Here is a 72,089-nt window from a genome sequence, read left to right on the forward strand (position 1 = left end):
CTGAATTCAGATCCATGTCAGTAACAGAAGGAGGAACGCCTTTAAACAATTTCCGCAAATAACCCACACCAGGCTACTGAAATGAAATGGGCTACAGGACACAGCCCGATCTCCTTGGCAGGGTGGTGGCAGCGGAGGTAGGGAAGGAAGTCCCTTTGCCCTTGTATCCAGATCTTGTCCCGGGGAATCAAAATGGACAGACGAGACTTGGGTAGATCACCTCAGTGCTTGACAGAAGACCCAAATTACTCATTAGCCAGCCTGGGTGCTGGCTTCCATGTCCCTGTCCTTGGCCAGAAAGAGAGATGAAAGTCGAGCCGCGGGCTCAGGGTGAGGCCAGTCTGATAGTTCAGCAGCTATCTCAGCCTATGGCACTATCAAAGCTTGGTACAGCCAAGAGGGAGGCTGGGCTTTCAAACACGCCTGTGCCCTTCACATCTCCCTTTGCTCACCCCACCTAAACAAACAGAAGCAAAGATGAAAAGAAGTCACCCATGGGGATTTTAGTGGGTGCCTCTCAAAGCAAAGGGCCCTTGAGTCAGTATGGGCGAGGGCAGCCCAAGATCTGAGGGCTGAACAGGAATGAGTTCTTCTGAAGGTTAACTCCATGGAAGGGGGCTGTTCTTCTGCTCCACAGCTGAGAAAAGGGCACCTCGGGTGCAGGTGCAAGGTACAGTCAAGGCCATGCTGAGACCTGACCTACTCAGCCTTTGCATTCGCAGGGTAGGTGGCTATGTGTCCTTGCTTCTCCAACCTCTACCTGCATCCCTCGCTGCCAGAGCTGAAGACTTTTTAGAAGATAGCAAGCCCTTCCCTCGACACTGTCTGAGAGAATACAGTTAGTAACCACACATCCACACAACCCCATTCTCTCCATCCAAACCTGGCCCTGGAGCCAACCAAGTCTTGCCCACTAGGGGAGTTACAGGCTTATAGTCTGGGTAGAAGATACTGTAGAGAGGAAAGTGAGGGGCAGGTATTTAGAGGTTCCTGGGGTCCCTGCTCCTGACTCTCAATAGGGAATTGTTAACAGTGATAAAACACCCAGCAAAGCATAGAGGTCATCCAAAGGTCACCAGAGACAGCAGTAGGATGCTCTCACACTCTCTATTTTCTCAGCAGCAAGGAGACAGCGAGACTACGATGTACCAATGGTTGGGTGGATGGTTGAGTAAGTGACTCCTGCCAGTGTTGAGCCCAGAATCTTCGGAAGTCCCTGAATGTTGGGAAAACGGCAAACACCAATAACGATTGAAACAGAGGACCGCTGCCTACCAAGCCCCTTACCCCAAAGGTTCTGCTGTTCACCGCAGGCAAAGGGAATCACTGTCACCGTCCTACAAAGGTGCTCAGGGACTGGCAGGAGCCCGACTTACCTCTGGTAGGCACGTCGCAGGAGGGGAGCTGTGTCAAAAGCAAGAGTGGCCCACTGACATTCCTTAACACACAGATAGGTAAGCACATTGTATTCGGGACCATGGACTAAGCATAGGGTGATGGAGCTTTGCAGTGCAAAGGGACTTGCAATCAGGTCCAAGTACCAGGTGGGCAAGTGGGAATTTATAACCCAGGAACAGGGTTACTCAGAGGAAGCAATGGGAGTCAGGGGGATTCTCACTAAGCCAACCTACAGAATACAGAATTCTTGTTGGGAAAAGGTGAGGGACCAGACACCACCTGGGGGCTGGTAAAGGAGGAGGAACCTGGTTAGATGTCCCAGGAGTGTGAGTGGAGGGGGCAGTGGGGAATCCTTACTCAGCAGGCATTAGAGTTTGACCAAAGCAAGGACCCTTTGTTAAAAGACAGGTTTGGCACTATCAGCCATGATGTAATTGCCCATCCCTGACCAACCACACCCAACTGTCCTGGGCAGTTTTTTGTTTTGTTTGTTTTTCTTTCTTTGAGACGAAGACCCCTATAACTCAGGCTGATCTTCAACTCACTATGATACCGAGGGCGACTTTGAACTGTCAATCCCCCTGCCTCCAACTCCTCAGTGCCAGCATTGGAGGGGTGAGCCATCACAAAGACAGACTCCAGAGCATCATGAATGTTAAGCAAACCCTCTAGCTACTGAGCTATAGGCCCGGCCCAGACCCAGAGCTTGGCGGATAACCAGATGGACTGTTTTCAAACCTGTTTATTAAGTGCCCACTTCCCATCATGCTCCAGGTCTTCAAGTCCACCTTCAAAGCATGCCTTGTGCCACTGGCTACCTTGCCGTCCTCAGGCTTGTCTGCTTTGTCACTTGAATGGTCTCAGAGCCTGCTTCTTTTGTGTCAACTTAGCCTCTTACCCCAGGTCCTCTTACTGTCATTCCTGAACATTCTCTCTTGCTATATAATTGTCTTAGAAAACCTCTTCAGTGAAAGACACTGGATGTCTCCAGAATCGTCCACATTCTGGTACCCAACCTATTGTCTACCCTCCCCTCCCATCCAGATTTCCTCGGCTCTTCAGCCTATGTACAGAGACTCTGGTCTTCACCCAGTGGGTTTGAGCCTTGAGGGGGGTTTGAGCTGCGAGGCAAGTGTGAAGCTGCAAACTCTTGCAAACTCTGAGGCAATGCCCTTGATGAGGGTTTTACAGAGACCCTGTAGGGAAAACTGCTTCTCTGACCAGGGAGAAGATCAGATAGCCCAAGGGACCCAAAACATTAAAAAGTTAATCCATTTGGGCAGGTCACTCACCGCCAGAAGCCTGCTTTACCTAAACCTATGCTAAAGAGATAGGAGGAATAATTATCTCCTTAGTGAGGTGGCATGCCTTTCCTTCCCAGAACGAAAGAGTCTCTAGGATAGACTCTTATAAACACACAGCTTCTTAAGTCTGCCTGCTTTTCTGAATGACTCAAAAAATTATATATATATAATGCTTCCTTATCTTCTGTTTCTTTTCTGAGCTTGTGTTCCCTAACACTTCGGGTTTTAGTCCTCGATGTCCTCCTTGCCACGTGGCTGCCTGCCCTCCATGTGAATGACATCTTATGGCTGCTACCCACGCATAACTCAAACAGCACCACTTTTCTATTTCTGTTCTCCATTTGCCTCCTCCAGGGAGCTGCCGAGATTTACAGCTTGCTCACTTTGGTGGGCTGTTTTTGAGTCTGTTAGACTCTTTCTGTCATTGTTGTGTGTTTGCTTGTTGTCTTTTGAGACAGCCCCTCGCGGTGTAGCCGTAGCTGGCCTAGACATTGCTATGTAGACTAGGATAACCTAGAACTCAGAGATCCACCTGCCTCTGCTTCCTGGATGCTAGCGTCAATGCTGTGTTGCCATACTACATCTAGCCATTACATTCTTTTATTAACAAGACCAAGGACTCCAAGAGGGGACCCTGATTACTTAACAATATGAGCAATTCTGCCAGGACTCTCCAGATTTTCAGTAACACTTGGATCCTTTAACCTGAACCACCTAATCTGTAAAATAGAAAGACAGAAGTAGGGCTGGAGAGATGGCTCAGTGGTTAAGAGCACTGACTGCTCTTCCGGAGTCCTGAGTTCAAATCCCAGCAACCACATGGTGGCTCACAACCATCTGTAATGGGATCTGATGCCCTCTTCTGGTGTGTCTGAAGACAGCTACAGTGTGCTCTTATAGTAAATAATTATTTAAAAAAAAAAAAGACAGAAGTGATAAATACCTGCCCCCCAGCGATGGGAAAACCCCTAAACAAGTAAGCAAGGAACAGGCAGGAGCTATTTCATATTTATTCTAGACCAGAACATAACTTTTTTTGTGTATATATTAGATCAATTTCTAATCATTTTTGCGTAAGTCCCAGTGCTCCCCATGGTGCCAACCAAGAAGATCCGAAAGCAAGCCCTTGCGTGCTGACCACTCTAGGAGAGTCAAGATCTTCCTTTGTCTCCTTCGCAATAGTTCTGCCAGCCCAATCTACTCCCACCTGGGGGCAGAGCCTAGAAGTTTCCGACTGCCTCTGTTTCCCCATGCCAGCCAGAATGCACCCAGATCCTCTCCTCGCCATTTGGACAGCATCCTCTTTGAAGCCATTGCGTGAAAGAACTCTGCTGTAGGTGGAATAGAATGTTGCGAGTTTCTCAATGGACTAGAATTGTAAATCACTCTGAAGTTGGGATGAAATCGTAGGAGCTGTGCCATGCAAACCACAATTCCCTAAACCTCTGTAAAAATTGCCCTGAACCCCCTGGAGATCTGGCATGGCGTTCTTTTTTTTTTTTTTTTTTTTTTTTTTTTTTTTTTTTTTTTTTTTGGTTGTTGTTGCTTGGCACTTACTTGGCTGCTCTGATTCTGGCTGAACTTCAGCAGCCCAGAGGCATATAAACACTTACAGCCTCAAAGCCTAGGCCCTGGACGAGAATGCCTCCCGGACCCCTGGATACTTTCCCCTCAGCCTCTAAAGCAAAGGGAAACCCCTCTGGCTCCGGGGCGCGGGAGGGGGTGTGGTCATTAGGGAAATACGGGGCACTTGCTCTCTGGTGTCCCATCCTCCCTGAACCCTTGAAGCAGATCCGAGGATCCATACTTGAGTTTGTCCATCAGCTGGGACCTTGATCGCCACTCTCTGCAGTTGTGCTAGGGAATACGGAGGCCAAGGCCCTTGAGCCTGGGAGGCTACAGATGGAGCTCGCTGGAAGCTTTGAAGTTCTGAGCAGGACGGGGGAGGCGTGGGAAGTGAGACGTCTGTTTCCCTGAGTTCCCAGGAGGCGAGATGTCTCTCTGTTATCTTATAGGCCTCAGCATAGCCTAAAGGTGCTGGCTAAAGCCAGTCTTGGCCCTGAGTAAATCAGGCCAGAACCAAAGAACACACTTGAATGGAAGTGGAAAATTAGCCACTATGCAGGAGAAAGCCTCCTCTCCAAAATATATATGCATCAAAGTGTACCCCTGTCTAGCTGGGACAGGAGCCATGAAAATGCAAATGTGGGTTTTGAGAATGCTAATGTTGGAAGTGGAGAACAAAGCGGAGACAGACTTCTTGGGGCCAGGCAGAGGGCCCCAGGGCAGGATGTGGGAGCCAGTGGGGGCAGGGATGAAAGGGGGAAGGAAGCGGTGTGAGGGGCCTGGAGATGAGAGAACAGCGGGAGCCTGGCAAGGCTGAAAGACTAGAAAGAAGGGAGTGTAGAGGGGACGGGCCCAGAGGACCTGACCGCTGACCTGAGGCCCTGGGCCCAAGAAACAGGAGGGGGACTTCGGGGAACCGTCTTTGAGTGGCAGCCCAGCGGGGTGAGGTGTGCCTAGAGGTCAAGTCTCGGAGCAAGAGACAGCAGGTCCGGGGTTTCTTTAAAAGCCAGGAAACAGGAGGCAGGCTCTGCTTGGGCGAAAGACGTATAAAAGAAGGTGCTACCTTCGGGTGCTGCGTCAAAGCCAGGCTGGACTGGTACCGTCACACCTAGAATTGCATCACTATGCTTGCTAATGGGGAACTGCCTTCACTCTCTTTCCTGAGATGCAGAGCTCAGCAGCCACTAGGAGGCTGGGCTTTGTGGATGCTCCTTTGGTACCCCCGAAGGTGGTGCACAAGCTGCACCCACCTGATGAGGCTCCCTCCCAGTTCAGTCTAGAAAACCAGTGCCCGCCTCTTCAGCCAAGCTGCCTCCTTCTCCCAGAGATGCAGTGAGCCCCCCCAGTACTGAGACGTCCCCACCCTAACCTCTACAGCCTCATGGTTAGAAAGCAGATCCCTCCCGGGGTAGGTTATGGTTCCTCAGAGAGATAAAAGTGTGGGCAAAGGGGCCAGGCCAAATCATAGGCCAAAATGGGGAAAACTCCCTCCATTTTGGGAGTGGCTACTTCCTTTGGAAGAATGGATTCAGGTGATGTGCTTGACTTGGGGTCTTGCTTATTCTTTCTCAGCTGTACCCAGTGCAGACAGTTCAAGTTCAATAAATCACTGCTTGAGCCACTGAGTCTTCTCATCTAGACTCTAAGTTCCCCGAAGGCTAAGAGTAGTGGAGCCCCAATCTCTATGCACCCTCTAGGGCTTGGCCCAGCACCTGTTGAATGAATGCTCGGGTGAATGAGTCCATTCATTGGAGAGTCTGGGGCCAGGCACAGGGCAAAGCAGTGAGACTACACCAGGGAATACGATACGATCCCTGATCCCTGCCCTTGCGCAACTCCTTGGCCTCGTGAATGAATAGAAGAAAGCGAGAATGAATGGAAACTGTGGGAAGGGCCAAGCCCTTCTGCTAATTGCTTTATGACCTGGTACATAGCTCAGAGATACAACCCTGGGGTGCCCTGCCCTCTCCTTCTGGCCACGCTCGGCTGCACACAGTATTGATGACTGGCAGACAGCAGTCTGGATCTCAGAGCTTCCAACAGGTACTTTTGTTCATAGAAAGGGGGTACACACTTTTACACACTTCTGACAGAGTCTAGAGGAATGCTGGCACAGTCAGTTCCTGGGGGAAAATGCATCCTATAGATTCTCTGGGGCCCAGTGACTATTAGAGACCACAGAGGCAGAAGGCCAAGGCCCTGTGCACGTGGTGCGTGCCTTTGTGTGTGCATGTGTGCATAAGCTACTTCGTCCCAAGTGGCTTAGGGAACTCAACTATGATTTCTGCTGAGGCTCAGAGCAAGGAACTGGGGTCACCAGAGGTCAGTAGAAGGGGTTCAAGGAAAGTGTTCAATCTTAAAAGATGGGCATCTTTGCAAAATACAGAACACATACCTTTCCTGTATGCAAGGCTCCTGAGCTCTGAGGTCAAGGTCAGAGAACAAACTTAATTCTCTCTGCAGCCTTGTGACAGCTCAGGTGCCCCTCCCCTCTGTCTCTCTGTCTCTCTCTTTGTGTGTGTGTGTGTGTGTGTGTGTGTGTGTGTGTGTGTGTGTGTGTTTCCCCAGAAATTGAAAGTGAAACAGACTTGGGGCATGTCTAGGGCTCATCCGAACAATAAGCAGGAGGGAGCAAGACTAGCCTATAGCCTGTGAGCAGAGCCTGGCCAGGCTTCGGTGAAAAGGGGTCACATTCAAAGAACCTGGAAGACAGAAAATGCCCCCCTCGTCACACCCTCTCTACCTGCTTTGCTCAGAGTCCAGACTGCAGGTGGCAAACTCCTAGTGTAAACACAGTGAGCTCCCGAGAGGCCAGGAGTTTATCTCTTCCTGAGCACTTAGTTCAAGACAAAGGCCAAGACACCCTCATCAGGTAAGCAGGTAACAACATGAGATGACCGGTAGATTTTCCAGAAGGGGAAGGTTGTAAGAAAATTTGCTGCATTGCTCAGCCTTCCAGCCCCATGGACCCATGGGTACTCTGTCATCCAGAGCGGAGGGAAGGGAGCATACCAAGTACCTACCCGTCTCCTTCAGTGTTGGAAGAACAGCAGTTCTCGCCTGTGGGTCAAGATCCTGCTAGGGGTTGCATATCAGATATCCTGCATATGAGATATTTACAATGCAACTTATAATGGCAGCAAAATTGTAGTTATGAAGTAGCCACAAAATCATTTTATGGGTTGGGGGGGTCACCATAACATGAATAATTGTATTAAAGGGACTGAGAGCCAGTGTAGTAGAAAGAGCTGGGCTTTCGGATCCGGCATACACATTTTCTGGAGAGAAATGGAGATAGGGGATGAGGAAAATGGCTTCGAAGTCTCCTCCTAGGAATTCCCTGCCATCCTCACCATGATTCCTGACCCTGTCAGGTGGTCCCTCCTACCCTATCTGCTCGCCTCGGCTCTGACTCTCACCCACTTCACTCATGCCTAAGGGAGTGATTTTAAAATACAACCATACCATATATATTTATGTGGTCTGTGTGCACGTGCCTGTGTGTGTGCTTGAGCCCACGTGTGTGTGTGTGTGTGTGTGTGTGTGTGTGTGTGTGTGTGTGGTGCTGGGGCTAGAACCAGGGCACTAGGCATTTTAAGGAAGCATTGTTCTCAAGAACCACCAATAGTCAGCGTTTCTTCAGGATCATAATGGAGAACACACCTTATATACTTCTGCAAGACCCTGGGCCTCTTTGGCCTTTCTTCTCCATTTCTTTTCTACAGACTGGCTGGCCTTTTCCAGCTCCTTCAGGAGATCCTTCCTGCCCCTGGATTTTGTTGTTGCTTTAGTTTGTTTGTTTGTTTTTTATACACTGCTGTGGTCACTCCTTAGGACTAGGTTCAGTTTGTGATTATAGACATACAGTTGGTTGGAGTTTAGTTGGACTGGTAGATGGTTTATTCCAGTCTTTCCCACACTGTACTGTAAGCATTTTTTTTTCCAAGAAAGGGTTTTGCTTTGTAGCCCCAGCTCGGTTTGAATTGAGTGCTCCTGCCTCAGCCTCCCACATGCTGAGACAACAGGTTTATACCAAGCCTAGCTTGGACTATAAGCTTCTGAGGCCAAAGACCACAGCTCCTTTTCCTCCTTACTGTAAGCTCATGTGCATAGCACGTGCCTTAGAACATCCACTGACCAAGAGAAGGAGCAAAACAGGACAGCCAGTTCTTCGTTGCTGGAAAGCATTCGGGCAAGACCAGGAGTCAAGTGCTCCTCCTTCAGCAGAGGAGCACCGCTCCTCCCTTCTAATCAGGCTCTGCTCAGCCAGCCGGTGGTGGAGTGGAGTGGTTTGAGCACGCTATGTCTATGGGTACTGAGGGTGAGGGTCAGCTAACTTCTAGATCCTGGCCAAGAAGAGAATAGTACCCAGAGAAAGGCTCATGCCATGTATAAAACTCACTGGCCGAGCACCTTCTTTAGAAATAACTATGGCTCTCTCCCTCATCTCATTGCTAATCTAAAGGAACGTAGATGACATATACTTTAAAAAAGTCTCATGTAGCCCAGGCTGGCCCCAAACTAGCTATGATTTACAATGTAGCCCAGGCTGGCCCCAAACTAGCTATGATTTACAATGTAGCCCAGGCTGGCCCCAAACTAGCTATGATTTACAATGTAGCCCAGGCTGGCCCCAAACTAGCTATGATTTACAATGTAGCCCAGGCTGGCCCCAAACTAGCTATGATTTACACACACACACACACACACACACACACACAGCTTCATCTTTTAGCTTAAGGAAAAGAGGAGGCTAAGATTACTTCGGATTGGGCATTGTAAAGAACAAAATCTCCAGGATGCTGACTTCTTTAAAGGGAAGATCTGAATGGCGCGTGGTCTCTAGGCTCACAAGAAGGGTCTTCCTCTCTGCAGAAGTTCATTCACCACTGGGATGCTCAGCTCAGGCTAGATGCTCCACCATATTTGACCGAATTCGTGAATGGACCTTTTATTGTTCTGGAAAGAACAAAGCTACCTTACCCACACGAGACAGACATGCATCTGAGCACTTATGTGTGATCCCCTTGACATCCGTTACTGAATAATCTAATTTTCTAACAGAAACAACAGAGCGGAGCCAGGTTCTAGCACCCTGTACCTTTACAACCATGCTGTACTTTCTCTCTCTCTCTCTCTCTCTCTCTCTCTCTCTCTCTCTCTCTCTCTCTCTTCCTGAAAATTACTTCAAAATATTTATCACTTGCTAGGAAGTGAGGGGGTGACACAGAACAAACCAGTAGTGGGCCCTGTCCTGTCTAACAAAATAAACTACAATTGTGGTTTGGGATATATGTGTGCCCTAGAACCTCGGGGCACCACAGAAATGACAGCAATGGGACCTACAGAGACCTGGAAAATGGACAAGGGAGGAGAAGTGGTGCCCCAGAGGCCAGCGGAGGGGACATGAAACTGTCCTGCACAGCTGGACAGAAGGAAGGCAGGAAGGGAAGAGAGGACCCTCTGTTTAGAGTCAGTGGCCAGATGCCATATGCTAAGAAAGCACTTGGGCAGTCCCGTGGGAAATCAGGACTGAGGAACTAGAATCCAACCTCAGCGTTCCTCCCATATTCCAGATAAGAACCAGTCTTTGAGCCAGGGACTGGGAAGAGGGTCGGTCTACATATCTCATTTTAGAGACGGACAAATAGGACTGGGAGCTCTAGGTCTGCAGTGGCGCACTTGCTTGGCACGCAGGAGGCCCTGGGTTTGATCCCCGGCGCTGCCTATAAGCAAGTGTACTCCCAGCAACCGGAAAGTGGAGGCAGGAACATCAGGAGTTTTAGGTCATCCTAGGCAGATTTAAGGCCAGCCTGGGATACATGAGACATTGTCTCAAAAGCAACGACAAACCCCAAACAAACAACAAACCAAGAACATATTTAGGTTGACGGAAGACAAGAGAAACAGTTGTGGTGGGTATAATGGGCTCATGCCTCTCATCCTCCAGCACTTCCACTCCAAAGCTGGGGCAGAAAACCCCCCCAAGTTCTTGGCCTCCCTGAGCTATAGGGTGAATTCTTGGCCAGCCAAGGCTACAAAGAGAACAACCTTGTCTCAATTCAAGATGGCATGTTGATTCGCGGATCTGGCAGTGGCCGGGCCAGAACCCTTTCACATCTTAGAAATGATGCCCTGGCCGGCTTGCCCTCTCCTGGGGTCGTGCTATGTAACGGAACGAATAATGGATGCAGGACTTGCAAGCTTGCTGACAGCAGAGGGGTCGCCCAGGGCTGGGCCCCCTGGAAGCGTGGGGCGGCAGCCCAGGAATGCACCCCAGCCTGAAGCCTGCACTCTCCCAGGCCCTACAGCAGGCTCCCCGGGTAGGTGGCTCCGCCTTGGATCTCTCGCTTCCCCTCGCAGGCCTTACCTGCCTAAACAAACAGCCTCGGCCTCCCACCCGCTGCACGCCCGCCCCCGGGACAGGAAACAAGCGGTGACAGCTCCCGGCCCGCGCCTGCCGTGGACCCGCAGCCCGGTTAGCAACCGGGCGCCGCGGCGCTACGATTGGCTGAGCGCGGCCCAAGAGGCGCCGCGCCGCTCCAATGGGCGGCCGCCGGAGGCCGCGGGGAGCGAGGTTTTACATGCCTGTGGTATTTGCTCAGAGGGGCATGACCACTTTGGGCAAGTCTTTAAATGTGAGTCAGCTTTCGGCTGATCCCTGGGAAAAATTCCTTCGGTGTTGTCAGGCAGGGTTCGCTAGCTGTAGCTTTTTTTTTTTTTTTTTTTCCGCCCTTAACAATTCAAAAGGGATAATCCTACTGAATAGGGAAAGGCATTCGGACCCTGTCCGGGGCTCTCCAACCAGAGGCCCCTTTAACTCTGGGGTGGGGCCCCTCCTCGGAGCTGGTTTCTGCAGGGTCAAGACCCTAGCCCTCTTGTCCCTCGTTCCCCCATCGGTGCCCCATCGTGTCTTCAGCAACACACACAAGGGGCAGGGGGCACCCAGGCCTCAAGGGGACACAGGGCCAGCAGGAAGGCTCGATTCCCAGGAGCTGCCTCTTGCCCCTCTCAAGGCGATTCCAGGCTTGGAACCAGCATCGGGATGGTCACTTACCACCCTTCTGAGCTAAGATTCCTCTTTGGCAAAGCAAAAGACTTATGCTAGTTTTGGTCTTTGCAGCTTGCTCGGGCAAGCCCTTTCTGCATTCTTGGCCTCAGTTTCCACGGAAGAGGGTCAAGTTGATGTGGAAGCGTCCCTAATCATCCCTCCAGTTCAACGTGTGCTCCTTGAGAACCCCAGGAGCTTGGGGGCTGCACAGCCGGGGTTTCTCACTGCACAAACTGTGGAAATGCCGCGTGTCATCTCAGAAACACCCAGCAGCCGGGTGTGTAGAGGGTGGGAGCCACAATAAAAAAAAAAAAAAAAAAGGCTAAAGGCTGAAGGAAATAAACAGGCACTTGAGGATTTACGTGTAATTTGGTTTTAAATGAACATCTTGTGCAGAAGAAGAGGCAATTTGGCACCTGCTGCTGCTGAGTTAATAGCTTAGGCACTTGGTAACGGCCACAATACTGCGAAGAGACCATTAGTGCATGTGGCATGTGGCATGTGGCAGAGCGTTATGGTCAGGGCGGACGGCTTGGGGAGCCTCTCTCTCTGAAGACAAGGCAGGCAGCATTGCTTCCCCTGGTTTGGGGGGCTTTGCAATCTGAACGCAGTGCCGCTCTCAGAGCCTTGAATCCTACAGGAACATAGGAGCACCGGGTGTGTCTGTGTGACCGCCATGGTTTGCCATAAAAAAAAAAAAAAAAAAAAAAAAAAAAAAAAAACTCCGTACTCTGCTGCTAATCAGGTGTGTGACCTATGGGTGGGTCACTGGCCTGCCTTGGTCTCCTTTTCCCTGGCTGTTAAGATGTGTTCATCAAATTGCCTTCCTAACATCCCTTTCTCTCCCCAAGCCCTGACCTCCACGATTAAATGAGATAATATGTACACCATTACTTTAGAGCTTCAGAACATTGGGATCTTTGGGCTGTTGTTTTCTGTTAAAGTTTTTGCTTGTTACAACATTTACTTGTTTGTTTGTTTGTTTGTTTGTTTGAGATGCTGCATATGGCAACCAGAAAACCACTTTCGGGAGGCTTTTCTCTCTTTTTCGGAGTTCTGGAACTTGAACTCGGGTCATCAGACTTGGCAGCCAGTACCTTTATCCTCCGAGTCATCTTCGCTATTATTTTTAAGTAGACGAAGGTAACAAATTGTTCATCAAGTTTCCTGGGTAGAAACTGGGTGTCTGCTGCCTGCCAGCAGAGACTGCCACAGGGCTGCTTCGTGACAAGATTTTGCTGTTGGCCTGGAATCGGTATTGTTTCCTTCATTCCCTCACGTCAGTGTCTACCCGGCCTTGGCAGCCTCAGATGGCCACCATCCTCACCCTATCTTCATCTCTCCGCCTCAGCTAGCCCCCTCCAACCTCCTGTGAGTCAAACGGGTTGTGCTGCACCTTGGACAAGCTTTCAGACCTTAGTAATGACTATGTAAAAGAAAATAAAGCTAACCTGGACTGGGCCACTTCCTCCCTCCATCAGAGGTCCCCGTTCTGTGAGGCGTTAGGAGCTTTACTGAAACAGGAGGAAAGGAACAAGTTGAAGGAAAGAAAGGGCCGTCATCACAAAGGAACAGGTTATTTGTTCTTTAATTCCTTCGGCTGGGGAGATGGTTCAGTTGGTAAAGCGTAAGTATCAGGGCCTGTGTTCAGATCCAGAACCCTGGTCAAAAGCTAGTATTTGTAATTGCAGCTCCAGGGAAGCTGAGACAGGAGAATGTCCAGAGCTAACTGGCCAGCCCGACTAACCAAATCAATAAACTGCAGTTCAGTTCCTCACCTCAAAAAATAAGACAGAGGAGAACCAAGGGAGATACCCAACATCAGTCGACCTTTGACCTCCCTGTTCATCTGCATATTTTCATGCTCTCTCTCTCTCTCCCTCCCTCCTTCCTTCCCTCCCTCCTCCCCAGCTCTCTCTCTCTCTCTCTCTCTCTCTCTCTCTCTCTCTCTCTCTCTCTCACACACACACACACACACACACACACACACACACACGAGCAGGGTCAGGCAGTCATTCTATGCTACATTAAAAAAGAAAGCTATTTCCCGAAGGCCTCAGAAGTTTGTTTCTGCTGGGACACACATCAGCTCCCGGAGAGGCGGCATCTGGGAGGCTCTACCAGGAAAGAAAGAGGTTTTCTGTTGTATGTGCAGGCTAGGAAGACTGACAGACATTGTCAGATGCCAGATGTGTCAATAGCTCAGGGGATTGGCCAAACTAAAGCCGAAGGGGATGATTTGTTGTGATAAAGATGCTGGACCCCGTGTACAGGGAATGGAGAACAGCTTGAACTGCTGGGGAAACCAGCGGGGAAGAAGGCTGCCTTTCAAACTTCGTGTTGCAGAGTGAGCGTCATCGACACTGAAAACTGGAACGGAAGACTACAGAAGGGAACAGAAGACCTCAGAGCACATGCATGCGTAGGCTTCGAAAAATACATGTGCTTATATGATTGTGCGTGTTCCAGATCATGTTATACAGTGGACTTGCTGGAGTCTTGCCTAACAATTGTCAGAAGTCCTCTGCCTTCGCATATCTTTCAGGCCCAATCAGGGAGGATGGGTAGAGAGGAAGCTATAGGAGAGCCATGCCAATGTGACTTGGTCCCTTCCAATGTCTGCTGCAGCCCCACATGGCCCTAGAGCGAACCATGACACTATGACTTAAATATGAGCCGTTTCCTACTATTCTGGCAGAACATCATGGAGTGACAGTGGTCCAGTTTTTGGGTAATGCACTCACTGGCTTCTAAGCATCATCATGGTGGTTATAGGAGTAGCCATCCCCGCAGGTGAACACTGACAGCCTTACATTCAAAGCCCAGAAAAAGACCATTGTATAACCTCCTACGGTGGCTGTTGCCAGTGCAGTAACAGACTGACCTACAGGGGAGCTTTGGGAAATAGTGTGGATACTCCTTGCTCCAACGCAAACGCATCTCTTCTGCAGGCTTCTGCTACCATCTGCCCGGCCACATCCCGGGTGATTTAAAACTGTCCTGAAGAGTTTCCATTTGCCTTTCCTGGTAGTTTTAGATGCAGCTGAGGTCTGTTTACTGAACTGTCCCATGCCAGGCATGAGAAGAAGTTGGATTGGGGTTAGGTTAAGTCCTGTGGTGGGGCATGAGTCCCACCAGGGTGCAGGGGCAGAATTCTTACAGTGAAGGAGTGTGTGCAGGTTGAAGGAAGGACATGGACCAGGTAGAGAAGAGCGAATACTTAGACTCCAAAGAAAGGCTGCGTGGGACCACATGGTTCAGTCTGCTTCCTTTGTAAGGTAACTGACATTGTACGCTTTGATTCACGTTGAGCCCCCCCCACATTCTCCTTGCCTATCTGTGCCCACACCCAGCCCCATGAGTATAGATCAGATAGCCCCCAGTTCAGTTTACATAACCAGGGGCACAGCCTCTGAGTCACACCCCCAGAGCAAACATACCCATGTCTGCTCTTTGGACTCCACGGAAGTGTACATCCTTCCTATAGGAGCTGGGATTTCTCCAGATCATTTGATCTTGGCTGGTTCCTTGCCTATGATATAAAGAACAACTTACCATGGTCTGAATAGCAGTGCCGCAAAGCCCTGACCTAGGCATTGGGCAGAGTCAACAAACTGATAACATTATCATTGTTTGTGGCTAAAACCTTGAGTCGGGATATGCCACATTTGATTTCTGAGACAGCCCACTTTCTCCAGCTCCCCTCAGGAGCTGCTTTCCGTGAGAGCTTGGCACACCATCTTCTCCTCCTCCCATTCCAGCTCATGAACATCCTGGTCCACCTGCTACAGGAATCCTTGCTGGAACTTCCCTTACAAGCCTCCTTCACCATTTCCATCTGGACTGGAGCTGTGAGCTAACTCATCTCCCCATGCATTTGGGAGACTGTACTTCTTTGATCACTCACACAGTTATCAAGTGTGATCACTGCTTTCCCCAAGGAAACTCATTTCTACTTGTTGGGGTGAGGTTGACGATTTTAAACCTGCCTTCTACGTGTTAGTCCTGCCGATGTTTCAAAGCACACCTGGCAACATCCTGAATCCTCTCGTCCTCAGACTGAGCATGCCCAGTGTGGTATTTGGGTTGGTATTAACTAGCCATACTGGTGTCACTTGCAGGTCACATCTGAGTGAAGGACAGAACTGTGAGCATTAGCTATTTGCCAACTCAACCCCCTCCGACATTATTGAGTCTCATATTCAACCTGTGAGATGAAAACTCTTCCATTTTACAAAAGAGATAAAAGGTGAAATGTGTGAGGTGTAGCGGGTAGGCCAAGGTCATGTAGTTAGAAATGAACAGAAGCGGTACATTAACCTTTCACCACACAGGCATGTTCTGTTCTCCTGGAATGTCACTATTGACTGCAGTGAACCTAAGGTACAGTCATGTCATCTCTAACTAAACATGATTTTATCTCTACAGTCTCATGTCTTGTTTGCTAGACACATCCCCCCTCTCCCATCCCCATCTCCCTCTCTCCCTCTCCCTCCTTTCCCCTCTCCTTCTCCGCTTCCTTATTCCGGCTATAGATTGTAACAACACTGGGCGGCGTTTCCATGTTAGAAAGGGAAACAGAGCAAAGAGGATGATGGCGCCTGTGTGTATTCACTCAGGGACACAGCACTGCAAGTCCAGGTGACATTTCAGAATCCCACACACAGGTAAAGACTGCTGATTTTACAGGTTTATGTATAGGGTGGAAAATATGGAAACATTTGCCTCTTTTCCATAATATTTTTGGAATACAGGAGCCCTCTGGTGGCCAAACAGTAGCCGGAAGGTATCCTTGGGAACTTAAGTTCTCCAGAGAGATGCTGTACCTAGTGATGACCTGAGTCTTCATCTATCTCTCCCCTTTCCCACTCACCTTCCTTCCTCCTATGTGACATGCTTTTTGAACACTTATTTTGTCTCTGCTGGATTTCCCCTCTGTGCCTTCCTCTCCATCTCCAGCTGCCCTCCCATCCCCTCCCCTCCAATTCCCCTGGGATCTCTCCTCACCATCTTTGGCCTCAGGAAACCCTCCCTGAAATGGAGCCAGGTCCTCGGTGGCAGATGCTGAACGGCAGCTGCAGCGGCTGCTTCAGTCGTGTGGAATTCACATCCCTTTTGGGTGTTTAGAAGCTGCGGATGGGTTAAGCAAAGATGCCTGTTGATAAGCAAGCATGGGCAGCATTTTGCTAGACTATGGTCTACCAGAATCCAGCTTGTGGAAAATCACGTTCCTGATGTTGGCCTCATGCCCAGATGGGGCTCCTCTAGGTTTCTGGGGTATCCTTACATTGTACAGATGTCTGCTTACGTCTTTATAATCTGCACAGAATGTTTTGTCTTCTGTAAAGTCATGCCACGCAACAATCAGCAGCAAATAAAGATGTACACACTAGCCATTCCAAATCTTCGTCATTGAGAATGGACTCATTGGTCCAGAGGCAGAAGGCCACTGTGGTCCAGAGGCTGCTGGTATATCAGTAGACTGCAGTGAATTAGACAAGGGAGGCAAGCCAAGATGGGTCAGGGACAAGTGGCAGACATTTTGGCTAAGATTTTAGATAGGAATACCTTGACTTTAAGTATAATAAGCTAACAGGGCAATATCACACTTTGACTGCACTTTGGACCATTAAGAAAAAGGCCTTCTATAAAATGAATGGGCGACTTTATTACATTATAGTGTTTAACAATTAGTGGCCTAATCACGGAGTGATCCGGCGAGATAGGTGGATGCCTTAACCTCACCTGGAGGCAATCAGAACAGCTTTCCCAGGATCCTGAGTGCACTGTAAAAAGTGGTGTAGCGATGCTCCTGGGAGAGAAATGCCAGATTTCACTGGGTGTTCCTCTATTAATGTGGTCCGATTAATGGGGCACAGTGCACCGGAGGACTTTGATAGTAGTAGCAAAATACAGTCGGTTTTCTATTCTATTCTTACCCCAGAAAGGTAGCCTTTGATGGAGCTGGATGAATTTTTTCTGTTTGAGAGAAAGTCTCACTGTGTGATTTTGTAGATTCCACTGGCCTCAAATTCACAGAGCTACACCTGTCTCTGTCTTCAGTGTACTGGGATTTAAAGCATATGCCACCGAGCCTAGCCCAGATTTCACTCTTGGTAAGAGGAAAGTGTAGCTGAGTGTGTTTGGAGTCCTACAGGTGGTGTGTGTGTGTGTGTGTGTGTGTGTGTGTGTGTGTGTGTGTGTGTGTATGAGGGGGGAGAGAGAAGAAGGGAGGGAGGGAGGAGGAAGAGGAGAGGAGAGGGTCTTTGTAAATGCATACACATGAAAGTCAGAGAACCACTTCAGGAGTGAGAGACACCATGAAGAAGTTGAGGGCCTTCTCTGTGATTCGTTCTCTACCTCCCATCACAAGGAATTATGGGAAACTCATTTTGACCCTGGACCTGGAGGAGGAGAAAACAGGCAGCTGCACACTTTATCTTTTTCTCCAAACCAGAACTGTCTAGAACTGTCAAGACCTGTTGAAAAGTGTTTCTTACTTTGTGAGGATTGGGAAACTCTTTTCACAAAGTTTTTTTATGAAGATGACTATGACAAATGGGGAGAAAAGGCTGGATACTGGGGCACTAAGCTGAGGTTTCTGTGAAAGGTTGTTACAAGAATTAGTGGAAAGAAAAGCAGCTGGTCATAAGTGGGTCATGACTTCCTGTCTGTTCTCCCAACCAGTGAGGTCCTACAGTGTTTCCAGTGTATATGCCTTAGTATGCCCCACCATCTCTCCTAAACAAATGGGAACACCACTTTGCTAGTGACTGCCAGTGTAGGCTTTTGAGGCAGGAGACTGGTTGAGTCTTTAACTGAGATCACTGCTGGAGAGGCTGCCTGGGCTTGATTGACAGCGGGTTATCAATGGAAAGTGTCTCACGTTGTTTCTGATAACCAAGGCTCAGCATGAAGGAGTTATCTTTGCCAGACCTGCAAGGTGGGAAGTCTTGGCAACAGCTCTGGGCGAAACCAAGAACAAGATGACACCAAGTACTAGTTTCTCATGAGGGGGTGCATATCAAACCTGTGTGGCCTTTGGGTTGTGTTTGGCATAAAAGGGAAAGAAGACCTATGCCCTACGCAGAGGAACATGGACAGGATGAAGAAGGAGGTGGTCCTAGTAAGTGATGTTCGAGGGACTCCATCAATGCTGGAGAGACACAGAGTTGTAGAATAAAAGAAATGCAAAAATACCTGAAAGTTCTTTCAAGCTAGTCCTTCTCCTCCTCCTCCTCCTTCTCCTCTTCCTTCTCCTCCTCTTTCTCATTCCTTTCTCTCCCTTCTTACGCCTTTTCTCCTCCTCTACTTCTTTCTGTTTTCCTTCAGGTGTGTTCAACAGACCAGGGCTGGCCTAGCATTGGGTAGGAAGGTGGGTCTCTATCAGTGCAGCAATGTTTTTAGGGCCAAAAGGTGAAATCTGGAGTCAAATAGGCTCAATGCTAGAATCTAAAATTTTAACTGTGCCTTGAAGCTCAGGAGAATGCCCACCTTCTGGGACTCTGAAAAGGATGAGAGGACTGCATATGAAACCCTTAGCTCACGATGAGTACTTGGTAATGACTCTTCTCTTTGCCAAAGTGGCTGTGGGGAACTTGGTGAATGGGATTAGACTGTTATGACAGCGGGTGAACAACTATTAAGCAAGTGATTGCTATATGCTGGGTGTCCTCCTGTTATAGGCATTTGATTACCCAGGTCATGTTGTTCCATTGAATGATGGCAAAAATGTGAACTGTTGCGCACAGAAATAAAGCAGAGGCAATAGCCAACATGTCAGGAACAGGGCATAAAGTAAAGGACCATGAAAAGGAAAGATGATTTGGACACTTCCTCTTTGATCCAATAACTAGTGAGGTAAAGAATGAGAACTCTAGGTAGTCATTCATTCATTCATTCATTTATTCATCATGGGGCAACACATAGGTAGCCTATGACATCCAGTTACTTTCTTAGCAACTATAAAGCTCACTCTAGACAAAAGTCCTTTCTTCTGCGTAGGCAGCATTCTGGTGGAGGCAATAAACAGACAAGGAAATAGACAGCACACTGTCAGGTGGAGATAAGACATTAAAAAAAAAAAAAAAAAAAAAAAAAACGACAATAAGGCAGGGCAAGGGTATAGCAGGATTGGTGGTGGTTGTTTCAGATAAGGAGACTGTCTCCCGTGAAGAACACACTTTAGTAGAGACCTGAATGGGGAGGGGGTGGCCATGTGAAATGGGGCAGAGAGAAGTACATGTTTGAAGTCCTTAAGGTGGGACAGGAGAGGTCATACCGGGTCCACAATGTGGTAGCCACTATATCTAGAGAGCCATGCTCTGTTTCTCCCCAGATGCAGAGAGAGATGGTCAATGAGATGAGCCTCTTAGATAGAGAATTGCCAGCAGCCCCAAGGCCACCACTCCAGATATGGCCAACTGTAAGGAAGCAGACTGGGGTACCAGAGACACGGCAACTTCCCTAAGACAATCGGTGACTTTTCTGAAAGTGTGAGAAATGAGACCCATTCAGAGCCATGTGGCTTTGGACAGTCTGTGGCTCTTACTGCCAGATGCCCACATTGGAACCCATTATCAGCCTCGGGGGAGTGGGAGAATGCTCTCTCTCTCCCCACTCCTCTTCACTAACCTATCTCGGATCACCAGATACTATTTGTTTATTAGTTGTCCTTAAGAACATTGGTATTTCTTAGCAGTATTGTCTGTGAAGACAGGGATTACATCCAATTCAGAGAATTCCCACGGGAAATAACTGTGTAACACAGTTGGGATGTAAGAAATCCAAACAAGTGTTTATTACCAACAAGTACAAGTTTACCATCTGCCCAATAAAAAGGCCAACCATTTTATTTATTTGACATTTTAGCTTGTTCAAACTTACAATTACCTAAGGTTACAGGTCTGTGAAAACAACAAGGAAGCCTTTTGTTATTTCTCTTGCCCTTTACACTGCCATTAACATTCTTTTCTCTAACACTGATTGACTCTTACTGACCTGTGGAACAATAGGAAACGCCTTGGTAGGGGGAGCTCTTTCTAAGATGTACAAACATTGTCACCTTGAAATCTTACCCCGAGAAACCCAGGCTCCTCATCTGAAAGTTCCAGAAGCCATTCCTGTATTCAGAAAACTCTGCCACAAAGTGTTAGGACGACTAAATGATAGTTTGTAAACTGTGGAAGACCCAGGTTCCACCCACAAAATTGCAGATAAGTAATAAATAAACAAACAATCATTGCAGCCATTATACAAGAGATCATTACACCATCTGCCTCCTTACCAACATGAACTGCTTCTTGCTCAAGTTTTCCAGCTGTTAATCTTTCAGTTTTGTTTGCTTATCTGTTTTGAGACAGAGTTTCACTACAATGCCCCAAACTCTCAAGTCTCCTGCCTCAGTAGCAGCCTGTTTCACTGTTGAAATAATTTCAGCTCAATGTACATAGGGGAGGTGGGGGTGAGAAATAGGGACCCAAGAGGCATTGGTCTGATGGATGGAAGTGTGCATAGATAATGAATGCTAGCATTCTACTGACCAAAAGTGCTACAAGACGTGTAGAAGAGGGTACTCAGAAGTGACGGAGAAGATTAGACCTCTTACTCTGACTATCCCGACTAATGGATATTTGACCATTCAAAGCATGTGATCTCATGTTCCCAATGGAAGTCTGGTCAAAGCTGTCAGAATGACCAGGGGTACGTTTTTACTCAGTAGGGAAGTGTACCCCATCCTGAAGGCAAAAGGCCTCCAAACCAACAGCCTGAGGACCAAGAGGAAGACGGGAAAAGGTTGGGTAGGAGCTTAGTAAAAGAATTGGACTTGGCTTGGCAGAGGCTCTTCTTGCACCAGACCCCTTGGGGTTTTCCACCAGGTTCTAACTGTGACACTGTGCTTAGCATAAGCCCTGGCAAGAGCCTTGGACTCAGCAGGGCTGAAAGGAGCCTGGACCCTGTCATTGAGATCATCCAGCCAGGCTCACTCTGTCCTTTGTCAGGGCCCAGGAGGCTCCGTATCGTTGCCCCAGCGCATTCTGCTTCCCTCCGGCCTCATTACGCAGTACATTAGCTGTGGGAACGAAACCCATTACAAAACAGAGGGGGTGGAGTTGGCACACGGGGAAAGAGGCCTTCTCAGATCAAGCTAACAACTTGTGCCTATTAACTAAAGAAGATCATTAGAAAACTCCCATCTCCTCTCCCCCTGCCTCGCCCCTTCCCCCACTACTTGCCTTGTCACATAGACAGAGAGTTAGGGCTCACGTGAATTGCTTGTTTCTTGCACGTCCCACAACCAGCAAGGGGCCTGGCTCAGGGCTTGTAGAAGAGTAAGCTTGGGATGGAGGGACTTGCTTGGATGTTGGGCTGTGCCTTACTTTTAAATTTGCCTTATCTGTTTTGCAGTGTTGAGGATAGAACCCAGGATCTCACACAGCTAGGCAAGTAATCTGCCCTGAACTATACCAGCAGCTCTTGGGTCTTATCATATATGAACAAGACATCTCTCTTAAAGATAATTCTTTGAGGATTAATGAAGACAGCGACCAAAATGAAGTCAGTCCCCCTTAGAACTGTTGTCTAGATGCCATATCAAAGTAGAGGATGAAGGTTGCTGTCTGAGGTCCCACAGCATAAATTGTTTTCTCTATAGATAGGGGCCAAGGCCCAGTGAAATCAATGCATCCCAGTTGTTAGGAGAAAGAAGTATGTCCTCTTATGATCCCAGGCCTAGGAACTTTCTCTTCCAGCAAGCTTTCTCTACTTTATTTTCTCTTTCTCTCTCTCTCTCTCTCTCTCTCTCTCTCTCTCTCTCTCTCTCTCTCTCTCTCTCTCTCTCTGTGTGTGTGTGTGTGTGTGTGTGTGTGATACCTTCGAATGTCAGAAGAGGGCATCAAATTTCCAGGAGCTGGAGCTGCTAGTAGCTCTGAACACCCAAACTCAGTCCTCTGAATGAACAGCAGGTGATTATTCTCTACCCCCACCCCCGCTCTGTTTTTGTTTCTTAGGTTTTTGTTTGTTTGTTTGTTTGTTTGTTTGTTTATGAATGTGCTCATAGCCTGACTACCTCCTAAGCTATGTTCCCCAGCCATGGTTGGAAAATGTCTTTAAAGAAATCCAGTCAACCTCTTTTGATTTTAGGTCACAGCTGAATTGAGCCTTGAGTAGTGGCCTTGTCTCTTACCTTTCTCTTCTCCCCATTACAGAATACGAAGAAACACAATAAGCCTCCCACAAGGCTGGGTGTGGCGGTACACACCTGGAATCCCAGCATCCAGGAGTGGGTGGGGAGAATCAGGAGTTCAAGGTCCTCCTCAGAGTGAGGATGAAGCCAACCTGGGCTACATGGGGCCCTGTTTCAAAGAACCAAAGCTAAACAAATGCATGGGCAGAGAAATGAACAAAAGAAAAGAAATCTTACATGACAAATGTGTCCTGGAGAAGGATTGGTTGGGCCTTTTGGGAGCCACTACTTAAATATAAAGGGATCTACTACATCATGAATCACCCCATACCTGCCTGCTCACACCCACTCTTTTCCCCCAGAAGACACTTCTCACCCAGACAGTGTCTGGATCAGTGTGCCGTTGTGTCTACATGTGCTTCCCCTCTGCACATTTTGGAAAAGTCTCAAACTCTTCTATTGACGAGAGGAACTGTATAGAAGTTGTACCAAGCGTACCTCTGTCCCCAGCCTTATCAGGGGACGAGAGACAACCTACTGGGGGAATTTCAGAAGCTCAAGTATCCTTGTTGCATACTGTGGTGAGAACAGAGCTCCCCCCCCGCCCCCAACACACACACACACACACACACACACACACACACACACACATCAGTGTGGTTTGCTGCAGCTCTCTAACAAGGCCTGATTAGCATTCTCTTTTCAAGGACTCCTTCAACATTCCAGCTGTCCAGATTGTGGGAATTGAAATGGAATCGGATACATTGGTGACTCAGGAAGGCAGCTGATGGGGAGAGAGGCAAGGCTAACCAAGGGTTAAGGTTTTCCTAAAGCCTGGAGAGACTGCTCCAATCAAAGGGACTGGAGAAGACTACCTGAGGAGACCCTTGGAAGGTAGAGACACAGGAAGGAGCCTGATCTTAATGCACAGAGAGGAGAGAACAGGGCCTCAAACTACCGATATTGAGAAAGACAAGAAACAAACTAGAACACACCTAGAAAGATGCAATAACCGTCTCTTCCGACAGCAAGAGACAAAAGAGGAAAGACTGGAGTTTTAGAAGATGAAAAGGTAAAGAGACCAATTTCCCTTCCCTGATCTTCACTTTATTAATAATTCTTTTAACCTCCCTTGGTCCTGATAGAAGAAAATACGGTGACTTAGATTTCACTCAGGGGAAAGTTGATGACTTGTCCACCGGAGGCTGAGGAGGCTCTGGCCATTCTTGCTTTGTCGCTAACTCCAGATGCATCTCCAAGTTCCCCCTTTCATCTTAAGCCCCATGTCCTTTCCGTTCACCTGCTTTCCCGGACCCTGTGTCATCCGCATAGAGCAGGCATGGTCGATGAAGCTGTACTGACAAAGACTTGCTGCTCTGTAGAGTAATGCACAGCAGGCAGTGCAAAGTCCACACATGGGTGTCCCTCTATAATCCCAGGACTTGGGGTGTTGTTGCCTCCCAAGAACTGGGACTAAAAGTGTGCCCAGCACCACTGTCCAGTGGATCTTCCTACGTAACCCAGGCCCACCTGGAATCCTGGGCTCATCTTTAACCTGCAATAAAACCCCCTGCCTCAGCATCTTGAGCTAAACCTGGCTCTTGAGTCCTTAAAGAAGACTGCATGCCAAACACTGCTGTGAGTGATCCTTTTCCTAAACCTGCACCTCGCCTATCTGGCTTACTGGCTTGCACTTTGAAGGAGTATGTCCTTGGTCACAGGGAGTTACTGATTCATCTCCTTTTGGTCTTATCAGGGATAGAAAGAGCATCTATTGGCGGAGATGTGTCCATACTGTGTTGGAGCTGTCATGCCAACAAAGAACACCACTCAGTGTGAGGGGAGGAGTGACACACAGGGACTATGTCCCTTCTACCAACACAAGTCAAAGAAAATGAGGTGAATCTGGGGGCCTAACGAAGTCCCAAGTCTTATCCATTTTAGGTTGAAGGACATTCAGCACAATGTATCCTTGTAGCTAAGAGTTGAAGATCAAGAGTCCAATAGACTTGTGTCTGAACTTGAACCATTGAGGAACTAAGGAAGCTATCAGAGCACAAGCTGGTGCCCTCTTTAAGTATCCTTGATTTTGGAAATGGAGCTGAATGACCGGCCACAGAGAACTGCTGAGAGATGTCTACCAGGCAGTAAGTCCAAAGTCCCTCTAGCAAGATTGTGCAGTGGACCAGCAGATCCGAGTGGGTTCCACATTTCCAGATGTGCACCAGAACAAATCACATTGCCACCCAGTGGGGCTTCACTTTATTCTGCAGTCAGTGGGGTCAAATGTCCACCTCATCACACGGACAAGAGACGCATTCAGCACAGCGGCCGGTGTCTCGCCAGCCCTCACAATATTCGCCACAGCTGTGATTAAATGTTTCTGTTCCTATCACTGTGAGAAGGCCTCACAGAGGAAATATGTGAAGGGGGGCAGGTTTGAGGGTTGGGAATATAGGGCAGTAACAGAGACCCTGCCTGGCATGTATGAGGCTCTAGGCTCCAATCCAGAGAGCTGACAAGGAAAGAAAAGATTTTGAAGGGTGGAGGATAGAGTTTGGGAGTAGAAACGGAAGTTTAAGAAAGAAAAAAAAAACATAGATATTCTGCCAAGGAATCCAACATCTCGGTAATTTTAATGTGTTCTATGTAGTTTATTTTCCCCCAGGCAATCAGGATACATAAGAGAACAAGCAAGATTTTTCTAGGGACGGGCCATGTAAACAAGGAAGTGAGATTCCTGGATTCTTGACACTTCCTGTGCTCCTTCCTTGACAACTGCTTCAGGCACTGATGTTACCTCCATCAGAGCTCCTTCCGTCTCTTTCCGGCTGTGATGGGAGAGGAAGCCTTGCACAGGGCTTGTGGCTGGGTGAGAGTCCACACTTAAAAGGCATCACCGTTCCCCCTCTGGTTCCCGCTCCTCCCTGGGATGATGGCTGCAAGCTCACAAGGTCTTGAGTGAGCCACCTAGGTCTTCCTACACACACCACCTCTGCTCTGTGGATTGCACCAGCTCCCTCTGCACCCTTACCCTTACCTGGCTTTTGCTTCTTGCACGGAAAGAGGTCAGACTAAAATGCAGCATGCCTGGTCTCAGGTGTCTGTGCACAACTTGGCTCTCTGAGCTACTCAGAACCTTTTAACTATGGAACTTGAGCCACTTGATGACAGCAACCATAACAACAACTAATCAACCGAAGTATGTGGGATATGCACGTACCATACAGAGAACTTCAAATGCATCATCTGGTTTAATCCCCACAGTAGCACCATGACCTCAGCCAGATGAGTCCCATCTTCTATTATACACACAGAATCCCAAGATTAATGAGATTAAATAACCTGCTTCAAATCACACAGTTGGTATGTGAAGGCAGAGCCTACATCCTGCCCACCAGGCCTCAGCATTAAGGTCATTCTCTCCATACTATCTTCTCTCCACAGGCCACAATCACAGGCACCATTTCATGCTATTGAGTGATCACACCGGAGGGAAATAGCAAAGGCACTACATTTGTCACATCAGCTTGCAGGGGGTCCCTACAAGATGTTTGCCATCTTTCCTAGTCTTGGAAACCCTCCTTAGACTCTGCCGAGATTCCCTTCCCGATCCTGTCTCTCTGGGCCTCTGTTCTGGAAAGGCAGCCCACAGTGAACATTGTGTTGTCAAACTAAAGGCCCAGCGCATGCTCAGTACGGAACTAATATAATATCCAGTGGCCACATGCCTCTACTGAACACTTGAAATATGGCCATTTTGAATTGAAATGCAGTTTGGATATTTAAAAAAATAACTAAACACTGGACTTCAAAGAAAGCAATTACGTGGGTAAAGAGCAATGCCAAATGCCACGTTGGCTACTACTAGATTGATTACATGTTGAAATGACCTTTTTGAGAAATACTGGGACAAGCAAAACATCATCAAAGTCGGTTTCACTTCTTCGCTGTTCTTCGTTTTTGTGTGTTAAGAGTATTTACCATTACAGGTGTCTCTAGCTATTTCTATCCGATGGGCTTGGGATGAGCTTACCTGAATCTTAATCCTAGCTCTGACACATACTACCTGAATGACCTAGAGCATGTCTGCTCATCCAGATGTTCCCGGTTTTTACTTATGTATTATGAGGACAGTGGTGATGAGAGCTATTTTAAGAGATGGTTAACACTATCGTCTTGGTTCCTTGGTTCGTTGCATATTCTTCATCAAGACCACTTTCTTCCTCCTACTCTCCCCTCCTCCCTCCTACTCTACCTTCCCCCATCCTCCCATTTCCTCCCCCTTCTACCCTCCCCTCTTCTAACCTCAACTGAAGTGGCAAGGAAAAGAATCGGGGAGTTCGCATCTCAGTTATAAGGATGGAGAATAGAGAAAGAACCAGGAGTAAGGCGACATGCTACAATGCCAACATCTCCCTCCAGCAAGGTTCTACTCCCCACAATCTCCCCAAACGTGCCGCTGACTGGGGACCAGTGTTCAAAACACCCCCTTCCTCTCCCTTTCCTTCTTGTTCCTACTCTTTCTTCCCTTTCCTTCCCTCTTTTGGATGCTAAGGTTCTCACATGCCAGCTCAGTAAGCACTCTCCCACTGAGTTGTGTTCCCAGCCCCTAGACTTACCTGTTACCCAGGCTGAGCTGTCTCTCTTTGGGCTCTGTCCTCTATGTTAGCATGGCTCAGGGGCCATGTCCTTCACACCAGCGTTAAAGTCCTTAGCCCATATATTATCCACCTAAGTGGAGTTCAGTGCTCCCCAAGATTGGGATCTCTACTTCACCCTTGTGTTTTCCTCCCAATGAAGTCTTCCTTGATCTAATACACTGACATCTGATGCTCCAAGGGGCGATGTGTAAGTAAAATGCTTGTTAGTTTGCTGACACATTAATGTGCCCATGTATCTCCACGTTTGGGAGGCTCTCACTCTTTTAGACTCATCGACAGGGACAGCCCATGATCAGATGCCCTCTTCTGGCCTCCCTGGGTACCAGGCATGCACACAGTACACACAGTTGCATGCAGGTAAACACATACATTAAATAATTTTGTTTTAATAAGAAGGGTTGTGTTTGGACCAGTCGTCATTCTTTAACTACCATCTTTCCTGGTTATTTTTCCATCACAGAACAACCCATGTCTGTAATTTATTACTGCACAGCCCTGCCACTTCAAATGCTTTCAGAATAAGGGATGATTTTTTTTTTCTCCTTCCCAGCACAAGAATGTTAAAATCATCTATAATTTCACGGCCTTATGGAAGTGCCCTGGAGGGAAGGGAAGAGAATTGTTTTAGTTAATGAGACCTCTCTTGGCTAGAGCTGAGGTTGGGATTTGCTGGGGGAGGCTGCTGCACACTGCTTCGGCTGCTAAAAGGGGTGGTTGTGTCTGTCTGGGAGTGTGGCTGGTCCACAGCCCGGGGAAGCCCAGATTCCACCTGCCAATCATCTCCTTGGGAACCCACCCATTGTTGAAGTATCTTCTGGGAGAATAAACTCCAGCCACACACCCTGTAGAGTTTTCTTTCATTTTGGGTGCTGGCAATTGTACCTGGAGCTCTGCACATTAAGTACACACTAAATCATTGAGCTGCATTTCCCATACCTAGGATTCTGGCTTCAATTTTCTTTAGCAACCTGAAGTTGGTTTTGTTTGTCCAGAGAAATACTGCAGATTTTAGGGACACGTGCATTTAAAATAGTTTAAGAAACATTAAGGATAAGACTAGTAAAGAAGTGAAATAACCTTTAAGTTTTAATTATTTCTTTTTAAATGTGTGACCATGTGTGGGTAGGTGCATTTGGATGTAGGCACTTGTGGAGGCCAGAAGAGGGCATTAGATTGTCTGAGGTTGCAGTAACAGGCAGGTGTGGGAACCACAGTTGTCATTACTGGGAACTGGACTTAGCTCCTCTTCAAGAGCAGTGCATGCTCTTAATCTCCGAGCCATTTCTCCAGCCTCATCATATTAGCCTTAATGATTTATTTTATTTTATTTATTGTATGAGTGCTCTGAATACCTGAAGAGGGCATCCGATTTCCTTTTAGGTGACTGTGAACCACCATGGGGTTGCTGGGAATTGAACTCAGGACCTCTGGAAGAGCAGCTAGTGCTCTTAACTGTTGAGCCATCTCATCAGCCCCAGTCTTTTTAATGATTTTTTAAAACTTGTTTAAGACATTCCAGGATTCCCTAGAACTCACTGCGTACTCTCACAAGCAGACCTTGAGCTTATGATCTTTCTGCCTCGGGCTCCCAAGTGCTGGGATTGTAAGTGGGGACCGCTGCATCAGGATGGCAATGTGGTTTCTGGTAGATCTCTGCGGAGACACCAGGCATCAGAGAGAAGCTGCATCATTAATGGTCCTTCATTTTGAACTCAACATACCTTCCCTCTACAGACCATCCATAAAGTTCTCTGTGACATTTTAGAGAAGACTGCCTAGTGGGTTTTATACCCACGGTATGAATCCATACTGAGACACTGCCACTCTGGCCATCTGAGAGACAGAACACAAAGGATTCTGGGCAAGTGACTGGTAGCATAGGAAACCATGAAGACCAGCTCTAAGTGCAGGATCCAGCTGAGCTCCAAAGTACGTCCTCCGAAGCTCCAAAGGTGCTGCCCCATCCAGACCCCCTTGGATGTTACTCGGTTCGTGTGCAGGTGGCACACTTTCTAGAGTGTACACTTTCCAGGACCGCTGCTCATCTGTGGCCTTAGAAGCAGCCTGCACCCAGTGGTGGCTGATACGAGACGTGATGCATCTCAGTGAGGTGATACAGTAGTGACGCAGGGAGATGAAGATGATCGCTGTGACACGTGGGGTTAGCTGACAACGTCTGACCACAGTGCACCTGCCCCCCCCACCCATGTCCAGTCCTGCCTCCAGTCCCAGTAGGTATAGCTGCGAGAATACTTCCTAACATGGCCCCTTTGCTCAAATCTTGGTTCTCAAGTCTGCATGGGCGGGGGAGCTGACTTGCAACCACTCTGGGTCACTCACCGTGCCTCTGGATCGAACCCCAGTGCCTGGCTGCAGATCCTCTGGGACAATGGCTTTTCTCGGGACCCCATACATGCTACAAGAGGACTGTATTCCCGGTCCACATCTCCAGAGATTTTTTTAAAAAATCCTTCTCGCTGTTCATGGGTCATTCGGATGAAGTGCTTACATTGCTACATGCTGATGCAGCATCTTGACAGACTCATGCACATCTGTGCACACTCCAGGTGTCTCTCACTCCCTCTCCAGCTGGGGTCTGGCTGAGAGGAATGTACCTCATTGACTCTCCCAACATAACGCAGTTTCAGACTCAGCCCTGTTGGGGGTGGGGGTAGCTAATACCCTGTTGGGGGTGGGGGTAACTCATACTGCCTCCCTGAACCCTCTGACACTCAGCGATCCTCTGAGCCTATCTTCAAAGGAGAGTGTCACAGAATTGTGGCTGTCAGACACTGGGGTCATTTACTGCAGCCTCTCACGTTGACAGGAATTCTTCTGGCATACCAAAAAGGTGGCCACACATCTTAATCAGGAATCCTCATGTCACCCATTGTCACTGCTAAGTTTCTGGTCCTGACTCCGTCACAGGCCCGGCATTCTAGTCACTTGCTGTTTTCACACACCAAGCAACGAAACCTAAATAGGTTAGGTCAGCTGCCGTAGCCTCATAAAACAAGAGTTTATTTTGGCCTGCTTATTTCAGAGCGAGCTTGGGAAACCAAACACATACCTCCAAGTTTCAGGCAGTCTGGAAAGTATGGAACAATCCTCCAAGACTGGTTCCAGAATCTTTGGGTTCAACTTTGTCTGACTGCTAACGGATACTCTCCCTCTTTTGAGTTCCGGAGGCAGCTTCTTTACTTTCCCTGCCAACCCTACTGGTGTCTTTCAATCCAGACAGGTAGGAATCCTCCACCATGGCCCAATCAAGCCTTCCTGAGCCAGTGCCGCCTGTCCTCAGTGAAGGGGAGGGAAGAGCTTGCCTGTCACTCCTCATGGGCTTGCCCACACTTGAGCTGTCAGGCCTTCCTGGAAAAATGGCTCCTGTGGAGGACCGGGTGTGTGTGTCCACAGTTCCATTCCCCATGGCCAAGTGCCAAGTAACAAAAGTGTCGGGGCCTTTGAAATTGTCAGAGAAACTGATTTCCTTGTCAGGTCTTGTCCTGTACAGTTAGAGGGCCAAATTCTACTTTCGTGTTAGCTGCCACTTGGATCAAAGGCGGACGACAAGGAGTTGAAGGGCTTGGGCCTGGTGTGCTTCAAGATTTCCACAGCCCTGCATGGGAAAAGCTCCGGTCTCTCGGCTTCCTTAGACACTCTTATCTGTCCTGCTCTGTGGGCAACCAGATGAGGGGTCTGGGAAACAGTTTAGAGGAATCTGATTCCCAAACATTTGCAGCACAGGAAGGTCAGAGGAGAAAGCCTGTGCGCACAGGAGCAGACAACTGAAAAGGGCAGTGGCAAAGGATTCCCTGTTTCATGACTTCGTGTCGGGGCATCTCCACCCAGACACCCCACAAAAGGATGGAGGGGGTCTTTCTGTTGCTTGCCGTTGGGTATCAAATGAAGATCCAGAGCTAATGGCTTCCAAAGTTGCATCCTACACTGGACTAGTCATAAACCCATGGGGAACAGAATTGAGTTAGTGATGGCAAAATCCAGTTTACCAGGAAGCCCAGTGTGATAATCTTGTCAGCTGAACTAAATTTGGAATCACATGGAAACACACTTCTGGATGCATCTAGGATCACATTTATAGAAAGGTTTAACTGTGCAGGGAGAACCCCGAACATGGCTGCGGTCTCAGGGTTTCAGGCTGGATAAAAGAAGAAAGTGAGATGAGCACTAGCGCTCATTGCTCTAGACTTCCCGACTGCAGAGGCAATGTGATCAGTCATACTGGGAATTTGGGGACTTTGATCACCTTCAAGGCATTGAGCACCCTGCTGGGCTTAGCAGAAATAGAGGTGCTAATCTAGTTGGTCACGTGGTTCATCAAATCCAAGTGCTACCCCTCCAGCTACATGTAAAAACACAAGTGTGTGTGAGCCCAGGGCTAGCAACACTAGGCTCTAGACTGCAGATAGCCTATGATGGGCTCTTCTACTTTCCTCTGGGGCTTTTTAGAGAGCATTAAACACTATCTTGTCCACCTTCCCCTCTCTCATTCCTCCTTACCCCTTAGATCAGCGGTTCACAGCCTGTGGGTCTCGACCTCTTTGGGTCACATATCAGGTATCCTGTATATCAGATATTTTCACTGTGATTCAAAGCAGTAGCCAAAGTACAGTGATGAAGCAGCAAGAAAATAATTTTATACTTGGGGGTTACCACAATATAAAGTCCTGTAGTCAATGATCACAACATCTGGAAGGCTGAGGATCACTGACTTAGATGTTTCTGACCCCAAGAGACCACCAACACGGGCTTCTCGTCTCCCAGGTACTCCACACCTCCGTGGGACAAGACAAGAAAGTTTTTAGTATCAGACATTACAAGAGAGTCAGCATAGAGCGCCAAATTAGAGATCCCTGTAGTGCCAGATGGCCCCGCAGGACAAGACACAGGTTAAAAGGTTAAGCCACCTTTTCATATTTACCGCAACGCTCCTCTGAAACGGGAAGAAGAGGGATCACTAGAAAGAGACTGAACTCTGGAATCTGATCACACCTGGAGTCCACAAAGTTTGCTCTTTAGAAGCCCAGGTTTTGGAGGGTTGGGGGATTCCTCAGAGCCCCACCTACCCACATAGCTACTTCTTCCTGTTGGCTCTTTATCACTTCCCTAGCATGGCAAGGGTGGTGAATTTGCATAGGGAGAAGGTGCCTCCTTCTTAGTCTATTAGGTCTTTGCATTGCAGTAGCAAATGGTGAGAATCCAGGCAGTGAGGTTTTATTCAAAAACCTGTCTGATCCTATTAAGTTCTTGAGTTTAGACAGCCAGGTTTATTTGTGCTTTTACTGTTTCCATTAAATTATCTCTCACGGCCCAGTTTATTGCTGGCCAAACACCACATCCTTCTCTGTCTCTGCCTGGCACATGGTGTACTGCCTAAATGTTTGGTAAACAAAGCATGGTACAGAGAAAACACAGAAAACGCTGATTAGACATCCAGGTAGGTGAACTGGACTAGAGGGAGAGGGTGCTAGAACGTGAGGAGCATCTGAGATTTTGGGATGAGTGTGCAGCCAAGTGCGTAAGCTTTGTCTCTGTGTGAGCATTGCCAGAGTAATGTCTTTAAACACTGTTACTTAGGCGTCATCCAGAATTGAGCCTCTGAGAGATTCCCCAAGTAACATCAGTGGGACCTAGGGCCGGGGCTGCTTCACTGCAGATGGTAAATTCTTATTTTATCTTTGAGACAAGGTGACCTTAAACAGCAAGATAGAGAGCCTCGACCTTCTCTGTCTTTTCTTCCTCCAGAGAGCTGGGATTACAGGTGTACACCATCATATGCAGTTCGTATGATCCTGGGAAACCACACCCAGGACCTTGTGCATGCTGGGCAAACTCTACAAACAAGAGCTACATGCCTAGCCAAAGCTACTGCTTCTACCAGAAAGCTTCATGGTGAGCAGGTCCAATTAGTGGTTTGGCCTGTCTCAGCTGTCCCATGCTAAGAAAGCGTTATAGCTCACAGATACATGCGTATTTCCATGTAGCTGGATGGGCAGCCACTGGGTTTGGTGAACCACATGCCCCACGTGATTAGCGCCCCTATTTCACTAAACCCAGTGGCATGCTAGAAACCTAAACCTAAGGTGTCTTCCCTCTCGATAAGAGATAAGGCTGCAAATACTATGTGTCAGGAATCTCCCATCAAAGTGCAAGATAGGAACCAAAATGGCGGTAAGAGTTCCTAAGGAAGAGAAGTTCACAGGGAAGCCAGTCTGAATCTGGCTCTCAAAAGATGAGTGGGCACTCAAGAAGCAAGTGTAAGAGGAGGGACACTTCCAGTTCCAGGCACAGAAATGTACTTCTAGTGTGGTATTGACAGGCGTCTCTGGCCTGCTGATGGCCTTCCAGCTGCTCAAACCTCCTGATGCCTGGTGAAGTTAGGCAGGGCCAGCAGCACGTTTCCAGGACATACACTGACCCTCTGTTCTCTCAACAGCCTTTCTTTCCAGCCCTTCTCCTCTGGATTTTCTTTCCGGCTTCACTGTCCTTTTGGCTCTGGGGTCTGTTGTTTTCAGCATCTTTGGAAACGTTCGGTGATGTTCTTTACTGGCTAGATGGCTCCAGGACCTCTTTCCATCTGGGCTTGTCCAGTCTTCAGCCTCCCTGAATCTCCTCCAGAGCCATTAGGCATTGCTTCGTCCAGGGCCTGTGGGGCTGACTGAGGAAGTGCCTGGTAATAAGCTCGGAGGTATTGTGGCCCTCTTGCCGAAAGGACTGCTCCAAAGATCGAAGGGACTCAGCTCTGTATATTGGCACTGCCACCATTCAAGGGAAAAACACATCCTGTACAGCATTTGACCAGTCATGATCTCCACCAACCTCTCCCCCAGTAAAATAATTCTCAGGGAATTCTCACCTTAAAAAAAAAAAAAAAAAGGCACCATGCAATGGCCCTATGGATGGAACTTTCTGGTAGAAACAGTAGCTTTGGCTAGGGATGTGACTCTGTTTGTAGAGAGTTTGCCCAGCATGCACGAGGCCCTGGGTGTGGTTTCCCAGGACTGTATGAACTGCATATGATGGTGTACATCTGTAATCCTAGGTCTCTGGAGGTAGAGAAAAGGAGGTTGAGAAATTCAAGGTTATCTATCTTGCCATTTAAGGTTCGTCTGGACTATGTGAGACCTTGTCTCAAAGACACTTTGGCTTCAAGAACTAGGCTTTGAGGTTTAAAAGCCATGAGACATTTACAGTTCATTCTTTCTGCTTGCAGTTGAAGAGGTAAGCTTTCAGCTTCTGATCCAGCCACCATGTCTGCCGCTTGCTGCCATGCTTCCCCGCCATGACAGACTCTTAGCCCTCTGGAACCATAAGGCAAATCAACCCTTCCTTCTGGAAGCTACCTTGCTCGTGATATTTGTTTTATCACAGTGATAGAGAGTAACGAACGCAAGCTCAAATATCAGGTTCAAGTGTCTGAAGCGGCTGAGCTAATAGAGCCTGGGTTAGAGTCAGGGCATCCTGGTAGCTGTTAACCGACAGCCAGAGGCATGGACAAACCAGAAGAGACCAACTCAGGAAAAATGAGTGGCGGCAATGGTTGGTATGAGGAGGCTTACAAATGCCCCCCTTCCCTATATGAGCTACGTACCACCCTCTGAGGGTACCCACGATGGGGTCAGGCGGAACCCCATCCTGTGGCAGTGATCTTTCTCCTTGAATATCAATCAGAGTGAAAGTTTGCCTGCAGCCCATGTGGGGTGGAAAGTCAGCCGACAAACACAAGAAACCTTGCCTCTATCCACAGGGCAGGTGGTGGATGAAGGACCAGGAGTTGGGGTAAGTACTGAGCTGTTGTTTGGAAGCAGTACTTGCGTGGGTGCTGCTCTCGAAGTGGGTGAAGAGTCTCGCTTTCTAATCTCCACACTTTCAACCCTGTCTCCAACCAGACTGCCAATGCCCCAGGGAATTGCAATCCATTCAGTTTACTTTTGAGTCTTTAAAATGCATTTAGCAGTTTGGGCAGGAGCTTGTGGGTGGGTGGGAGGATTGGGAGAGGCGCACTGTTTGAGTGTAGGTTATCTTCCATTGTAGAATTGTAGAGAAAGGAAATAAAACCACGGGGTGGAAAGCAGAAGTAGAGAAAGTGCTGACTGGCTTCTAGATCTTTTATACACGGTTTCCTTGGTCCTGATTTGGCTTAGCATTCTCAAATCATTCCAGATCTGCCATCAAAAAGACAACCCCACCGGTCTCTAACTCAGCCTTCCATCACGTGGCCTCTGACACAACTGAAGCATGTTTGTCAAAGCTAAAGACATGCATGTCTGCACAATGCTACTCGTGTGGGGCATCTCTCATTGTCCACACACAAGAGTCATCTTGAGGCTTTTAAATGGCTGCATCTGCAAGGGTGGGACTTTAAGGTCACCGTCTCAGCTCCTAGTGGACACGTGGTTCCAGGCCTCAGAGTTGAACTCATCACATGGTGCGTACCCACCGCCATTTATCTTATTCTTTGGGTCAGCATCACCTTTCCACGTTGCTCATCTGTTTCCTCAAATTGTTCTAGTTTGAAATATTAGAAGCTCTTTCAGGTCAGCATCTGTATCCTTTTGACCTGTTCTGTTTCCCTTCCCTTCCCTCCTTGTCATTTTTGCCTACGGAGACTTGATTCCCTTTTTGAGACTCATATTAAAACAACAAGATCCATACACTGGTTGTATTTCTTGCCAAAGGAGCATCTCAGCTTCCAGGCTTTCTTTATGAACAGTGGACAAAACATGCCCCCCACCCCCGTGTGTGTGTGTGTGTGTGTGTGTGTGTGTGTGTGTGTGTGTGTGTTTGTGTGTGTGTGTGTTTCCCTTAACCCCATACATGCTTTTGTTTCTGTTACACACAAGAATAAACATTTGTTCCTACTGTTACACCCTCCCTGAATCCAGCTCGAGTGCCTTTTCATGTCTGGCCTCTTCTTTCCAGCATCTCCATTTTTTTCTGATGCTAAGAAGCCAGGCTCTCCTCGCCTACAGCTTATCCAGCACAGCACTTGTGGAAAGTCTCTAAGCTGTGCCCCTGTGAGAATCAAGTTTACTAACAGAATACAAGGCTTCTCCATACATTTTGTACACTTAACAATTTCCAGCCAAATGATTACCCCTCAGAGCTACAGGATTAATGTCCTCTGGTTCCTGGTTCCCTTGGATAAGGTGATGCCACGGTCTTTGATGTGATCGTTCTAGCTTTGTACATGATTAAAACATATACATGCCTTTCTGCCGTCATCCACCCCACATCCTCACTGATTTTTTTTAAAGAATTTGCATAGAGCAAAACCAACTCTTCATGGTGTGCAGTTCTAAGCGAATCAAAAATGCAGAGTCAGATCAACGCCTCCACAATACCGTAGAAGAGGTTCACCACCCCACGGGCCCCATCTTGATCAGAAGCACACTCATTGTTCCAAACCAGATCCTATTCCCCACAGGAAGCCTGTACGATGATGGGATTCCCAGATGCTACCAAAGACAGTCTACTGAGGAACAGAGCCTGTACTGACTACAGAACACATGGCAGGCATGGGGGTGGGACCAGAGGAGACTTTAGGAGGATTCAGGAAAAAAGCAAAAACCAACCAAAGGAAGAAAAACCTCTTCAATGTTGAAAAATGATTAACAGCAAAATAGAGTTTTAGAAGGTAATTAAAACTCTAATAATTTGGGGGACTGGACAGATGGCTCAGTTAAGAGCGCATGACGCTCTTGCAAAGGACCTGATTTGGGATCCCAGAAACCACACAGTGGCTAATTGCCATCTATAACTCCAGTTATAAAGGATATGATGCCTGCTTCTGGTCTCCAAGGGCGCTGCATGCACACATGTAGGCAAATTCATAAGATAGAAACAAATCTTAAAAAAAAAAACTCTAATGACTTAACATTTAATACAAGCACACACAAATATTGATTGAGTTCTTTTTACACACTCGTGTGGTGTTAGGCAATCTGGCCAAGGTAGGAAACACAATGGATGAGAAGGATATGGTCAGGGACGGGACGTGTTTTAGTTAAGTTCAGTAGGTTGATCACAGCGTCTGTCCATTCCCTGTTCATACTCCACCACCATGATGGTTTGCAATAAAAAGGTATAGCGTGTGTCATAGCTTCATCTTCCAACCTGATGCCCAGCCACCTGAGAAGAGAGGACCTTGGCTGAAGAGTGGCCTTGGTCGAACTGGCCTGCAGCCATGTGGTGATTTGTTTGACAGTGTTCCTCAGAGGCTCAGATGCTTGAGAAATTGCTTTCCAGCTGGTGACAGAGTCACCTTGCCAGGAAAACTGTGTCACTGGAGACAGACTTTAAGAATCTATAGCCTCGTCTGACATCTGGTTCTTTCTCTACATCATGTTTACCATTGACGATACTGTCTCTCAGCTTGTTGCCACTGCCCCAAGCATAGTGCTATGATGAACTCTGGTCCTATCCCTCTGGGACCGTAAGCCCCAATAACTCCTCCTTAAATATGTTTCTTTTGGTCAAGGTGTGTGGGTTGATGTTAAGGTGATACATAATTGGATAGTAGAGAATTAGGTGGGGAGAGGCTAAGAAAACAGAAGAGGAGGAGAAAAGGGGAGATTTAAGAAGGAATCAAGATGGAGCTGGAGAAGGAGGATCTACATTCAGGTGGTCTTAATTGGCGATAGGTTGATATGAATATTTTAAGGGTTTCTGTAGATCTTTTTATCTCATGTAGAAAGGCAGTTTTTAAATATGCTACAATTTATTTCCTTCTTCACTATTAATACATATTTTTAATTGGAACTATTACAAATAAGTCTCCTGTGAACATTTATGTGAACAAAATGCTTCATTTTGGCTAAGTACCTTAAGGTAGACTTTCTGAGTTATATGGTAAAAGCTTTACGCAAACTTGTCAAGCTTTTCCAAGTGGCTCCAAGTTTTCATCCCCGCTAGCAATGCCTTTGAGTTTGGTTCTTCCACACCTCCTCTCAGTAGTAGCTTCTTAGAGGGGTCAGAGGAGTGAGATGGCACTTCTACTGTGGTTTGGGTTCATAGTGCCTGTTGACTGTCGTCATGAGCATCTTTTTATGGGCTCGTCAACCACTCATGAAGCTTCTCTTGTAAGGTGTCTTTTCAAATCTACTCTGTTTAGAAATATACTATTTTTTAAAGAACATTTTAGCATTCCAGTGAATTGAGAGGAGAGAGCAGAGGTCTTCTATGTCTTTTGCTCTAACATAGGCAGTGCCTCTCCCACTGCCAATATCCACTTCCAGAGGTGGCACCTCCTGCAGCTCAGGACAGTGACACACCGTTATCACTCAGAGACGGTCACTGACATCAGAGCTCACTCTTGAATACCCTAAGAGTTTTGTATAAGTGAATATTGACCTGAATCCATCATTTCAGCTCTGTGCAGAGAATTCCAGAATCTTCTCTAAGAAAGTTCAATGGCCTTCTGTTCTTTCTTCCCTCCCCAGGCCCTGGTAACCACTGATCTTTTTAAAACATCCTCAGTTTTGTCCCTTCTAGGATGTTATGAAATGTTATGAAGTTTGAATCGTGTAGCACATAAGCATTCTAGACTGGTCATTTGCACTTATGAATGTGTCTTCAGAGGTTGTCTGTGTCTCTTCATGACATAAGTATTTTGAATAATATTCCACTGTCACTGTAATAACATTCCATTATCACTGTGTACCAGATTTTATTGGCCCATTTATTCCTTAAAGGATAGGTAAAGCTCACTGAGAGTGGTCCTCCAGTCTCTCTCATAGCACTTTGTGTGTGAGGGATGTGATTCTTGAAATCATTGGTTGCCCCTCTGTTGGGGAACAGCGTTTGCTCTATGGCCTTGCCTCTCATCAGACCTGACAGAACTGTAGGCGTCTCTGTTTGCTTAGCTTTTCCGTTTGTGTTGCTATGATAAATACCATGACTAAAGGCAATTTGGGAAAGAAAGAATTCCTGTCATATTACATTTCCTGGTAACTGGTCCATTATGAAGGGAAGGCAGGGCAGGAGCTAAAGGCAAAAAGCTGGGGCAGGAACTGAAACAGAGACTCAGGAAGAATGCTAATTACTGGCTTTCTTCCAGGCTCACACTTAGTTAGCTTTCTCATACAGGGTAGATCCATCTGCCTAGGATTTGTGCTGCCCACAGTGGACTAGGCTATTCTACATCAATTAGCAATAAGAAAAATGCCCCACAGATATACTCCTAGACCAGTCCAATAGAGGCAACTGCTCAGTTGGCATTTCCTCTTCCCAGTAGGCTCTAGGTTTGTGTCCAGTTGACATCTGTAGCTAGCTATAAGGGGGAACTTCCCAACATGTTGCTTGCCCACCTAGAGAAAAAGAATGTGCAGCTTATCTTGTATTGGGGTCTTTTGACTTTGTATTTTATTGAATATTACATGTGTAACTTTTTGTTAGTTCTGTGGACTGTGGGGCATTTCCCCTGAACTTAGGAGGTTTTCTATACAAGAACATATGAAGTACTTCAGTTAAGAATGGTAATAATTACTTTTAATCTTAAAATTCCCTTTTATTTAAAGGGCAAATGTTTTCAAAGCACACATATCTGGGCCATTTTGCTTGAGATACGTCAGAAAGGCATCTGCCAAGGCTTTTATACCTACTAAGTCCATCTATTGAGTTGAGAATTTTCTTTTTCTTTCTTTGACAAATCCTGAGTGTCATCTTGTAATTACGTGCGATTCCTTTTGTCCCCAACAAAGGCAGAGACGCTGGGCTCCATTAGTGAGCGATCACTGAGGGACAGGGTGTAAAGACATCAAAGTCATTGTGCAACAAACACGCCAGAGCTTCTCCAACAGAGTACAGCTTGTTCCTCGCAGGGCTTTGGAGACTGGCAGCGGGTTTAGAAGTGGTTGATTGATGCCTCAGCCCATTTGTGAACTCTCCTTCAGATGGCCTGCAGGTCCCATTTAAGTATCTCACAAGATGGATCCTTCAGCCACATTCCAAAGCAGGTATTTATGTTGACTTTAGGCCTAAAGCCGTAAACTTGATGTTTCATGTCCATTACTGCCCTTAATCTTATGTAATCTTACAGAAATCCAGGGAGATGGGCATAATTGGCCCTAGTATTCAGACTTTGAGTGTGGCATTGGTGAAGACTGAGTTTCCCGCCTAAGGCCACAGTCACCAAGTGGTGGAGATTAACCCTGGCTCCCACTGACTCCAGGCTGTGCTAACCACAGTACTGATGTGTCTGACTTCCCATAAATGAGTGACTTGTCACCTCTATGATGATTTGAATCGCAGACATGCAATCTTTCTGCTTTTCACGTTTCAGAACGGCATCCGTATGAATTATTCACAGTGTTTTTCTTTCTTCTTCTTCTTTTTTTTTAATGTTAGACAAACCTTGTTTCACTAATTCGACAAGCATAAGATCACAGAACACAATTAAAATGGAAGAAGCTGGATCACGTTGCAAGTTAGATGTATTAATGTATTTTGTTTTTTAAATGATTTTATCTGCCTATATTAATTATGTACAAGGGTTTTAGTATGGCATTTTTAAAAGATGTCTTTATTTTGCTTTTTATGCCTGTAATTGTCTTGAATTATGTCCTGAATGCATGCCTGTGTGCCACATGCATGTTTCATGCCCGTGGAGGGCAGAAGGGAGTGTTGGATGCCCTTGGAACTAGAGTTACAGATGATTATCTACCAGGTGGATTCTGGGAACTGAACCACTTGGCTAGTGCTGCTAACTGTTGAGCCATCTCTCTAGGTTGATGTTATGACATTTTCATACATAAACATAATGTTTTAATCACACTCTCTCACACCCATCTGTCAATTTATTCCTCCTCTCCATGTTCACTAAAGTTTTTCTTCTTTTCTCTCTGTGACTCATTGGTTTTCATTGTTTCAGGAGCGTGGGCCCTTTGCCAGCGGCAACACCATGAAGAAAATGTGTCTCCCTCCACCATCAACTATTAACTGTGTTACCTCTTCTTGGAGAGTGAAGCCTACTAACTCTCTTCCTTTCCCCAACAGAGTGTTGACAAGGCCAATCATACACTGATCTTGTGTGGGAAGTCACAACTGCTGAGAGTCCAAGGTACAGCAGTCATGGCATGCCTAGAAGTCAACATTCCAAGCCACTGTCACTTCCTCTGGCTATTACATTCTTTCCTTCTTCTACGGTGTCCTCTGATTTTTGAAAGGGGTGATACAGTCAGCCCACTTAGGACTGGGCACTGAGCACTTTTGAACGGACAGTCTTCTCATGGGCTTGTTCTGACAATGTCAGGTGTGCAGGCCATGATGACTCGTGACCTTTTTACTGGTTTCGGAGAAATAAAACTCACCTCAAATAGTAGAAAGTTTGTAAAGTGTATCCTTCCTTTTTTTTTTTTTTTCATTTCTAGTATCTGCCCCATACAAGTAGCTTTTTGCACACTATCCCGATCAGTGAACGTGGAACCTCTCCCCATTCACTGAGACTCATTGATTTCTTTCCTCGGCATCTTGTAGTGTTGGGCGTGTGAGTTTAGCACCTGCTCTGTTGAACTCATACCTATGCATTTGGCTTTCCTTTGAGCAAGTAAGAGTGGTGTTTGTACCATTTTGCATTTAGAAGGGGGTTGTTTTCCACTTGTTGGTTGTTATTGTATTGAAGCAAAACTTATTTCTTGTGCATTTCTCTTAAACTCACTGATTAGTTTAGGGTGTGTTTTTGTAGAGCACTTAGGATTTAGTTCTATAGACAATAATAATCGTGTCATCTGAAATAAAGACAGTTCGTTAATTTCTGATCTATAGCTGCCCTTTCCTTACTCTCCCTCATTCCACTGCTAAAAGTTGCAGGAATGCATTGGTACGCATGGGGCTCACTGCTGTAATTCCAGCACTTGGGAGTCTGAGGCATGAGCATCATCACCAGTTCCAAAGTTCCAAGCTAACCTGGGTTATATAGTGAATTTTAGGCCAGTCTTGGGCTCCTTACTGAGACCCTGCTTCAAAAAAAGTACCCCACCCCCAAGGAAGAAAGAAGTCTCTGCTTTGTTTCCAATCTTGGAAGAAAAGCATCTGTTTTTCACTGTAAGTGGTATATAAATGATGATATTTAACAGTAAACACAAAGGTCTATGTGAAATAGTGTTAGATTGTGGCTGATACCTTTCTGTCAAGTAAGCTCTCTTATTTTCTTCCTGAAAGTTTGAGCATAAATATTACATTTTACCAAATGAAGTTTTCTATATTAGCTGATATGATCAAGCAACTTTTATTATTTTGCTTATTAATATGGTTAATATGTTTAATATGGTAGATTGGCTGATTACATCCCCAGAATAAACACCATGGTGCATAATTACCTAAGCATATTCCTGTATTCTTTCTGTTAACATCACATTAAGAGTTGTGTGTCTACTATGGTGTGGATGTTGGTCTGTAAGCATAGGTATCTTAGTTAGGGTTTCTATTGCTGTGAACAGACACCATGACCAGGGCAACTCATATAAAAGAAAACATTTAATTGGGGCTAATTTACAGGTTCAGAGGTTAAGTTCATTATCTTCATTGTAGGAAGCTTTGAGGTACATTGGCAGACCATGCTAGAGAAGGAGCTGAGAGTTTACATCCAGATTAAGCTCCTCAGAGTCCTCCAGTGACACATTTCCCCCAACGAGGCTACACCTCCTAATAATGCCACTCCCTGGTGACCAAGCATTCACTTTTATGATATGAGCCTACCCGGGCCATTTTTATTCAAACTACCACAGTAGGTTTGCTTATTTGCATGGTTTTGCTCTCATGATGAGAGTAATTTTATTAAATGCATTGGAATAATGTCTCCTTCTCTCACCATTTAGATGATTGTACAGAGTTAATGTTATTCTCTATTGCTTCATATAATGCTGGAGCAAGACCATCTGAATTTGAAATTTTTTTTTCAGAGATTTGTTGTGATAAATATTAAAAAGGTAGCTTAACATTTTATCCCACGCTTTGCTGGCTCCCATGGGGCAATTTGGCACTGCTGAGATCTCTGACTTGGCATTGAATGCTGCCTCTAAGAACTCAGGCACGGTTCACTCCACCACCCCTGTACAAACATGACTCCACAAACTGGTAACTTATCAAACAGGTTTATATGTTAAATTCTCAATCGACAAACCCTCTACATAATAAGCTTATAACACAATGGATAAAGATAAACTGCCCATGTATATGAGATAAATAGACTCATAGAAACCCTTAGAAATAATCATGACAACCTCATCAAGCTAGAGACGCACCAAGAGAAACAAACATATCAGCTTTCATGTTGCCTCCTAAATCTCTTCCCCCATCAATTTCAGCCTCCTGCCTCCTCTTCTGCCTTCCTAGACCTTTCCCAGCCTACCTCTCTACTGTCCAATCATGTAACACCTTAACATAAACCTGCAGAGAATTTTAATATTATGAATTCAGTTGCCTTAACATGATATATATGTGTATAAATATAATTCATAATTATATAATTCATAATTAATATTTGGTGAGTTTGGTTTTTAAGCAAGTATCCATTTCATATCAATTTTCACACTTATGTGTATAGAGTTGTCTATAATAGAATTTCATTATATTATGTGTATAATAGAATTTTATTATCATTTGGGTAGCCTAGTCATACTAAATAGTCATCATTACCATCATCATCATTGTCACCATCATCACTGTCCCCATCACTATCATCACCATGGTCTCTAACATCACCATAATCCTCATCACCATCATTATTATTACCATTCATCTTTGCTACTCTTGAAGCCCATCAGTCTTCTCATTTAGACTCTTCAAACATCTGTCTTCCATACACTGATCAAGATTTACACTGTTCTTAAGCGAGTGAGATAAAGAAACACCTACTCCCTCTTTCCAGAAGCATAAGGCAGGCCTCACTCTAAGTAACAAGACTGATTGCTTAGCACTACCTGCATTGATGTTTCTTAGAATTCCTTGTATTTGGACAATACAGGTTCTAGTTGAGGGACATAGTGAAGACACATCAGTGAGGGTTCAACATAAGACAGAACTAAAGGGCTGTTCCGAACAGTGGAGGACATCAGGACAGTCTAGATTCACAGATGAGAATGGAAGAGAGGCAAAACGAACATCAGCATGCCCACATGTATCCTTAGACAAGTTAAGTAGTTAAAAGAGTACTCTTGCTTAATCACCAAGCATTTGAGAGAGGACTGGAGGACTGCAGACTCATGGTTACATGAGCTCTCTTCAGTTCTATCTGCAAAGGCAGGCCTTGTCCCATGAGATCACCACTACACTCCCTTCTGTCAATCCATGGAGTGGATATACTCAGAGCTTAACAGTGAGTCATGTCACATAAATGACACGTAACTCGGTCTAGGATCCCCATCTGCATGAGGCTATGAGGGCTCAATGCCATGTTCTAGTCAGGTACTTGTTTAAGGGAAGAAAGTCCTCCAAGTGTTTTCAAAGCAAGGTTTGATTTCCTCTGGCTATGTAGAAGTGAAGGGATCTGTAGGCTATTCAGGTGTACTGTGGCTGTACAGAATACAGCTTCCATACCACAGAACTTGAGACATAAGGGACCTGGGCTCTGTTGGGTGTGGCTTTTGTTAAGAGAAAGGGAATGTGTCTGGCAGAAGCATTCTTCAGGGGAACAATTTATGTTGGGGTGCCATCTTGTTTGCCTCTCTTTGCTGGTCCCTGCTCTCTCTCCTTCAGGTAGAGACTAGAGGACCTTCAGAGTGCCTGACCTCTCTCTTTCGGCATTCTTACTCATCTTGACAATGAGTCTTTCGGTGGTGGTGTTGTTTCGAACCGGAAAATAGCAGCTGGAGTTTTTTGTCACCTTCCCCACTCAAAAACAATTCCAAGAGGGTTGATACTGTGGTCGAGGAAGACGTGACTGACTCAAAAGCCAAAACAAGGTGAGTCCGGTGACACAGGCCTGCAATAGCTGCCACTCAAGAGGAGCAGACGTTCAAGGCTCACATGGGCAACTCAGTGAGAGACTCTGTCTGAAAATAAAAAATAGAAAACAGAGGGGCTGGCAAGATGACTCCGTGGGTAAAGGTTCTTGCTGTGAAGTCGGGCAGCCTGAGTTCAAAGCCTAGATCAACTTCAGTAGATAGAAAAAGATCAACTTTTACAAGCTGTGTTTTTGACCTTGGCAATGAACCCACACAACAAACAAATGCCTCCAAACATGTACCCCACTCAAAATAAATAGATATAACTGCAAGTGGAGTTTTAAGATAGAATAAAAGGTGAGGCTGGGCATGTATCTCAATGATAGAGCACATGCCCAGCTTGTGGGAGGCCTGAAGGAGATGCTCCCTCAAGGTTTTGTTCACTCAATACTATCCCTTAGGCCTCAGCGTTTCTATCAGTAAAGGTGTTGTTTTAGGATCCAGTTAGTGTTTGCAGTCTCTTTAACAGAGATCATGAAAAAGAAAGAAAGAAAGAAAGAAAGAAAGAAGGAAGGAAGGAAGGAAGGAAGAAGGAAGGAAGGAAGAAAAGAAAGGAAGGAAGGAAGGAAAAAAGAAAACAAAGAAAGAAAGAAAGGGAAAAAGAAAGAAAGTAAGGAAGGAAGAAAGGAAGAAAGAAAACAAAGAAAGAAAGAAAGGGAAAAAGAAAGAAAGCAGCTTAAACAAGATTATTTTTCCTTCCACACAAGTTAGAGGCAGGCAGTTTAAGGCCAGTTGGCAGTTCTCGATGCTGCAGACTCCTTGTCCAATTGCACCATCGAGTTTACTACACCACCTCTCTCCTCTGGATGCCCTTGTGGTTGCTGTAGTTGCACAATCTAACACCAAAGCAGACAGGCAAAACTCATAGGGAGGGCAACTCAGTGCCTCATGAGGGAATTCTCCCTAGGCTCCAGTGAGAGGAGCTTCTACTGATGCCTCTGTGGTCCAAGGAGCCGCATGGCCCACCATATTTGCAGCTAGAGATGGAAAAGAACATTCATTTGGTGTGAGCACTTCACTGACCCATCTTCAATAAGGCTTTGCCACGAGGACAGAAGGAAAGGTGAGGATTTGGTGACTAGTTTGAGACTCTTCTACCAGTGTGTTTTTCCACACAGTAGGAAGTGGATGTTCACTCACACAGCCCAGTTCCCATACTGAAATCCAAACTGTGCACCATTGATGGGGTAATAGTGAGCAGAGTGCTTTCCAAGTGAGAGCATTCTGATGGTCTCAGGCCTCTGAGATAGCCACACACCGTGGATCCTTCCTCACACGTTCCCATTTGTCCTCAGAGCTGGTCCAGCCCTAGGAAGAATTTGCAACAGCACTAACCCGACACATTCTGCAGCAGGCCAGCACACAAAGCCTCTGGCCTCTTCATCTGGAACTCATTGATTCACTTGCGTGTGAAATGAGGCAACTGGGATCACCCCACCTCAAAGGTGTTTCAGATCGACAGGCCACTCTTGCTGTGATAACGCTATAACTCAGCGTCTGACTCCAACCCGGAGTCTTTCCCTTACATCACGTGCAATGACCTAGATCCTCATTTTAATGTCGATGTCACATTTTCTCTCCCTGCTCACTGGATCCTTGCAAACACATCTGCATCTTGTAGCCATGGAAATCTGAGACATCACAGCGATTTGGTAGTAAGGCTAGAACTCGTACCTAGCACTTTTCGATTCATAACAAGGCCCTTTAAATTGTAATGTGTCACCAAAATACTCCTATCTGGGCCCCTGGGAGCTGGAAAGCCAATTCAGGGCAGAAACAAGGACAGGCTCCTACACAGCCTGGGCCCCCCACTTCTGCAAGACCATGAGCCCCTCATACTCCTGGGTAGCATGCAAGCATCCCCCAACAGCCTCAGTATAAATCACAGGAAGGAGGGATAATGTTTCCCCAGGATTTCCCTGAGAAATGTTTTCTTTTCCCAGGGGATGTATTTGACACAGATAAAGGGCTAGGGTCGAAAACAAACTTTGCAAAGCTGTGCTGGGCATTTGTGCTTGCTCTCCCTTTGCTCCCTTTCCCCTCCCCCCACCCATGTGTGGGAAGGCACAGTGCTCCCTTCCACAATCTTCCTTCTCTACAGATTTCTTTCTGCAAAGCATTTTCTTCAGGGATCATCATCTGGCTGCCGTGTACGCTTGCTATCCCAAGTCCTAATTGCATTGTAAATGCACAAAACCCTAAATGTTGCTATGGGCAACATCAAGAAAGACAAGCCTTGAGGTAGGTTTCAGAGCCCAACCCAGAAACCAGAGTGTGTGTTTTATCATTCACCATCACCATCTTCTGTGACCACACACACCTGACAGAAGTAACCCGAGGGAAAATGTGATTATTTTTACTTTTTTTGTGCGTTCGTGTTTTGCTGGTATCTATGTGCACTACATGCACTCTTGGTGACCTTGGAGGCCAGAAGTGGGTGCCAGATCCCCTGGAACTTGAGTAACAGGTGGCTGTGGGCTGCCATTTGAATTTCTGGGAACCAAACCTGGATGCTCTGCAAGAGCAACAAGCGCTCTTAGCTGTTGGATCATCTCTTCAGTCCTGGGACAGTTTACTGGATTTAACCCAGTCTTAGAGGTTCCTGGTTGCTCAGCCCCCTGTACGTAGCATCATGTTGGTGAGGACATGTGACAGAGGAAAATCTTCACCACTCAATAGACAAAGAATAGAGAGAGGCAGAAATGACCAGAGCAAAGATACTTCCAAGGGCCTACCCCCTTCCCCAGGGTTTACTTCCTCCAGGTAGTGTTCCTCATAGTTTCCAGAATCTTCCAAAATAGTACCAGCAGGCGGTGACCTAGACTATAACACCTATCCACAGGGACAAATCACAATACAGTAGCACGCTTTAATCCCTTACCCATTTGCCATCAGGGTCAAAGGCAGTAAACATGGTCATCCTAAGCTTGTCCTAGCCTGGCAAGATGCAGGTGGTGCCTTGAAGTCTGATCAGAAACACCAGCCATTCTGTCCCAAAGACCCCAATGGTGTAGATGAGTGTCAAGAGACCCACAGCTTGGCTCTAGAAGAGCCCACCATTTGTACCCTTGTCAGCCACCACACAGCCACCTCATGTTTCCTGTAGCAAGAATGACCAGAGAGTGCATTTCTGTTTCCCGTGAGAAGCTCTCTCTGATCTGCCTCGTGCTCAGTGAATGCCCCTCTCTCTTCTTGAGCATATGCTGTCTGTGTCATTTAATCGCTTTGTTTGTGGGCTCCTGCTGAAAGACCAGGATAAATCCTGACCCCCTAACAGGTAAAGTAGAAGACCCCTAGCAGGTAGAGTAGAGCCAAAAATGTAGGATAGCAGGTTCAGTGACTCTGTTTCAGGAACTGGCTGACCATAAAAACATAAAAGTTAAATAACACATCATAAACAGTCTTGAGAAAATGGATGTTCCCCTCGAGATTCTTCACTGGTAATTTTCACCTTATAGGCAATCTTGAGAAATCAGGTATTTCCCTTACATTCTTCACTGGTATTTTTTTTTATATATATATATTCTCCAATGACGTACTCCCCCGCCCCGGTTGTGGTTTGTTTCCTTTAAAACCCCCTTCTCCCAGCCACTTGGGGTCAGACTCCTCTACTCCTATGTGGGATATGAGTCTCGACCCCAGTGCACTGGCTCATTAAAAAACCTCGTGTAATTGCAGCAAGGATGGTCTCTCATGAGTTCTTGAGGGGTCATGTTATCCCAAGACTTGACTGAGGGTCTCCCCTCTGCGGGGGTCTTTCACTGCCCACCATGCTGGTCATCTCATCCCACCCTTGCCACTGCCCTCTACTATTGCCTTACAACCAGTGTGAGCCCCTCATAGGTGCCTAGTGTGTGCCTTCCCTTTGGGTATTTGGCACAGTGCCCAGCACAAGTTCCATCGCCCTATGCTTGGAGCATCTTTTTGTTGATTCCTGATGTCCTAACTCAGTGAACTATCTACATCCTCAGTGCACCAAGCATTTGGCCAATTTACTTTATTGTCATTGATTGTCCCAATAATGCAAGGAAGGGGTATCCTTTTTCATTTTTATTTTTTATCTGTTTGAGACGGGGGTCTTACCATGTATCCCAGCAAGCCTGTTTCTCACTAGGTAAAGCAGGTTGACCTCACAGAACTCGGTCTGCCTAACTTTGTCTCTCAAGTGCTGGGGTTAAAAGGCGTGACAGCCACATGCATGGAGTATGCTTTTTAAAAAGACATTTTGCTTACTGTGTTTGTGTGGACATGTATGCCTCAGCCCAGGCACGGGAGTCAGAGGACATCTTGCAGGACCCAGTTCTCTCGTGTCACTACAGAGTCCAAGAGATCAAACTCCGGCTCTTAGTCTTAGCAGCAAGCTCCTTTTTCAGTAAAGCCAACTTGCAGGCCTACAAGATGTAATCTTAACCCTGCTCCTCCTGTGTGAATGAGTAAGTTATGTGATATACATTTGCCAGTGCCACCCTAAGCCCAAGACTAGAAGCCAGTCGAATCTGATTAAAGTGGAGCATGACCCAGAGCAGTCATACCTCCTGCTGTCAACACTTACTTTGTAGCAGGACTAAAGTGTTTCATGGCCCCAGCAACTCCCCACCTCATGCCTCATGCCTAGACTGGGCAGTCTTTCTGATGTGTACCTAGACTGGGCAGTCTTTCTGATGTGTACCTAGACTGAGCAGTCTTTCTGATGTGTATACTTCCACAAGTCTTCAGACTATGCTATGGGCACTGAGCATGCCAAGAGCCTTTACCTTCAGGATAGCAGGGTACAGTCACCTCTGTCTTCTTGTCCACCACCTCTTCCACCTCCTGGGCTGGGACAGTTGCTAAAATGTGCCATCCTCCAGTTAATGAAGCTGTGTTCCTGTTATTGCCAGGAGAGACTGAGAACTTTTCCCTCTGCATGCCGCAAGCACTGTTCCCAATACCCACAGGGCTACAAGACAAGAAGGCGGGGCAACAACGCTTTGGGGCAGAGACTACTGAGTGCCCGGGAGGAACTGCCTGGGGCCCCACTGACCTGCTCTTTGTATCCCACTGTGCCCCACCCTATGGAGCAAAGGCTACCCCTAACCTGTGGCCTGTTGTTTTCCTGAGGCTTTCCACAGGAAGCAGTAGAATTTGATTGGAGGAAATTGTGGTGGAAAGAGCCAATCTGAGCCCAAGGTGAGTGAGTGTCTGGTTTCGGATGTGCGCGTGCTTCAGTCTTCAGCCCTGTTTTTTTTTTTTTTTTTTTTTTTTTTTAAAAAAAAGGCACAGAGGGTCAGCTTCTTTACACTCACAGTTCATGGGGAACATAAATGACAGGGTAACACTAACTCTCACTAACATCAGTGTGGAGATCTTTCCGGAGGCACTCACAGCACCTCTGAGTCCTTCTCGCCTGCTTGTGTTGGCTTGCCCATCACTGTGGCAAAACACTGGAGGCGAACAACTTGAAGAAAAACTAACAGCTCAGGTGTGGTGGTATACACTTGCACTCCCAGCTCAGGGAACCCAGGCCTGGGCCACATAGTGAGATCCGGTCTCACGACAGGAAACCATAAAAAGTGGGGCAAAGAAGCAAGATGTGTATTTTGACTCATGGTTTCATAAGTTCTGTCCATGGCTGATGGCTGGTTGGCCCTGTTGCTTCCATCTGTGGGAGGGTGGGACATCTTGTTCGGGATCAAGTAGCTGATCACCCTCATGGAGAGCGGGATGGAGGTAGAGCACCTTTAAAGGTTGCACTCCCAAAGAGCCAACTTTCACCCATTGGTCTTCCTGTAATGATTCCACCGCCTCTCAGTAACACAGACTAACAATACAGGGACCTCCGGGGACATTTAAGATCCAAACAACATATACAGACTACCGTCGTATAATAGGATATGCTCAGGAAACAAATTTATAAAGTCTCTCTGCATAAAGCAGGATTCGGAGGAGTCTGTGAAGACAACACACGGTTGGATTTCCACCCTGAAAGAAATTGGAAGGTTTGTTTATCATAAAGTTATTAAAATGAAATAGGTGGCCGGGGAGATGACTCAGATAGAAAGTCTTTGTTGTACAAGCATGAAGACCTGAGTTCAGATCCCTCATATCTACATACCAAACCTGGGTAGGATGGGACACATCTGTAAAGAAATGCTGGAGAGGCAGAGCCCAGAGGATCCCTGAAGCTCACTGGCTGGCTAGCCTAACCCACTTGGTTAGACCTGATAGACCCTGCTTGCTTGCTTGCTTGCTTGCTTGCTTGCTTGCTCGCTTGCTTGCTTGTTTTTAAGGCTGGGGAGATGACTCAGTGATGAGGAGCACTGGCTGTCCTTCTAGAGGACACAGATTCAACCCCCCAGCATCCATATGGCATCTCACAATCATCTATAACTCCAGTCCCAAGGAATCCAGCATCCTCTTCTGGCCTCTGCAGGCACTGTGTGCATCTGGTGCACAGACATACATGCATCCCAAACACTGGTCACGTTACATAAAAACAAATAAGGAAGAAAGGGATTGAGGAAGGACCTGATGTTGACCTCTGACCTCCACAGGCTCATGCATGCACATGAATGTGCACTTACATGCACCCCTACATACATAAACACCACATAAGCATGCATGCATACACAAATAGGAACTGTGCTTGGATGAGTGGTCAGGCATAGGAAATAAGGCGTATTCCAAAGAGTATCTTGCTTCATCTGGACCCCACGCTCACTTCCATAAGGATACAATATGGTTCCTGTGAGGTATGAAAGGCTGGAACTGCCATCCTCATTTTGTCAGGCTTGCAAACTGAGACTCCAGGACCACAGTGAGCTTTGCCAAAGCCATATCCTAAAGTAGGATGGGACTAAGATAAACACGAGCCAGGGCTCCTCGTCCCCGGATGTCAGGCCACATGTGGAAGTTGCAGTGAGCTCAGAATCTTGACGTCCCAGCTCCTAATAAAACCCAGAAGCCCCTGCTCCCTGGGCATAATTAGAACAGGAAGAGGCCACTGAAAATAGCTCCTGGGAGTTTTTAGAGAGTAGGGAGCAAAAGGAAAAACTATGCACAGGCTGTCTAAATAGGTACTAAAGAAAGAGTCGTGCGGGTTATAGTTTTTTGCTATGTGTAAAATCCTAGGATAAATAATCAAGAATTGACTCACCTACAGATCATTTTTCCTGTACAACTTCATTAAGGCTTATATGGCTGGTTTCACCATTGAAAGTGGTCTAATCATCCCTGCAACCAGTATCCTAAGAGCCCTTTCTCCATTGTTGGCTGAGATATCACTTGTTTGAATTCTAAAACCCTCTTTCTTAACTTCCCATCCCACTGACCCTGCCAGCTCCTCCCTAGGGGTGACTGTCCACGTGATTACAGCCATTCCCAGGCCACATAAGGACCAGCATCTTCTGCCTGTTTTGCCATTTCCTTCCTGGAGCTACCTCACATCAAGAGGATAACCCCGTGTTTTAAAAAGATCAGTCCACTCGCAAGTGTCTGGCTCACTGGAATGACTTCTCTAGCTTGATTCATCTCTCAAGGCTTGGGGCAATGACATTTTATGTGACAGGGGACTCCCTCATCTCTTGATGCCTAGCCAGCCTGAGAGAAGCTCAGGGTTACTGTCATTATCATTAATAGTGACATCAGCATGTTGAGGAGGGTCATGTGGCCCAGGCTGACCTTGAGCTCACTATATAGTGAGGTTGACTTGAACCTGTTTCTCTTTCCTCCACCTCTACATGCTGGGGTTACATGCTCTGGTTATTCAGTGCTGGGGATGGAACCCTAGGGCTTCGTGCATGCCAGACAAATTCCCCTGTATGTGCAGGTACATGTGCACTTGCACCAGAGGCCTTAAGTTGATGGCCAGGTGTCTTTCCTGGCCACTTTCCACGTTATTAACTGAAGCAGGGTCTCTCACCCAACCCAGAACTCCCTCTCTGCAGTTAGCCACAGTAGCAGCTTGCCTAGGGAACACTTTGTCTCTCCCTCACCAGTGTAGGGCTTACAGGGGACGCCACACCTGCCCAGCTTTTATGTGGTGGCTGAGGATTTGAACTCTGGTCCTCACACATGCACGGCAAAGACTTTGCCCACTGAGCCATCTCTCTAGCCCCTGAGGTGTTTATCGGGGCTCTTTAAAGAGCTGTGGGGTGCATTGCTCACAGACCTCAGACATCTGTTTCCCTCTTGTGATGAGTTAAGCCTGAACAGCAAGCCGAGCCGCAGCAAGCCTGTGGTGGATGAGAGAACATTTGCACTATGAATCTAGCCCTCTCTAGAATTGCTACTGAGCCAGGTTCCAAGGGTCTCTCCCAGAAGTTCTCAGTGCATGGGGAACAGTGGCCATCTGGAAGCAGTTAGCTTCAGTCCAGCCTGGAGGCTGGAGGATGGACTAAATGACCCCTGCAAGTCACCCTCTGCTGTCCTCCTCTCCGGTTACCTTCTCTCATTTCCAGCAGGCTTTCTTTCTCTAGGAAAAAAAGGATTCCAAGGCTCCAGCTTCCCTTGGGAGTCAAAACGATTCCACTCTCCAGCCTGGGGAATCTGAGCTCCATGAGACAAAAACTCTGGGAGAAGTGGGGAAGGAAGCCATAAAGACACACATTATATATATTTAGACTCGTCTGGCAGCAGGCGCTCCTCAGAGCACCACATGCATGGGAGACAGGGACCAGGAGACAGGGACCCTGCCCCTGACCACCAGGATGTCCCTGCTTGGTTCCCAAGTGGCCTCTTCACCTGAGGGCCTGCAGGAAGCTGGTGACGTCACAGAGCAGCGCTATGCTGTGTCTCCCTGCTCTGAGATGTGTGGGCTGACTGTATTTCACCGATGCCTCTGAGTCTGAGGTTCACTAAGATAATAACTTCTTCAAACCCCTTTTTGGGTACCTGCCTTACTTTTTGCTTTTCACACGGGATGGTATGTCACTTCACACCAGCCCCTAAGAACAAGAGCTTCAGAATGATTGAATCCAAGGTCACCTAGCTAGGGAACCAGAAATGGAGCCTGTCTTGAATGACTTCCTGGGGCATGCTGTTCAGGCCAGCCATTGCACTAGGCTCGTGGGTTTAAATCTGCACCCGTTGAAATCCCTGTATCATTCTGACCCTAAACACTGCTGCCGTGCCTCAGCCCTTCCTTGAAAAAGATGTTTACAATGACAGTTTTCAAACCCTCAGAAAAATCACAGGAAGCGGAAATGAACCCATCTTCCAGGTCGAGCCATTGCTGACATTTTGAGCTATGTGTCTATTCTTGCTCCCCCCCCCATCACCCACCACAGTACTAAAAAAATCCTGACATTGTGTGTCGTTCTGCCCCTAAATACTTCCATATGTAGATATAAAAGGGGGCAGGAAGGGAAGGAGAGGGAAAGAAAGAAAAAAAAAAAATCTACGAATCCAAAATCCTAACACAAATAGTTTCTTATCACCCGATGATAGCTAGTTCAACTTCAATGTCTCCTGGTGTAGAAAAATAAAAATGCACATTTATATTTGGTTGACTCCTATAAAAAGGTTAGAAATGCACACACTGCCTTTGATGGTGCTCCTCCTCCACATATCTTTGCTTTTCTCTTTCCTGGGGCTGGTAGTTAACAAATGGACTTGAGCTGGAGGGATGGCTTAGAGGTAATGAGTCAACACTGTTTACAGAGGTCCTGAGTTTGGTTCCTAGCCCCAAGGTGGGCTGCCTAAAAACCACCTATAATTCCAAATCCGGGGGCTCCAAGTGAGTGTTACACTCACACAACATACATGTGCATGCTTGTGTACACACACACACACACACGCACACACACACACACACACACACACACACACACACTTAAAACCTTCAAAAGAAGTTGTCCCATTAAACAATACTGTCTCAAATTTTAGGTCTTTGAGATGGGCACCGCACTAGCTAATTTTATGACAATTTGACACAAGCTAGATCCATTTTAGAAGGAGGAACCTCAACTGAGAAATGTCCCCATTTAGTAAGCCTGTGATGCATTTTCTTGACTGATTATTGATGTGAGAGGGCCCAGCTTGCTATAATAGGTGCCACCCATGGGCTGGTGGTCTTGGGTGCTATCAGAAAGCACAATGAGTAAGCCATGTGAGCGAGCCAGTAAGTGGCACTCTTCCTTGGCCTTTGCATCAGCTCCGGCCTCCAAGTTCCTATCTTGAGCTCCTTCCTTGATTTTCATTCATGCAGAATGTATATATATAGAATATAGAAGTGTAATGTAGAAGCGTACGCTAAATCATTTCTGTTTCTGCCTGCACCCGAAGCCGACCCTGTACCACAGCTCTCTATACTCAGACACCACTGGGAGAGAGCTGGTCCCCCAGAAGTGCTGACACACCTGATAGCATGGGGAAGACCACCACTTCTGCTCTGTGGGTCCCGCCCGAAGCCTTCAGGACACAGGAACCAAGAAGCAGTCTGGGACAGGATCCTTCAGGTTTCTGTCTGTGCCCTGTGCTGACCCTGTGCCACAGCTCTCTGTATCCAGACTCTGCTGAGAGAGACCTGGTCCCCTAGTAGTGCTGACACACACAGGTTTACAGGAGGGTCAAGCCACTGCCAGAAACAGCAAGACCAGCTAACACCAGAGATATGAAGATGGTGAGAGGCAAGTACAGGAAACTAAGCAACAGAAACCAAGGTCACTTGACATCATCAGAACCCAAATCTCTCATCACAGCAAGTCCTTGATACCCCAACACACTGGAAAAGCAAGATTCATATTTAAAATCACAACTCATGATGATTTTAGAGGACTTTAAAAAGGTCATAAACAATTCCATTAAAGAAATACAGGACAACACAGGTAAACAGGTAGAAGCCCTGAAATAGGAAACACACACACACACACACACACACAAAATCCTTTAGATTATTACAGGAAAACACAAGCAAACAGGTGAAGAAATTGAACAAAACCATCCAGGATCTAAAAATGGAAATAGAAACAATAAAGAAATCACAAAGGGAGAAAACCCTGGAGACAGAAAGCCTAAGAAAAAGATCAGGAGTCATAGACACAAGCATCACCAACAAAATACAAGAGATGAAAGAGAGAATCTCAGGGTCAGTAGATACCATAGAAAAATTGACACAACAGTAAAAGAAAATAGAAAATGCAAAAATCTCCTAACCCAAAACATCCAGGAAATCCAGGACACAATGAGAGGACCAAACCTGAGAATAATAGATATAGAAGAGAACAAAGATTCCCAACTTAAAGGGACAGTAAACATCTTCAACAAAATTATAGAAGAAAACTTCCCTAACCTAAAGAAATATATGCACATAAACATACAAGAAGCCTACAGAACACCAAATAGATTGGGCCAGAAAAGAAATTCCTCATGTCACATAATAGTCAAAATACAAAGGCACAAAACAAATTAAGAATATTAAAAGCAGTAAGGAGAAAAAGTCAAGTAACATACAAAGGCAGACCTATCAGAATCATACCAGACTTCTTTACAGAGACTATCTATGAAAGCTAGAAGATCCTGGGCAGATGTCATACAGATCCTAAGAGAACACAAATGCTAGCCCAGGCTACTATATCCAGCAAAACTCTCAATTAACATAGATGGAGAAACCAAGATATTCCATGAAAAAACCAAATTTACACAATATCATTCCATAAATCCAGACCTACAAAGGATAATAGATGGAAAACTCCAACATGAGAAGGGAAACCACACCTAAGAAAAAGCAAGACAGTAATTTTCTTTCAACTAACCCAAAAGAAGACATCCACACAAACATAATTCAACCTCTAACAAGAAAAGTTACAGAAAACAACAATCATTGGTCGTTAATGTCTCTCAACATCAATGGATTCAATTGCCAATAAAAAGACATAGACAAACAAACTATCCAGGATATGTAAGAAGGACCCAACCTCAGTGAAAAAACAGACACTACCTCAGAGTAAAAGCCTGGAAAACAATTTTCTAAGCAAATGATCCCAAGAAACAAGCTGGAGTAGCCATTGAATAAAATCAATTTTCAACCAAAAGTTATCAAAAAAACAAATAAATAAGGAAGGACACTTCATAGCCCTTAAAGGAAAAATTCACCAAGATGAATTCTCAATTATGAATATCTATGCTCCAAATGCAAGAGCATCTACATTCATAAAAGAAACCTTACTAAAATTCAAAGCACACATTGCACCTCACACAAAAAAAGTGGGAGACTTCAGCACTCCACTCTCATCAATGGGCAGATCATGGAAACAGAAGTTAAACAGAGACACGGTGAAACTAACAAAAGTTATGAACCAAATGGATTTAACAGATATCTACTGAACATTTCATCCTAAACAAAAGAATACACCTTCTTCTCAGTACCTCATGGTACCTTCTCCAAAATTTACCATATAATCCATCAGAAGACAGGCTCTACCAGAGCATGGCAGATACAGAGGTGGGTGCTCGAAGCCAACCGTAGAACCGAGAATGGTGTCCTTAGTGGAGAAGTTAGAGAAAGAATTGAAAGAGCTGAAGAACAAAGATATAGTAAAATGGCCATCATGCCGAAAGCAACCTACAGATTCAGGGCCATACCCATCAAAATTTCAACTCAATTTTTTATTGAGTTAGAGCAGTTTGCAAATTTATTTGGAATAACAAAAGGCCCAGGGTATTGAAAACTATTCAACAACAACAACAACAACAACACAACAGAGAGGGGGGTGTGGTGGTTTAAATGAGGATGACCGCTAAAGGTTTACATGTTTAAATGTTTAGTCACCAGGGCACTATCTGGTCTCTAGGAGGTAAGTGTGTCTCTGGAGATGGGCTTTGAGGTCTCAAATAATCAAGCCAGGCCTAATCTCAATATCCCCCCTTCCCTCTCCCCTTCCCTTCCCCCTCCCCTTCCCTTCCCCCTCCCCTCCCTCCCTCTCCCCCTCTCTCTCCCCTTCCCTCTCCTCCCCCTCCCTCTCCCTCTCCCCCTCCCTCCCTTCTCCCCCACCCACTTCTCTCTCTTCCTGGTTCCTGCTTCTCCAAACATAGAATTCTCAGCTCCTTCTCTGTTTCCAGGTCTGCCTGTGCATTACTGTGCCTCCCACCATGATGATAATGGACTAAACCTTTGAACCGTAAGCCAGCCCAAATCAAACAAACGCCTTCTTTTATAAGAGTTGCCATGGTCACAGAGTCTCTTCAAAGCAATAGAACTTTGACTAAGTCAAAGCTGAAGGAGGCAGTAGTTTGCACGGCCTTAAAAGGAGGCAGAAAGTCAAAGAGGTCTGTGCAATGCTCAGACTCACAGCTAGGAACCCTAACAAGTCACAGACAGTGGCTTAGTACATGGGGTTATAGTGGGATCTAGGTGGAGAGACTTAGCCTCACAGAGTACTCGGTAGATGGAGAAGCTGGTCTCAGAAAAGAAAGGTCTCATAGAAGGAGACCTACACATGATGAGCCCTCCAATGAGATCTTAATCCCTGGGTCTCATCAAGCCCTCTCCACTGCCCTTGGCCATGCCATGTTGCCTCCTTAAGGATCAGTGCCAGATGGAAAGAAGACATGTGAGAAGTCAGCCTTCTAAGGCGAGCTTCAGCGGCTGAGCTGCATGCTTGCAACTTACTGACCATCATGAGATATGCCAAGCAGATACTGTACGAGTCCTCTCCTCATGCAGATTGACAGTAATGCAGTGGACGCAGGCAGCTGTGGGCTTTAAGACTGACGCCCTGGGGACTGAGGAGATGGTTTGGTTGAGAAGTGATTACAGCACAAACATGAAGACCTGGGTTCATATCCCCAGAACTCACATTAAAACAAACAAACAAACAACAGAGCACTGGAGAGATGGCTCAGCAGTTAAGAGTGCTGACCATTCTTCCAGAGGACCCAAGTTCAATTCCCCACACCCACAGCTATCTGTAACTCCCATTCCAAGGAATCCGAGACCCTCACGCACGCATGCAGGAAAAGCATTCATGTCCCTTCACAAATAAAAATAAGTAAAATATCTTTTAAAGCTGCAGAGGCAGTGTACATCTGTACCCCCAGGGACACCAGGTGTCAGAGTGGGGACAGGTGAATCTTTAGAGTTCACTGGCCATCCAAGAGATCCTGTTGATTAGGAGACCCTGTCTCAAAAAATAAAGTGGAGAGCAACGCGTGACACACCTGATGTCAACCTTCGGACTCCACGCATATGCACCCTCCCCGAACACACGCACACACAAGAACACATGCGCACAAAAGGAACAGTGCCCAAATGGCATCCTGGCTACCCTGTCCCAGCATTCACTCTGGAGAATGGGGAGGGCCAGCTGCTCCTTTGCACACACCATTTCCATTGGGTCCTTAGTGAGAGAGGGTCTTCTCGGTGGCTGAGTCATCTTTATATATTTGGCATGTTGGGAGCATGGTTCAGTGGCAGAGTACTCTCCCAGAATGCTTTGATCCTTGGTTCCATTCTAATATTATGAAGAACATCAGAAAATATAATCCTCCATTGAGGAAAGGAGCACCCAGAATGATATGTGGTACATAATGCAGACATGTAATAGGAGGTTTGAATTAATGAATGAATGAATGAATGAATGAATGGAGATTGTAGTAGTGTGTATCTTTTTAGTCTCTGTGGCCCACACTGCCTCACTGCCTCAGCGATGGATTCTAAAACATGCTCCTGAAGTCTCACCGACTTCCCCAACTTGAAAAACCAAGTGTTCCCTCATTGCAATATAAGTCAGAATCCAGTAATTGGTATCCAAAGCTTAGCTAGCTGTTTAAATGGATGCACTTTCTAGAATATCATGAACATTGATAGTTTTAAATTGAGTTGCCAAAGCTGGGTTTGGTGGTATGCCCCTTTAATCGCAGCACTTGAGAGACAGAAGCAGGAAGATCTCTCTGAGTTGAAGGCTAGCCTGGTCTTCAAATTGAGTTCCAGGACAGCCAGAGCTGTTACACAGAGAATTCAGGCAAGAGACATCACAGCCGTCTGACGATGCTTTAAAGAAATGGAATAATGGGATGGAGTTAAAGCTCAGGGGGTCAGTGAGCAGAAAAGCAGCAGATATCACACCCCTGCAGGATGGCACATCCCTGAGAATCAGTTCATGGGAAGAGAGGGCGTCTCAAGGGAATCCAAAAATACATGGAACTGAAGGAAGATGGAAATACCACGCATCTCAAGTTAAGTGACAGCCTCCAAGTTCCTAGTGAAAACCGAGCGCTACAGGCTTACACTGGAAAGAGGAAAAGGCATGGGTCCCTCTGGAGAACAGAGAACCGTATGGAATCAGTAGCAGTGGACAGAGGAAAGGAGTCTCAGAAAAGAGACCCAGGAAGATCTCGGAGCACTAGCCCGAGGCATACTGCTAATAGACCGCTGGTGAGACTGCCCAGGGGAGAAAGAGTTAAGGTACAGGTGATCAACCTCAGGATACGCAAGGATTTCTCTACAAGGATGCTGGAACGACACACACCAGTTCGCTCTCATAAAGTTCACAGCCTGTGTGGCATGGACCAGTTCGTCAAGAAACACAAGTGACCATAGTCCTCTCAATATGAAGCAGATAACCAGAACAGCAGTGTGACAAATAAAACTGAAGTCAGGGATTGGGGAGATGGCCTAACAGTGACGAACACTCGCTGCTCTGGTAGAGGACCTGGATTTTATAGTGCACCCATATAGAAATTTACAACTGTTTAACTCTAGCTGCAGGGGACCAGCGCCCTCTTCTGGCTACCATGGGCTCCTACATGCACGTGGCATACATAACCTCAGTCAGGCACACACAAAGACATAAAAATAAAATCTTGTAATCCCAGCATTTCAGAGACAGAGGCAGGGTCTCTGAGTTCATGGTCAGCCTGGTCTACAGAGCAAGTTCTAGGACAGCCAGGGTGACACAGAGAAACCCTCTTTCAAAACAAACAAACAATCAAAGCAAAGCAAAACCAAATAAATAAACAAATCTTTTTCGAAAAGATAATTAAACTAACATTTTTCATTATCACATTTTTTATTTACTTACTTACTTATGTTCTCCCCTTCCACCATGTGGGCTTAGAGACCAAATTCATTGCCAGTCTTGGCGGCATGTGTCTTTACCCAGTATCATGGACCCTAAATTCATAATTTTAAAACCTTCAAAAGACAAAGCTTTAATCCCAGAAACTGATTTTCCTAAAGAATACCACCAAATGTTTAGAGAATTAATCCTAATTCTAGAAGTCAAGATGTGTCAGTTCATCTTATGAACCAGCAAAAGATGAAGCAAGGAGAACACCTATATCAGTAATGTACATAAACACAAAAAATCTCAATAAAATACCAGCAAGTAAAACTCAGTGATAAGAGGAGTTACATTCCCGACAAAGGAGGACTGGCCCTGGGAGGCAAGGCCGTCACAGTACATAAAACCCATTGAGGTAGCCAACCCTATAAAGAAGGGAAGAGAAGAAAAAGAACTACAAAACCATCTTAATTTTTAAAAAAAAAGATTTATTTGTTTTATATCCATGAGTATCTATCTGCATGTATACCTGTGCGCCAGAAGAGGGCTTCAGATCCCATTACAGATGGTTGTGAGCCACTATGTGGTGGCTGGGAATTGAGCTCAGGACCTCTGAAAGAGAAGTCAGTGCTCTTAACCACTGAGATATCTCTCCAGACACCTTAGCTTTTCATCATCATCATCATCGTTTGAAAATTCAACATCTACCTGTTGCTATCTTAACAATTCAAAGTAAGATTTCTCAATAAAGAACAAGTATTAAACTTGTTACATGTGGCAGCGTCTTTAGAGGTAAAAGCAACTTAAATGCTTTCCTATGGAGTTTGGAACCAGGCAGGAATGTTCTGTGGCACTTAATTAACAAAATGCCAGAATCTCTGGCCAAAGAAACAAGGCAATAAAATGAAATAAAAGATCAGAATGTTTGTGTGAGCGCATGCGCACACACACCCAGGCACACACGTGAAATAAACTTTTTACAAAGACTCAGTGTAGAAACGATGCCAGAACTGTGGAGATGACTCAGTGTTAAAACACACTTGCTACTGTTGGGAAGGGCCCGAGTTCAGTTCCCAGTACCCACATGGTGGATCACACCATCTGTATCTCCTGTCCCAAGGGACCCAACACCCTCGTGTGATTGCTCTAGGCACCAGGCACACATGTGGAGCATTCATGTATGAAAGAAAGAAATCTAGAAATGATTTTAAGTAAATAAATAAAATTAAAAAGAAAACGTATCAGAGTTCCCTACATTGCTAGACTTAAGCAACACAGTTCTTACCGAACTCTGAAACTTTATATACAGAGAAGATTCCGTTAGCCGAAATAATTTTTAAAAAAGGAATATACATTGGGGGGGGAAATCTGCCTTCGTGATTTTAAGATGTGTAGCAGGAGGATCTCTGTGAGTTCAAGGCCACCCGGTCTATGTCGCAAGGTCTAGGCCAGCCAGGTCTACACAGCATGACTCTGTCTTAAAAATCCAAACATTTTCAGAAAAGAAAAATGACTGCAGGAAAAGACAGACAGCAGCGGTTTAGACCGGGGTGTGAACAGAACCATGAGCTCTTGGTACAGTGCTGGCACCAGTGTGAGACTGTGCTGTCATTCTGGAGGACTGGGGACTTCTCTGGCAACTTAAGGATGGAACAGCAGCTAAGCTAAGCTAGTTACTGACATGAAAGGAATGGAAACCGACGTTGGCATATGAACCAACATATGAACACGTCGTTTAGGAACATTGTTTTTCAAATAATAATAATAATAATAATAATAATAATAATGATGATAATAATAATAATAATAATAATGACCGCTTCAAACAAGAAACAATTCTGGTGCCTTCTCTGAATGAATGCTCAATACATTTCATGGCAGGGTCTGTGAAAATGAAGAACCTACTGATATCCACAGGAACATGCATGAGGCTTACGCTGACTGGACGGGAGACCAACAAAGAAGCACAGAAAGGCAGGGGAGATGAGAAGTCAGAACCTGAGGGGAGGATGTCATCAGAGGAGAAAGGCTGAATGGACCTCCTGGAGAACACAGGATGGCCTGTGTCTTCCCCGTAGAAATAGTGAAGGTCTTCTCAGCCGTGCGCCTGCCCCTGGTCTAAGCATGAGAAGACATGACTGTCTAGGAATCTCTAACTCATCTGAAGTGAGGGCCAAGGAGTCTGTATGATAAAATCAATAAAGTATTCAAAGACCTCTCTCTCTCTCTCTCTCTCTCTCTCTCTCTCTCTCTCTCTCTCTCTCTCTCTCTCTCTCTCTCTCTCTCTCTTCTCTCTCTCTCTCTCCCTCCCTCCCTCCCTCCCTCCCTCCCTGCAGGTGGACTTGTTCATATGGGCACACGTGTGTGAGCATGTGGAAGCCAAATGTCTCCTTGAGTGTCCGCCCCCATCACTCTCTCCTCACTTTTTGAGACAAAGTTTCCGGTTGAGCTCGCAGTTCTGGGCGGCGGAACTATGAACTTTAGGGCTCCTCTTGTGGGTCAGTCTGCTCCAGCCTGTAACAGGCTACTGGGTCTAGCTGTGAAGTGGGTGCTGGGCATCTGAATTCTTCTTGCTTGTGCAATACTGAGCCATCTGCCAGGTAATGGTTATTTTTTTAGGATGGGTTTCACGGTGTAACCCAGACTCACCATCCTCCTGCCTCAGGCTCCCAAATATTGGAATTCCATGCATTCATTATGTCTGGTTCCCAGCATTCTTTCTTATAATGTATGAGGCTCTGCATTTTTCTCAAATAGTTTAACCAAGATTTTTGTTAGATATATTTATATTACTTTAAAATATTTTACTATTTATTTTTATGTGTGGGTGTTTTGCCTACATGCATGTCTATGCATGCAGTGCCTGCGGGGGTCACAAGAGGGCATCAGATTCCCCTGAAACTGGAGTTAGAGGGCGGTGTGAGCCACCATGTGGGTGCTGGGACTCAAACCCAGGCCTTCTTGGGAAAACAGATGGTGCTCATAACTACAGAGCCATCTCTCCAGCACCCACCCGTGTATCAATTTTTAGTAACAATGTTTGTGCACAGTGCTACTTATATTAGGGCTAGTGGGGGGAGTGGCATTTTGTGGAAGCCATGCTGAAGAACCTCGCTCACATACGCAGGCTCACCCGGGTTTATTATAGAAACATGACTGCAAACTCTCTGAACTCTTTCCAACTGCCATGCCAAGAATAACATTCGGCCCTGTCATCAGGAATTATTTTTAATAGTTTATCAGCAGGCAATTCCTTTGAGTCGCCTCTGATGCTGCTGAAGGCAAAGGGAGAATATCTTAGCAGTAAAAACCTGCCGCTAGGCCTTGTGGTCATTTCCCTTGCCTGGGAGAATCTAGCCCAAATCCTTTATCAGGCCTCGTGACTATTGCTTCTCTCATAAGCACCTCCTACTTGGTGATTTGGAACAGGTCGGAGACACGGATGTCGCTGCACTTCCTGAACATTAAGCGCTGACTGCACAGCGTTCCACTTTGTTAAGAGTGGTCAGCCCAGCACTCACTTCATGAGGAATAAATACCACAGCAGGCCGTCGCTGCTTCATCTCCCAGAGGTGGCTTCCTGGGTCTCTTCCAAAACTCTTCAGGGCAGCTCCATGAGATAATAAGTGGACAAACATTCTAAGCTTTAATTCAAAGAAGATAGAGGATAAATGGATCAGTAGATTGATTGATGATAGATAAATTAATTGATGGATAATAGATGACTGGCTGAACAGTAGTAGATAATATATGATACACTGGTTTCTTGACTGTTGACATAGATGACATATAGATCTGTTGATTGATGATAGATACATGTTAATGTTAGATAAGAGGCAAGAGATGATTGGATAGAGAGAGATAGACAAGTGACAGATGATGGATAGATGATAGGTTGATTGGAGGATTATAGGTAAATTGATGGATTGTTTAGATGATACATGAAATATGCATGATAGATAGATTGACTGGTGATAAAATGATTGATGGTAGATAGGTAGAAAGATTGATTTATTGATAGAAGATAGATGATACATAGATAAATAGATAGATGATAGATAGATTATAGATGGATGAATGGATAGATAGATGGATGGATGGATATATAGATAGATAGATAGATAGATAGATAGATAGATAGATAGATGATAGATGGATGAATGGATGAATAGAGAGATGGATGGATGGATGGATGGATAGATAGATAGATAGATAGATAGACAGAAAGAAAGAACAGTGAGTAGACAGTTGATGGCTGGACAGCAGGTAGACAGTGGGCAGAGACAGAAAACAGGGTGGAGAGCCTGCTTAGCCATCATCTTGAAGGCCCCCCTACATATTCACTCCCTATTTCCCCAGGATCCCATAGGATGACAGTATTTTCTCTGGCAATCACTGGGAGAAAGAGAGACGCTAACCAAGTGGTATCAGGTTGTAAAATCGAACTTGTTCCCAAATGGGTCAAAGTCCTCTTCTGTTCCTCTGTCAGCTTTGTGGTGATAGAAGCCTTGGAGCTTCAGCAGGTGAGGCACAGGCTGCCTTCTCGTTCCAAAGAAACCTGGAAACTATGAACACCATCGGGTCAGGGAGGACAGGGCACGTGGCTTTGCTCTCTGGAACCCAAGGAAAAGCAGCAGGTCCTGAGGACAGCCTGCTGCTTGGAGGCACGCATGGGCAGTAGGTTAGCTTCAGCAGAGGTGGAACTAAGGATCCAGGCATCAATTCCAGTGAGGCACATGTGTTGAAAACCTTAGCAACTGTGCACTAAAATACTCTTCCAGAATTCCGACCTTCCCACTGAGCACATTCGTGTGGAGAGAGATGGGTTGCCTCTGCTCTTTCCAGTGGCTTCCTGTTGTTATATCGCCAAGTTGGTGTCACAGCCAACGGGTCTCCTTGGAATAATCTATTATGTACTAGGGGCATCCTAGGAGAAGGCAGTGACTTCAGGGGAGGGAAGATCCCCTTAGAAAGGGGAAAGAGCCACACAGAAGCCTCACACACACACACACCCCATGTGAAGCATGTGAAGGCCTGCATGGCAGTTTAACTTTCTGGGAAGGAAACAAGGCTGACTGAGGGATGAGGGGACCGTGGGATCACACAGACTGGGAGAACGTCAAGAGTTTTGTTTGTTTCCAGGACGGGGAGAAAGATACAAACGTGATTTGATAGAATGAGTCCAGTGAACCGATATCATCTGGAATTGCCCACACTTGTCTCCAGATAAATGAGAGTTCCCTGTATTCTCGCTTCCCCACAGCTTGCCTCTGAATAACTAATATCATGGTTCGTGTCAGGGAAAGAGGGACAGAAGAAGAAAGCACCTCCAGTCACCGAACCAATGGAAGGTACATGAATTAATTTATACTTAAGTATTAGTGGCTTACCATAACCACCAAAGTCCATTCCTTTCCAGATCTAAGGGCCTGTGATGTGTGCACAAAATAATCAAGAACAAAGGGTTGGCACAGAAAGAGGAACAGTAGAAGGAACAGAAAAGAGGCTTATCTTCATCTGTTCCCTAGACAGTCCAATCAGGAGCCTCAGGCCGCAGCACTCACTCCTGGGCACTCTGATAGGACCAGTCTGCCAGTAGATGGCAGTCTCCATGGTAACTGTTCTCTCTTTTGGACCATATTGGTGGGGCTGGCTAGTGTGTGCAAACACAAAGGGTATAACAAGAGAACCTAGGGGAAGGCCCTACCTGCTCAGAATCAGCTCCCACAGGAACTGGTCTTTTTAGGTCTAACATTCCCTACTTAGCCGGATCTTTGGGGGGTAGACAGCCAATGGCAGATGGGACATAAACTGGAGCTAACCATTATCACTTTAGAACTAATCTGGATGGAAAGGGTCTTGGAAAAGTAAAAAGAGATTTGTGAGATCTAAGAGAAAGATGAGTAATGCTTTGGCAGCTCCTGGGAATCTGCAAGCCATTGTCTCCTACAAAGTAACAAGTGGCATGGCGGATTAGGGTGGATTGCTTCCATCCAACACTACATTGCTGCCCCGGTTGCTTTCCTGAGAAGAGGACACAATCCTCACAGGTTTGCCAGACACCACAGAAAGACTTCAGCTGGGGGCAGAAGCCACATGACTCTTTGGCACAGATGACCACGTCATGGTTGAAAAAGTGAGGGGACACTGACCAAAGAACTGGGGAACTGAGGTGATTTGGCCCAGCGTCCAGTAGTTGTCCTACAGCAACCTAGGGAAAAGTCGTGTTCAACAGGATATCTGCCTTGGGAAGGGCTCCCAGGGTTGCTTTGAGGAGTGCAGGACCCCAAGGTGGAACCAGACATTTCAGAGAAATCAACCACAAGGAAGCTGCTCTACTTGGCTTCCTGTTGCTGCAATAACACTGACAAAAAATATATGATTTGCGGTAGGAACGGTTTATCTAGGTTACAGTTGATCACTGAGAGAGCTCAAGGCAGGAACTTAAGGCAGGAACTTGGAGGCAGGAACAGAAGCGGAGCCATGGAGGAATTTGCTTACTGGCTTGTTCCCATGGCTCATTCAGTCAGCTTTCTGACCCAATAACCATCTGCTCAGGAGAGGTACCCACAGTGGGTCAGGTCTTCCCACATCAATAACTAAGCGAGAAAGCATCCTACAGACGTGCCACAGAACAGTATGATGTGGGCAATTCCTCAACTGGGGTTCCCTCTTCCATATGACTCCAGCACAGCAATGTCACCTCTTAGGGACAGGATTTAGTTCCCAGCATCTGTAACTCCAGTTCTAGAAGATCTGATGCCTTCTTCTGGGGTCTGTGGGCAATGCATGCACACGGTGCACAAACATACATGCAGGCACACACATAGAATAAATAAACCTTAGAAAAATGTCACTTCCTACCAGAACCCTCTGAAACCCAGTGACTATGGTAACACCTTCATGGTGACTTTCAATACCTGGGGTCCGGTGCTCTGTGCCATCACCTGATGACACCTAATAGCACTCTTATGACTGGGGTATGTCCACTGCAGCTCAGAAGAGTCCAGCAACACATCCAGGGTGAAGCTGGGCCTCTGGCCGCTGGTCAGGATATTTCCTTAGACTAACCAGCTGCCCTGTGGAGTCAGAGCATACCCCAGTCGTCAGGGCCTTCAGGCAGCAGGCTCTGGACTTCCTGAGGAATGCAGCGGAGAGGCTCATGGGATTCCTACCATGAGAAAACCTAGGCAATGTACACAGGAGCCAGGCAGTACCCTAGGATCTAAGATGGCCAACCAATGGGGAGAGAGGAAAGGGTGGGAGGAGCAGCAATAAGGGTATCATTTTAAAGACAACAGAAAGAGGCACGTTTGTGACAGGCGCTGCCTTACAGAAGTGAAAGGATATTTTTGAGAAAGCTCTGAGAGCCAGGGGCTTCCTCAGACGAAAGACAAGGGGGAGGGGACCTTTCAGCTGAGACACTGAATCCAAAGTTCCCAGGACAGAGATTAGTACAGCAACCTGCATCAAAGCCCCCAAGTGGAGAAGACCTAGCGCGGCTGACATCGGCAAGTGGGGAGAGGGGCCCACCCTAATGAGGCTGGAGGATGAAGCAGGGCCTTGGCTTGCAAGCAAGAGAGCTGCCTTCGACCCGATAGAGCTGGTGGGGGGAAGGGGGTGCCTTTTGTCTTCCAGGCTCTCTGGAGAGCTGTGTGGAGCCTTCGAGGGAGGATAAGAGCTGTAAGGCCAGCACATGATATGGACACAAGTCAGGAAGCCACCCTCCCTCCAGATGGTTCTCCAGTTCCCCACTTTGCTTCTGACTAGGTTAAGGCCCCCACCCCGTTAGAGGGAAAGAGGTGGGGAGGAGAGAGAGCCAGGTTTGGAGCTGTCCCCATCAGCTGTGTACGAACTGTGTTCTGGCCTTTCCATCCACTGATTGTGTGGGAACAGCGTGTGCCCGGGCTCCCTGTGTATCCTAATCAATGCCAGCTGTGCTGGGTGAGAGTCCCCAGTGTGCACCTCCACACTGTCCTCAAATCCAGCCAGCCTGGGACCAACAAACTAGGGAAGAAGCCAGGATGCCAATCCAGGAGAATCTACACCTAGTCTTCCAGTTGGCCCATTAGGACCTGCATTCTGTTTCCTATCTCTCGGAGCTAATGTTTGTCACCTTTATCTTGTCACTGGCACACTAGTGAGGACAATGCTCTTCTGCTCTAGATATATGAGGAGGCAGGGTAATGCTGGAGCTGTTACCACACAGCCAGGGAGGAAAGGGGCCGGGTTATGGATTCAGCTGAGTCACTATGCCTCTCAGTCTCCTTCCACAGTGTTTTCCTCCAAGACTCTTTCCACCCCATTCTTCCTCATGTGCCCCTGCTTCTTAACCTCCACCGCCCCCCACCCCCCACAACTTCCAAGGCTCAAGATAGCAGATGGCTAGTCTTTAGAGTAGCCGGAGCACTCACACTGAGGGGCAGGTGCAACCTGGATCAGCTTCCCCTCAGCAAGCAAATCTACTAGGCATCCAGTGTTCCTGCACGTCCACAGGTGACAGTGTGGCTAGGTCATGCAGGTTCATTTAGTGGTGTAGAGGGTTTCTAGTGACAACTAAGCATGGGGAAATGGCCTTTTCCACTTCCCAATGAGCACATAGTGGGAGCTTCTTTTGAGTATGAGTCCCTGCCCTTTCAGACATCCTGCTGTTTGGAGGCTTAGTGTGGAATGATTTTCTCAGGATTTCGAGGGACCCAGGTTCCCTTGGCTACCTGCTCTTTGTACAGCTTCCAGCTGATGAAAAGGAAGGGCACACCAGCAGGCCATAGCACAGTGAACTGTCCCAACACCCCATGGGAAGGGCCCCGGAGGTGTCCCATTCAGAATGTTAACTGTCATTTCCTCTGCCTTTATTGCAAGGCAGGCATTAAGGACCCAGAGAGTCAGGGCCCTTCACAGTCTGCTGCAGAAGCGTTTCCTCCGTGAGCCTGCTGGAATTTCTGAGCTTCCCCGGAGATGAGCAAGGTCCTGGGGAAAGTGGGGGAGTGACAGTCCAGGGGCGTCCAGGGGCCAGTGCCCCTCAGGTCGGTATTCCGGAAACATCCCGGTCACTTTGGATTCGGCAGCGCAGGAAGGAAGGTTCTTGTTAGCGCCCAGTTTCCTGTGGGCAGGAGGATGATCTCAAACAGCTCTCAGCGCCTGGGCCGGCAGCCAGCTGTCTTGGATGGTCAGAAGGTGAAATTTGAATGCTGGTGAATGGGGGAGCGGAAGTTCAGCAAGACTGAGCTGAGCCCATTCATGAAAAAGATCTAGTCTCACTTCCTTATTGCCCGGAGTCGTGTGTGTGTGTATGTGTGTGTGTGTGTGTGTGTGTGTGTGTGTTGTCCGCTCATGGGAGAGCGAACAACTACTTTCTGTCTCATTTCTTCCCCAGACTCCCACTCTTCCTTTTTTTTTTTTTTTTTTTCTGTCTCAAAATACGAAGCTTATCCTCAGGAAACTGCCAAAAAATGTGTAGCTGGTCTGTGGTTTGCCAAAAAAACGAAAGAAAAAAAAAGATAGATTCATGCAAAAAGCAGCATCCCACTTCCCCAAGCCTGCAAGCTTCCCTTCTCTGAGTCTCTGACTCTGTCTGTCTCTGTGTCTCTGTGTCTCTGTGTCTCTGTCTCTCTGTCTCTCTCTCTGTGTCTCTCTGTATCTGTCTCTCTCTCTGTCTCTCTCTCTCTCTCTCTCTCTCTCTCTCTCTCTCTCTCTCTCTCTCTCTCTGCCTCTCTCTCTCTTTCTCCTTGCAGCTCTCTGTTCCACTCCTGGCTTGGGTGGTTACATTAGCCCCTAGGAGGTGCTCAGCTGTGAAGAGGTGAAGGCTGACCCATGGAACCTTTCTGAAGCTAAACATAGGCCTCCACTTGGGTAAAAGTTCATGACCTCACAGGGCTCTCTGGGTAGCCCATTATGAACAGCCAAGCACCCTGTCAGCTGAACTCACTCCCAGAGTCACTGAAGCCTACAGCCATTTGGATGAGGATAAGAGCGTGATTAACCCAAAGTCCTCGAAAGGGGTCATGGGAAGAAGCTGGAGATGTGAAACTCTCAGACACCCCAATATTTGCCTCTTGGGTTTCAGTCAAGAAATGCTTAGTGAACATCCATAGCCTCCCAGAAGTGGAGGAGGTACACCTGCCACCACAGCTGAGGGCCCGCCTTGGGCATAGCAAGTGGAAGGGCACTAAGGTACTTTCCCTACCCGTAGCCAACACCCCTTGTTGACACCCCAGGAAGCTTCAGTCTTGCTGATCCTGCGCCTTTATGACAATTCTGACTCATGATGGCCTCTCAGGGAGTGTGGGAAGGGATTTTATGAGTACTATCTTCAGTCCACTGGTGACCCGATGCCTTTTGATGTCAGGAATTTCTAGAGTGCTATCGTTTGTGTTGTACAGACAACGTAAAGAGCTACTTTGGAGATCTGGGGAAATGGCTCAGCAAGTAATGCTTCTTGCCCAAGCATGAGAACCTGAGGTCCCATCCCCAGCATAGAAATGGGGTGAGATGTTGGTGACCCCTGTTTTAGAGGGTGGGCTAGAGACAGGTAGATCCCGCGGCTTGGTGACCAGATGAATCACTGAGCTCCAGGTTCAGTGACAGAAGTTGTCTCAAAAAATAAGGAGCAGAAACTATTATTCCTGACAATCTGCTTTGATCCTCAGGCTTCCATGTATGGATAGACATGCATGTGGGTGCACAGGTAGACAGACAAACAGACAGACAGACAGACACACACACACACACACACACTGGGGGCAAGAAAGAGAGCTATATTTATCATTTCCCTATTTTTCACCAGGTTAAACAGAAAAGAGGGGAGGTGGTACCATCCCGCAACTTCCCTGCTAAGTGGCTCCTCTAGAAAACAGGCCACCCTACTTCAGTGCCCCTGGTTTTCCTTGGCCCTGGCTTTGGCCATGCAATACACATCTATCAGGGTCACTTAGGATTTCAGGAGGGCAGCAAACCCCAGGTGAAGAGCAATGGGCTTCCA

Source organism: Micromys minutus (assembly GCF_963924665.1).
Source record: "Micromys minutus genome assembly, chromosome: 3".
NCBI lineage: Eukaryota > Metazoa > Chordata > Mammalia > Rodentia > Muridae > Micromys > Micromys minutus.